Source organism: Chanodichthys erythropterus, chromosome 3 (assembly GCF_024489055.1).
Source record: "Chanodichthys erythropterus isolate Z2021 chromosome 3, ASM2448905v1, whole genome shotgun sequence".
NCBI lineage: Eukaryota > Metazoa > Chordata > Actinopteri > Cypriniformes > Xenocyprididae > Chanodichthys > Chanodichthys erythropterus.
The window spans coordinates 2,090,240-2,162,328 of NC_090223.1; the positions used below are offsets into that span (position 1 = coordinate 2,090,240).

A 72,089-nucleotide genomic window follows, 5' to 3' on the forward strand; every position below is an offset into this window, starting at 1 on the left:
ACATTGTTGCTGATTGTTTTCTAGACATCAAATACTAATATTTCTGTGTCTACCATACTAACTAAACATTATTTAGTTCCCTTTCGAAAGGGAACTTCAACTCTGCGTTGAACATGCAATGGGGAACGTCCACGTGACTCGGTGTTTCGAAAGCCAACTATCAAAAACTCCAATCATATTGGCCTGCGACAGCCTATGACGTCATATGGTGTGACCCGGAAGTATAAAAGGTGCACCTAGGGAAGCAGTCAGTATCTCATCATCTTTTCGGGCTGTTTGTGTCTGCCACTATCATGTTTCTTTTTCTACAAGAAATAAGGTATCCAATCATGTCTGAGGGCAAAGGTAAGCACTTTAGGAAGTGTGCTGATCCGTGTCCAAGATTCTTGACTCCGGAAGACACACACAACCTATGCATTCACTGTCTGGGGGAAGAACATGCACTGACAGTGCTTGAGAGTGCTGTCTGTGTAAACTGTGAGCGTTTCCCTATGAAAACGCCTGGTTCCTATCTGGCCCCCTTCTCGAGGGAAGGGGCGTCGACATCTGTGCATGTGTGGCCCTGCTCGTGCTGAGGCAGAGCGGCGGCTGCACTCATGGGGCTCGCAGATGGAGCTGCGGGGAAGTTTCGCTGATGTGGAGGGATTGCGCCCGCACGGGTATGTGTCGTTGCTGCCTATTAACGAGACGTTCGTGAACTATCTCATCACAGGCAGTGCACCGTCACTAAAAGCTCTGGTCCTGCCGTCAAGACCCCTTAAGATGACATCTCGTCTAAACGGCAGGGCGTACCCTGCTGCGGTCAGTCGCAAAAGCGGCGGGATACGAGGAAGAGGAAGCAAGATCTGAGGGAGGTGATTGAATACCGGCATCAGAATAATCCACGCCGGTGATCAATCTCCTCTCTGGCAAGGGTACAGTACATCTACCCTCGCCCCTCTTACTTGGCCTTCCCGGGAATTTTTATCATGCCACAAAATGGCTGCCGTTTAGTCTTTTTTAAGCTTCTCAGCTATTTTCAGTATAGCTTGAGTTGGCACTCACTGCTTCAGTTAATGTGTGTCGGCGGCTTTAATCGGCCGCCTGACATTACTGCTTGTGAACATCACTTCCTTTCTCTTCCCATGGGATTTGGAAGTGAATAACAGGCTTTATTAGGCTGTTTGGTGCCTGTTGTTAGTTATAGGCTCGTAGCTTAGCGGCTAGGCTAGAGCTAGGTTATTGTGTTATTTGTTAATAACCCTATATATATATATATATATTACCCATGTTTGGATATATATTACTAGCTTTGGCCTCCTCCTGAGGGAGTTGTTAGGCTGTATGCCCATTATCCCCTTGACTTTGTAGGTGCAATAGTAGAGTTAAATGGATACTCCACCATTTTTTCATATTAAACTATGTTATTCCCTTAACTAAGACGAGTTGATACATACCTCTCTCGTCTCAGTGCGTGCACTAAATCGCTCCGTCTTGCGGCGAAACTTTGTTAGCACTTAGCTTAGCCCAGTTCATTCAATAGGGGCCAAGCAGAGAAGCTACCACACACCTCCATGTTTTCCCTATTTAAATACAGTTACTCGAGTAGTGTAACTCGACCTAGGACGGTGACACAAAACAGTTCTAAACGTAAACTCGTGAAAAGTCCTCTCACCGGCCCCCGCTCCCTCTCCTGTAAAAGTCACGTTGGTTCTATTGACGGAAATGAGAGGGAGCGGGGGCCGGTGAGAGGACTTTTCACGAGTGAAGATATTACTGCGCCAAGTCAAAGTGCTCCCGAGCACTTGCTATGGTATACCGCCATACAATATAGTTATCCATTTTACACGCTTAGAAAAGCGCAACGTTTTGTTTTGTGTCACCGTCCTAGGTCGAGTTACACTACTCGAGTAACTGTATTTAAATAGGGAAAACGTGGAGGTGTTTGGTAGCTTCTCTGCTTGGCACCTATTGAATGAACTGGGCTAAGCTAAGTGCTAACAAAGTTTCGCCGCAAGACAGAGCGATTTAGTGCACGCACTGAGACAAGAGAGGTATGTATCAACTCGTCTTAGTTAAGGGAATAACATAGTTTAATATGAAAAAACGGTGGAGTATCCCTTTAACAGCTAGGTTGTAAACTGTCTTATACTCCCTGATACTGTTATCTCAGGTGGTAGGCCCTTATCTTTGCGCAGATAAGTTATGCAGTTGTCCGAGGCCTTACTTTCTAGAACTTTATGCTTTGAGAAAATATGTTTTTCCTCTAAGCCACTTGTTGTTTTTTATCAAGTTTGAGTTGACGTTGCTACCATTTAGCTCTGTCCTCTATGGCTTAGTGCAGATTTGAGAATCTGTATGGAGAAATGATTTTGCGGAACAGTCCCTCAAAGATGATGGATACTGACTGCTTCCCTAGGTGCGCATTTTATACTTCCGGGTCGCACCATATGACGTCATAGGCTGTTGCCGGCCAATAGGATTGGAGTTTTTGATAGTTGGCTTTCAAATCACTGAGTCAGGTGGACGTTCCCCATTGCGTGTTCAACGCAGAGTCTCGTTTCCTGCTTCTCAGGGAACTATGGTTACATACGTAACCTGAGACGTTTTTTCATAATACACAAATGATAAAAACAGCTATATTTTTTCTGTCTTTCAACAGATGGCAACTGGAAAGAAGTGAAATGTGATGAAAAGAAGCCCTATGTGTGTGTGAAATGAACCAGCATGTGAAGAATCAATGTAGAAGAAACAAGCTACTTTGATTCATTGACTTTCCATTAGAAATGTTTAATGGAGGCTAATAAATGTGTTAAAAAGATTAAATATGTTTGTTTAATTTTTATTTTTATTTATTTATTTGTGAATGATACGTTACTTACTAAGTTACACCTGTTAAACATCATTTTATAATTATTACTCTACGGTCTCTCTCTTTTCTGTAACGTAAAGGGAGTCCACTGGAGGCGAGCGTAGTTTTGAACTCAAGTGCAGTTTTATTAAAGTGATCCAAAATACCAAACATAAACATGAACAAAAACAAAGAATTGACTTGACTTGACAATAAATACTAACAATCACCAAACAGTAGGTTATGTAAAACAAAGCTAGACAAGGTAACAGTGAAACATGAGGGCCATTTATGACAAGAAATGTAATAATAAACACATCCGACAGATTTTTCAGAAAAGAGACCAAATTCGCCCTAGAGGCAGATCTCATTGGGCTGCCCTAATTGACAATATGGACTGGAGAAAAGCATGGTTGTTAGCCTATTAATATTTTATTCCTAATAAGACTAAAGAAGTCCACTTTATAATACTGCATAAGACATTGGTATTTAAACAATATCAAAATATGTTGATATTCTTATTACTCGCTCATTTTGTGGTCATGAAGATGAAACATTGATATATTTATTCTATTTTTGAATTAGTTCAAAAGTTTTGGTCAAACTTTTACTCCCATTTAAATAAAACCCCCATTAATACACAATCTTTTAATTTGAAAGATATTATTTGTTATTACACTTACTCCAACAAATCTAAACAGTATATTTTCTTTTTTTCCCTTTTTTTTTTATTTTTATTTTGTTTGCCAAATTTTTTATCCATTAACAGAAATTTATGAGCTCTTAAACCTTTTAGGTTAACTAGTAATACAAAATGTGATTCCTAAAACAATATGAACGATTCTTTTGTAGTGGCTCTGATGTTCAAGTTTAACCAGCTTTCTCATTTATTGATTGATTTTTTTTTTTTTTTTTCCTTTCTGATTAGCTCTCTTAGTATTGTTTTCCCATAAAACGTATGGTATTTATCCCCTTATTTCTCTGTTTGTCCCTTGTCTATTATGTGTCCTCTTCACATGTATGTAAATGATTTTTAATACTTCCTCCAGATATTTGACTCTACATACAAATGTCTTTTATTTCTTAATGTTAATGTTCTTCTGAAGGTGTTTGTATATTTGTATGTTTCTTGTTTCTTAAACTTTTTGAAATTTCAATGGTTCACCGGTAGAGGGTGATGATAAAGTGAACCCAGGAATCATGCAGAACTATTGAACAGGTGTCTGTGGGTTTCACTTTTTTATACCAGTTTTATACATTTGCAGATGTTTTAATTAGACATTAGAATAATTACAAGATATTTCCATTATTCCAGATAAAAAAAACCTTTGGGGGGAAAAGTTGTGTTTGTAGACTCCAAGCAGCAAGTGCTTGTTGATTCAAATTTAGAGAGCTTAATTGGAAGTTTTTCACTTTTTTAGTTGCACATTAAAAGGAATTCAATGCCACCCAAGTGAGAGAAAATATATTGGCGTATTACATTCCAGACAGATGATGGGTTTCGGAAATACTGTCTGAGCCAGTTTATTTTAAAAGTGTTATTTAGAGAGCCAAAATCAATAAAATGTAGGCCACCTTTATCGTATGAATTTAATATGACTGATTTCTTAATATAATGAACTTTGTTTTTCCATAAAAATTTAGTCAACATACTGTCAATTATTTACATGTGTGTTTGTTTGACTGGGCAGTATACGCTAAACGAGAAATGCCTTCTGCTTTAGTGAGCAGAACTCTGTCTCTGAGCGATAGTTATTCAATACCTTATGTGTCTTATCAATAATTGGAGTAAAATTGGAGTGGCACCTAGTCTTATTATCTTTAATAGTTTTAATCCCCAAATAGGTGACACTTTCTCTTATAGGAATGTTGCAGATTGAGGACTCCAAGCATTTACCCACTGGAAGAAACTCACATTTACTGATATTGAGCAGAAGGTCCGAGGCTTTGGAAAAGGGCTTGAGAGTTTTTAATGCTTCTTGAGAGACATCCTTCAGAAACAAGGCAGTATCATCAGCTAACTGACTTAATATCACTTCAGTGTCAGCAATGGGGATTCCTTTTAAAGGGCTTTTCCTAATATGTGAATTTAGAAGCAGTGTAGCTATCAGAAATAAATATGGAGAGATTGGGCATCCCTGTCTGACCCCACGATTCAGAGAAAATCTAGGAGAAGTGCCACTGCTGAGATTTATAGAGCTATTGCCATTGGTATAAGGCATTTTGACAGATCTGCGAAAGTTCTAAGGAGTCAAAAGCTTTGTTAAAGTCCAAGAAAAGTATAAAAAATTCATTAGAAATAAAATCAGAATAATCTAACATATCTAAGACCAGATGTATATTATAAAAAAATATGCCTTTAAAAAAAAAAAAGTCAGATTATTTGAAACACATTTCAGTCTTTTTGACATAATCAAAGCTATTATTTTATAATCATTATTTAGCAACGTAATTGGCCACCGGCTAGGGTCTTAATTCGGTTTCACAATTAGGGTAATAAGTCCTTGACACAAGGTTGGAGGAAGCAAAGCTCTATCAAGACTCTCAACAAAAAGTTGATTCAAACGCGAATGTGAGGATAAACTCATGAGTTTCAAACATTCAAAACTTTTGTGTCGTATATCTATGAATTGTGTTTTGCATTTGTGAATTGTATTTAATGAATAAATAATTTTACTTTGCATATGTGAATTACTTTTTGTGAATGTATATATATTTTTTTGCACACGTGAATTAGGTTTGACGCATGTGAAATTGGCAATGTTGTCATTTCTCGCTCCATACTGCTCCATTTGGAGCATTTTAAAGTTTAAAATCATGTTAATGTCAAATATTTTAACTGAAATGATAGATATATAGATATATAGATACACATAAGTTGTTTTGTCTTAAATGATTAAATGAATATAAATTGAACAAAGTTTAAACACTAAAAATTATACATTTATTTATTTGACATAAAATTTATATTTTACTCAACCATTTCATGATGAATAAACCATTTTTCCATTGTACATAATACACATTACACGGTTGTACACTCGATTACATGAATTAGGAAAATTCAGATCCATTAAACCTAAAAACAAAACACAAAAGTTATTTAATTTTAATAAAATGTACTTTCCCCCTACAGTGGGGATCGAAAGTTTGGGAACCCCTTTCAGAATCTGTGAAAATGTGAATTTTTTTTAACAGAACAAGAGAGATCATACAAAATGCATGTTATTTTTTGTTTAGTACTGTCCTGAGTAAGATATTTCACGATGCATTAAGAGTCAGGGGGTGAAAACTTTTGAACTCAAATATCAAGGTAAATTGTACTTAATTTTTCTTCTGGGAAACATGCAAGTATCTTCTGTAGCTTCCGAAGGGCAGTACTAAATGAAAAAAAATTATATTTCAACAAAATAAGAAAAATGTGGACATCTTCATCCTGTTCAAAACCTTCATCCTGTGAACCTTTTTTAATAGTTGTGTTTGAGTCCCTCAATTTGAGTCCCTCAGTGTGAAAATATGAATCTCAAAATCATTCAGTCACTGCTGGAAAGGGTTCAAATATGCAAAAGATGCTGGAAAACTGATGATTCTGCAGGAGCTGGAGGATTTTTCTGAAGAACAGAGCTCAGTTTAACTGCTCAGGACAAACAAGAGACTCATGAACAACCATCACAAAACACAAAAACAGTCGTGGATCATCAGGTGACCACACACAGTATTGAGAATCAAGGGTTCACATACTTATGAATGGGGTTATTTTAATAAATTCAGCTATTGTTTTGTCTTGTGGATTATATGTAAACATCTTTTTATGTAAAATATCTTACTCAGGACAGTACTAAACAAAAAAATAACATGCATTTTGTCAGATCTCTCTTGTTTTGTTAAAAATGTTCACATTTTCACAGATTCTGAAAGGGGTTCCCAAACTTTCGATCCCCACTGTAAGTAGCAAAAGCATCATATACTAGCTGTACTTTGCTCTAAAACAATTACAGAATCAAACCAAAAAGAGTAAATTGAACAAATTACTGGACAGCAGGTACATGACAAATTAAATGTTACAAAAAATTAAAAAAAAATCAAATGGGAAGTGTATTTAACAATACTTTGTGTATTAGTCAGGATGTAGCATAGCATGTATAATAAAGTTTTGACATTCTGTTTTTCTCATGTTTATATATTGGAGATATAATCATACCCTGTCACTAATGTAATCAATCTTGTTCAGTTAATTTTTTTTTTTAAAGGCTTAAAATTAACTTTAATCATCTTATGGTCAGGTAAATACCATTACAGCAAAAGTTACAGGCCGTAATGAGGTTACAGTGATGAATGATTGACATTTCAGCACTTGAGCCCGTACACGTTCACATCAAGTGCATTTTTGAAACATGAAAGTAATGAAGTAGCAGCTAAATCAGTCAGCAGGACACAAGGGTTTTTCCCGACTGACTGCGGGGCTCCAGGCTGTGGACACGTCAATGCCGTTTACATTCGGGTCCAGACGGGTTCAAAAATAGGGGTCGGGTCAGACTCGGGTATAATTTTATCGTGTCTGTCTCGTGTCAGGATTTTCTTTTAAAAAATGATTTATGCACGGTGGGTTCGGCACTCCACACACCAGAGGAAGAAAAAGGTTAAAACTATGATTTCTTATCGTCATGTTTGTGGTCTATCAAATTTTGACCCTAGCTTAAGGTTAATGCCATGATTTCCATGATGCAAATAAAATGCACAATTTAATTAATTGATAAATAAGTCGAAAACAGAGCTGTCAAATCACAACATGGTCTAGTAGTGTCTGTGGTCCTGTTTCCACCTGTTAAAGCAAATATTGTGCAAATACTTCAGTTTTGGCCACTACTGTACATGATTAATCTTTAATCTGTTTGGTTGTTGATTATTTTCATAATCTCTTTCATCAAGTAGTTGTTGTAGCTCTAGTTAATTTAAGTTTGTTATAATCATCAGATCATCAGTGTTGTTGAGACTTCGACAGAACCTGATGATCTGTTATCTAGAGTGATTTGAAGATCTTGATTTACATGATCATTGTCATTCATTTTATTTACTTACTTATTTTACATGTGATTTCGTCTTTTTACTTGGTGCAGGGTCTGAAATATTTATTATTCATCTCACTTCATGTCTGTTGTAAAATGAAACCTGTTTGTTTTTTGTCAGAACTACCAGAAAGCATCTGGAAGGAGAGGACAGAGAGATCCAGTGATCCAGAACCTGCAGATGAAACATCACGATCCTGAAGAACAAAAAGGTGTTTATTCTTTATTCATTCATCATGATGCTGAAGAACATGATGATGCTCACCAGATTTACAGGTTGAGAATGACAAATTAAAGCACGCATAGGCCTATAAAAACCCAAGTGAACTGAATGACATTCACACTGGGCTCCAGTACAATTACCTGCTAATAGAGCAATGATTTTTTTCTTCAGAGATCTTTTTTTTTCATTAACCAGCTTACAGCAAACACTGACCCAAATCATATAAACACTGAGCAAGCATCTCATTGGCTGTGGAAACAGCAGCAGCCAATCAGCTTGTGTTGTGTATTAAACAATGTGATTGCTTACAGATTGCATGTCAAGCCAGTGCCATCTAGAGTTTCATGAACAAACTAGAGATGTATAACAAAAATCAACTTCATAACATTAAAATAGATCACAATCGTGACACAGCAGTTGTCGATCAGATCTGATGGGATAAAAATGACTATTGAACTCATCATGATCTTGACTTTGAGCTTCACTTTTCATTTCATGTTTGTCTCTCATTCTTCAACACTTCTATCAGAAACATGAATCTGAATGAAGCCCTGAACATGAATCACTTTTACTTCATTTTTGTGCTTTGAGAAATGATTGATTAAACTTGATTAATAATTGATTAAACTCATTACTCATTTTATCAACCGCTTATTGTTATTGTCCAATTTTATTTTCTGCTGATTCTTCTTGCATCAGGAATAATTTCATAATTATCGGTTATGAAAGCCAAGTATTATGTTTGGTTTGGTTAATTTTTGGGGAACTAAATAATAATGTTCTTTATTAAATAAAATAATGTTCCCAGAATGTTGAAGGAAGGTTGTTTTTAAATAACATAAACATATTTTATACAGAAAGTTTAAATAACATAAACATAGCTCATACAGAATGTTTCCTTATGGTTATTTTTAGGTTTTTGTATTTATAAACGAACCTTTCGATTAAAACGTTGCAGATGTTTTTGCATAATGACCTATACAGAGCTCTGAAATTAGTTTAGTTTATGCAGCATTTAATAAAATGTAGCAATTCGATACAAAAGCACATTATAATGTTAATGTGAAACTCACAGAGATTATAAATTTTTGGGTTTGTTTCTATCTTCATGAACTGTGCTGCATGTGCCCTCACTTTCTCTTGTCTTAAACAGAAAGCCACAAACTCACACAATTTAAAAATTAACATTTTGTTTTACTGACTGACTAACATTTGTTTAATAAATAATAGTTCACCACACATGACTGACAAATGAATGAGATTACTGTCTGTCAACATTATTAACAGTTTCACCCTTGATATCCAGTATCATATAAACATTTTGTGTTTGTTCTAGTCAGTTTGATGTTCATTCAGTTTGATGATCTTCATGAAGTCAGAACAATGATATTGAACTTTGAACAACACAAATTCTTTACTAAATAAACTAAAAATGATTACTCATTTCACCACAGCTTTACACAACCAGCAGAAAGAGAGCAGGTGGAATAAAGATAAGCGATCTGTAACGGTTTCACTGTTGCTGTCCATTGGTCACACCTTAATTTAGCAATTTCTAGTATTGCATTAGTATTGCGTCGTTCTCATGAGCATTTGATAATTTTTGACATTTCAGTATGAGTTGAATCTCTTTTTATGGCCCATTTTAACTGTAAAATTAAACCTATTTAATAATTATGCACTCCTGAATATAAGGTGTTTGTTTTTTTTCCAGCTTTCCTTAACAATTACATAGCCTATCACTTATAAGTGATTACATACAAAATTAATAGTAGTTATTGAGATTAATGTGGTTTGGAATTGGTAAAATGTGCTTGTAAAAATACCAACTTGCATAATTATTGTGTATGCACTGTAATACAGATGAACAAATGATAAAGTTGGGTTGCTGAATATACGATCCCTTTCTTCAAAAACACTTATTATAAATTAAATGATTATAGATTGTAACCTTGATGTGCTGTGTTTGACAGAAACCTGGCTAAAACCAGACAATTACATTACTTTAAATGAGTCTAAACCCCTCATCTGAAAGGCAAAGGGGGAGATGTTGCTGTAATTTATAGTAATATCTTCAGTATTACTCAGAGTTTCAAATATAATTCTTTTGAAGTGATGTTTCTTAGTTTGTGTAACACTATCTAGAGTTAGTGATAAGTCCCATTTGACATTTGAGTTAGTACTAGCTGAAGATAAAGGTGTAATTGTTGGTGATTTTAATATCCATGTAGATAATGGGATTGGCATTTACAGACATTCTAAACTCTATTGGTGTTAGACAACACGTGTCAGGACCCACTCATTGTCGTAATCATACTTTAGATCTAATATTGTCACATGGAATTGATATTGATGCCAAATTCTGCAGCAGATCGATGATTTATGGTGCCTGATTCATGGTGCCTTTCTAGTATTTGTCCTTTCAGGGGTTTGACAACTGTCATTTTATGGAATAGAGGTCCAGTTTTGGAAAAGAGTGTAAATATTCTAATGTTTATGAAAAATACGGTATATTAGAATGATTTCTGAAGGATCACATGACTGAGGAGTACTGGAGTAATGATGCTGAAAACTCAGCTTTGATCACAGGAAAAAAATATATATATATTTTGCAATCAATTTTGAAATTTTCTTTTACTGTATTTTTGATCAAATAAATTCAGCCTTCCTCTTTTAAAAACATTAAGTCTTAATTCAAACTTTTGATCACCAGTGTGGAAAATAATGAATGTGAACTAACTAGCAAATTATATTTTTATTTTAGACACTTTCCTAACATGGCATTGTCACACATCCATTGTCTCCCGAACTCCATTTCCCATGATCCTCCTGTTCTCCACACCTGCACTCACTTCCCTCATCTTCTCCCCATCATCACGGATTGCCTGCACCTGTTCCTGATCATCTGCACTCCCTATATTATGGACTCACTCCCTTCACACCTTGTCTTTCCTATTGTTAACATAAGTGTGTGTAATGGTTGTTTTGTCTCCCCTTGTTGGATTAAATACCCTTTTGTGGATATCCGTATGTGCCTCATCTCTTCTACACCATTCACCTTAACAGAAGGAAAGACCAATACTGACTGGATTTCCACAAAGGATGGATTTGTTCTTTATCTCCAAGGCTCCTGCTTCTCCCATGCCTGTTTCCGGTGCTGATTGCCTCATAGGGCTCCTGCAGGACGGTCGTTCGCTGGAGAGGTTCGCTCCTGCCTTCCACAATCCCGCTCCAGTGTCAGTGGGGATTTTAATTGTATATGAGGGGATGGACTGGACCCCTCTTCCAGCCACCATCGAGCAAGTTTCTCCAGCCCTCTTCGAGCCAGTATCTCCAGTCTCCGCCTAACCGTTCCTGCACCTGCACTCTGACCCTCCATGGCCGCCCACGGCCCCTGACCTGCCAAGGCCCCTGGAGGCGTGTCGTGTGAGCGGAGATAAAGTGACGAGCTGTCACAAGCATATCAATGGTCAGCTAAACAAATATATTTAAACACATGCAATACACCATAGTGTTATCCCTGGATAACCTTTGAATCACTATAATGAATATAGCCTATAGGGAATGATGAATAATGAATTCATCATTATTCATTGCAATCAGAAAAACTAATGTTAGGGTCAAGGGTATAGCTGTCAACTAAAGCAAACAGTGATCACCATAATGGTGAATACATACATTTTTTTTTTTTTTTTTAATAAAACATCTAAACCTGTTAATTCCCAACAATAACTTCTGTACAGGTATGAAAGAAACATGTTTGTAAACTGGTTTCACACTCAGTGTGAAAGGGTCAAAAGGTTGTGGCTTTACAGTTTTTTACAGATGCTAGGACACATTTCTCAATAGTTAGGTCACTTTTGCAAAACTCTTCACACAGTGAGCACAACAGAAGTCTAAACTGAGGATCAGTTATCATTGCTTTGGCACAAAATGCATTCAATGACTACATCTCTCAAATTTCATGAATTCTTTTCTCACTCAGACACAACAACTGACAAAACTCTGTATGTACAGGCCAATTTGCACATGCTTACATACTGGTTTCAAAACTGTTAAACTTGTGTTCAATACAAAACTGAATAAGACAGAGATTTGCTACATTTCTACAGTAATATAGTTATAAAATATATTCTGAATCTAAAAAAATCAAATACTATCAAAACAATTAGATGAAACTGAACACCTACACAAGCATTAGTCTTTCCGTTTCATTACCATCCATTCAAAAGGGGAAACTTAGGAATAATTTTGTTCTGCAATGTAAACATGGACCATGTAACATAAACTGCAGTGAATTATAAACAATAGAGAGTGTCATTCTTGTTTTGTTGAGAAATTTTAAAAACGAAAACATTGTATATTGCTAACTGATGTTAGTGTTTATAGGTCGATGTTTTATAAGTGACAAAGTGTGTTTGCTGGGTGAAAACCTTTGCTAGTGTTCTGGAAGAATGAGTTGATTTGAGACCTGAATAAAGTGTTTTGGTAAATTTAGTGCATTTTGAATGTGAAATGAACTGCTGTGCCAAGATGAAAGTTGGTTAGGAGAACTGTGTGAAGAGTTTTGAAAAAGTGACCTAAGTATTGAGAAATGTGTCCTAGCGTCTGTAAAAAACTGTAAATCGGTTGTAATTCTTGTTTCACTTTTGACATCTTTGACAGATCAAATCTGTTTGTTACTTTACTTAGATAAAATACACTGGAACAGATACTGCTAAACACTTTGCATTGAGCCTATAATAACCACATGAGACATTTCAAATCTATTCATAATATAGATATGAATACAGTTTGACACTAGAAACATGAATGCTTTTTATTTTTGAAAGTTTTATAATCATTTTCAGTTTCTGCACATATAAAAACTGTAACATGTTAATGATAAAATTTATCACAGCGGATGTAGTCATTAGAAAATCAAACTATATTTAAATTAGTGGTGGGCCGTTATCGGCGTTAACGTGAGACTCTTATCGGGCCATAAAAAAATATTGCCGTTAAAGTTGGGTTGGGAGCTGGGTCTACACTTTCACCTTGATAGTTTAGCGTGGATGTATACCTAGCCGAACTGAGCCTTCGTAAAGACCCGCCCCCCTTAGTTACTGTTGCTTTGTCCGACAAGCCGCGGCGCTGTCAAGCCACACAGAGTGATTAATGCATCACGGAGCAAAGAGGACACTGACAACACGTCTACAGAAAAGACAGAGCAGGTTACTTATGATATTAAACAAAGTCCCAGCTTTCAAACTGTGTATTTTTTAAGAAATTCAAACAATAAAAAAATGTTTTGTGGCTCTTTAATGTGTCGTGACCATGGTCGTGACAGATTGCTGTAGCGCCTCAGCTCAAGAGGCTCGTTAACCGATCATCTCTTCCTACTAGTCCATTTATAGCATCAAATAAACATCAATGAACATGAGAATCAATGTTGTTGATTCAAACGCGGAAAGATGTCAATATACACAATTTTTCAAGTTTAACTCTACTGAGGTTAATCTTATTACTACTGACTGCTTTGTCAGACAAAATGGCGGATTATTTTTAGTCATTATTTGGGTAGCAAACATATTCTGAATGTCTTCGGCAGAATTCAAATGAGCCATTTTAATCTAGATTAATTCCAAGATTACAGTGAGATTAATCTATGCCCACCACTAATTTAAATTCATATAAATATATATTATGCTGCTGTAGTTATTTAGCTGTAGTGGTTGATGAAGATGAGTGTCATTAGTGTTTGTTTTGATGTTATTAATGTTTTAGTCATATTGTTGGAAATAACAGTATTAAGGCCCGTTCACACCATGAACGATAACTATAAAGATAATGATAAAGATATAGTTTTAAAAATCATACTATTAAAGTACAGTAGAGTTCACACCACAACTATAACGATAAAGACGCATCTGCCCTACTGTGACCTGGGAGAAGTGGAGACAGAGCAACACTTCCTCACCAGCTGCCCTAACTATGAGGAAATCAGAAAGACATTTTATCCAAAATTTGAAATACTTTGCCCTAACTTCATCAAAGAAAACACAACTTCAACATTTATTAGGTGAAAAAAGAGATTGTATCCTACTAGCAAGATACATTGATACCTGTCACAAAAAGAGTGAGGAGTTGACTAATCAGTAATGCGCGCTCACACACACACACACACACACACACAGAGAGAGAGAATTCTAAATTGTTCATAGAATTCTAAATGTTGATTGATTAATTGTTCTGCTTTTTTATGTTTCTATATGTACATGTGATTCACTGTATGTTGATGATAGAAATGCTTTGGCAATACTTTGTAACAATGCCAATAAGCCAATAAAGTCGATCAGATCTGATGGGATAAAAATGACTATTGAACTCATCATGATCTTGACTTTGAGCTTCACTTTTCATTTCATGTTTGTCTCTCATTCTTCAACACTTCTAACAGAGACATGAATCTGAATGCCAATAAAGCACTTTGAATTGAATGAATTGACACAAAGAAACGATATTGTCGGACTCACTTTCAGAACAATTTTTCTCCGGCTGATGAGCATTTTTGATATTGATATTAATATTGCTATTTACCTGTTGCAAAGAAAAGTGATTTGCTTGCTTTTAAGTTAAAGCCATATAAAGATGTTTGAACGCTGCTTAGAAAGTACCTGCAACACTTAAAATTGTGTTAATGTAGAAACAAATGTGTTTGACTTGACTCAGCATGAGATGAGCAAAAGTTGTGAAAGTTAAGTTCCTGAATTTAATGTTTTGTAACCAACAACAGAGCTTATCGAGAGGATACAGGGAGAAAATGTGTTGAAATCACCAGCAGAGATGAGATAGACGAAGACTACAGTGAAGAAGAGCAAGAGTGCTAGAAGAAGACAGAAAATGGGTAAAAAAATAATAACCCAACAAATTTTAGAGAGTTGAAGGTGCATATTAGTGTGTAAATGGTGCTGCGGCTGCTTCATTGACAGCTTTTGTACCTTCTTCAGAGACCTCAGTTTGTCCTACTTTAAACCAAAAGCCTTAGTGTAGCTTCATCAGATGAGAAATACAATTTAGATGAACTTTATGCATCAGCATTATTTCAGTGGCTGACATTCATGTGAACATTTACTTTATGAAACCACAGATGAATCTGAAATCTGATCATTTGCACTTCTTCTCTTCAACCTTTGTGCAGTTTTAATCGGATTCACTTTCCATTTATCATTTTACTAAAGTTTCAACACTGTCCTCATGAAAACCCTCAAATGAAATTACTAGCAAGGGCATGTACCAAACAGGAAGTTTGGCTGTTTTATAGAAATACCTTTGCATATTGACGTTGTAAGCGTCAATGCCACAGTCAACTTAGAATACCACAAAAGTTTAATAATCATGTTATCAAAATCTCCTGGAGGCGTTAAAAACTGCATGTCATGTTTGCAATTGGTTCAAGCCACATTTATGCCATATAATATTACATTTTATATTAACAATTAGTTAATAGTCATATGCCTCAACAAGTAAAATCATTACACAATGATACCTTTGCAAATCATTAGATAATGGTTAAAGTAGACAACTGAAAGATGAAATACATGGCTTTGAACAATTGTGGTAATTACTTCTGTGGTGTTTTTTCTGAGAGTCATGTGATTTAGAGACATCTCAGTAACATGCAGATCCTTTCTGATTGGCTGACACTCATCTTACGTAACATGAGTACACTTATTTAAACCCACAATGTAGTGGAAAAATAATACATCAAAAGAGTTCAAGAAAACAAGACACATCTCTGATATACTATCCAGCAGAAACACTCAGTTTGCCGTTCGGAGCACATTTCCTGAGGTTTGACTTTTCTACATTTACATTTATTTCACTTTTAGCCGACTAAAACCCATTTAGTCATTTTTGATTCATGGGATGTTCTGGGAATATTAGTTCTGTTGGAACATTCCCAGAACAGAGCTTAGATTTATTTTCTTATTTGGTTAATCAGAATGTAGATTATGTTTTATGTTGTAAGGCGAATTAATGATTCTAAAATGCTCAATGCAGAAGCGCTTAACATGTTTAAATGCATTCAACAGTAGCTAATGTTGGAGGATACACCTCAGTGATGATGCGAACAGATGAGTCCAGAACATGATTATTTTGGGGCAAAACCGTATAATTTAAAGTTTTGTATTGTAATAATTATAGTTCATAATTGTTCATAATTTTACACACTGTAAACACGGTAAAATTAATTTCATTAACTGATATAATGTTAATTTACAAATGTATTGAAGTACTAATATCTGTTTTGTACATTTTATAATACACTGACAACAACCAATCACAGTAGTGATGAGAGTCACGTGATGAATCAAAGCTCATCACAAGCAGTTTTTCCACAAACTGAGAAGAACGATAATAATATATAGAAGGTGTCATTCACACAAACACTAAACACCATCATGGTAACAGACATGAAATTAAAAAAAAATTCAATAAACTTTAATTTTACAACATTAGATGTAACATAAAACCCTAATGTACATAACTGATTAGAAAAAATTACGAAAAACTAATTAGAAACAGTTATTTCAACGCAAATACATCAAATGTGAAGTGTCACGCAGGGAATTGTGGGAATGTCAATTTACGTTTTTTCACTGTAAATTATACAATGACTTGTTATTTTCCACTTCCAAAAACTGTAAATTTAACAGTATTTTACCGTAAAATTACATTAAATGCACTGTTAGATCTATTACAGTTATGCACTGTATATAGTACAGAAACATTTGGTAAACCAATTAATTATTTTTAACTGTAGCATTTTTACAGTCTTTTACCATAAAAATCATTGTCATTTTTTACAGTGAATATTCAAAAGACAGCTGAAAACTCATCTCTTTCGTGAACACTTAACCTCATATTAAAAAATAAATAAATAAATAAATATTCTTTTATTTCCTTTAATCCCTCCCTATTCTGGTTTATGCTACTCTAAGCAATGTCTGAAACTTGTATTATGAGCACTTCATGTGTTTATTTGTCTCTTCATGATGAATTGCTTGTTGTATTCTTCACTTGTAAGTCACTGTGGATAAAAGTGTCTGGCAAATGAATAATTTTATAACTGAAGAGGGTCAAGTACATACTATATAACATTGTTTATACAGGAAGTGTGAACATGAGCAGGTGCTGATAAACAAACTGTCCTCCACTATAAAAAAAGAGAAACCGAGGCTTTACAACACAACAACATTGATACCGGTCTACTGAACTGGTTCATGTCACAAAAATACAAAATTTTTTAATAATTATTTCTGTATAATTGTGTTTTAAATCTATGCAGAGTTCCAGTGTTCTCTGAGAAACGATGGCGTTGTGGACTGTCTATCTGTCTCTCGGTCTTCTGGTTGCTTTGAATGCTTCAGGTAAAACTATTATTCCACGTCTCACTTCATAACTGTTATTTTAACATTTATTTTAACACTGTAATGACTGATCAGAAGCAGGAATGATCTAATACAGTATGTGCACCTGAGTTTGTTACTGAATTATTATGATAATATTAAGACAATAAAACAACAATAATTAAATCATTATATCAGCAAAATTTATTGATTCTTATGAATGTATTTATATGATTAATTTTGACAATAATATACAACACCAAATATGGCTGTTAATTTGCACTATATATTTATCAGTAGTTGTAGTAGCACTACTGCTAGCAGTTCTGTTTTAAAAATGTGTATTTCTTTCTTTTTAAGTGGAAACGCATCCTGTTGAAAAGAATAAACATTGCAACAGTAAGTCTTCTCTTGTCTTCTTCTCTTGTCAGTGTGTATGTCTAGTACAGTACAAAAGTCCAAAACTTGTGCATTTCTCCACCTTAACAAGTGAGTGTAACACCTGATGATCATGTTCTCCAGCATGCTTTGTTTCTCTCTTGTATGCGCGGTGAATCACAGGGAAGGCGCAAGCCTTTTCTCATTCGAGTTGCCAGATCTTGATAGAAAAATCAGCGAACAAAAATAAGCCCATAATAAACCGAAATAAATCCAAATGCTTTATGCTGAAAATAAGACCAAATATCGCGATTCATGTCTGCTCACTTTAATAACTCAAAATAAAATAAAATAAAATAGAGAAAAGTTGCTCCGGCTGCTTTGACGTGTGTCTGGTGTGGGAGTGGCACAGGTTAGCTGTCACAAGAGCAAGAAAGAAAGAGATGGAGCAGCTGAATCTCCAACCTCTGGAGAATCGCCTGTTTTAAACAAACACCGAACAGAGGGGAGTCTGCTGGAGAAAAGAGAACGCAACAGAGCTCGTAATAAAACAAGAATAAACATTAGCTCAGCTTTAGATGACGAGAACGTCTCGGTTACGTATGTAACCCTCGTTCCCTGAAGGAGGGAACGGAGACGTACATCAGTAGTGACCGACGAATTGGGATATCGCTTAGAGAGCCCTATCATCTTCGTGTAAACTAAAACAAGCCAATGGAATTGGCGTGCGATATTTGCATAATGCGCACCGCCCCCGTCAGGTGTATATAAATAGGAAGCAGATGCAATCGCACTCTGTTTTTCGCTGAGGAGACAACTGGTGTCCGCGCTACAGCGAGGGTACAGAAACTGTGGCGACGGGACGTACGTCTCCGTTCCCTCCTTCAGGGAACAAGGGTTACATACGTAACCGAGACGTTCCCTTTCAGTCGGTCACGTTCGACGTACGTCAGTAGTGACCGACGAATTGGGATCCCAACTAAAGCGCCACAGTTACGAAACCCCTTCCAGTGCCCAGCGCAAGCTCAGCCGCCCATAGCACTGGCTGGCGGTGAAGGGGGCAAGCTTACACCGAGAGAGTCTACTGCTGTCTAACCACTACCCACTAAGTAAACTAGACACACTGGGGAAGCGAACCCGTAAGGGACGCTGCGGAGACCACTACCTACCCAATGGGGGAGGAGTTTACGTGGGAAATACACACATGGACTGGCCCGGGGGGCAGTACGCATATGGAGTCCCTGGGATGGCTCCACCTGGGTAGGGGGAGACTCATCTGACAGGTGACTCCAGAGCTGGCTCTGCTAAGGGAAAGACACGGACTCGGCCCGTAGGGAGTTTTAAACCGTGGAAAATACACATATGGGACCGCTCACGTAGAGGGGTCACGACATATGGGCCCCAGCCAACAGACAGCGTCAGCGACGGATGTAGGCCTGGCATCAGACACTCCGTAATGTCCGAGCCGAAGGGGGAGGCGGAGGAACTCGACAGGGTTCGCCAAGCGGGGAACACGACTGGAGTGAAAGTATGCACGTATCCGGCCAGTGGCGGGAATGGCATTGCAAGCCGACACTTAGAGTGGGTACAACACGTCTACCGACTAGTGGATGCGAGTACACGTGAGGATACCGGCTCTACACGTAGGCTATGAAACCTAGCGAACGTGTTAGGTGTCGCCCAGCCCGCAGCTGTACAGATATCTGTCAGCGAGGCGCCATGAGCCAGCGCCCAGGAAGAGGCCACCCCTCTGGTGGAGTGGGCTCTCAACCCGAGCGGGCAAGGCACGCCCTGGGATTCGTACGCCAAGGCGATGGCATCCACTATCCAGTGGGCCATCCTCTGCTTGGAGACAGCCTTTCCCTTCTGCTGGCCTCCGTAACAGATGAAGAGCTGATCTGAGGTCCTGAAGCTTCGCGTTCTGTTCACGTAAACGCGCAGAGCGCGGACGGGACAGAGCAAAGCTAGGGCTGGGTCTGCCTCCTCCGAGGGCAGCGCTTGCAGGTTCACTACCTGATCTCTGAAGGGAGTGGTAGGAACCTTGGGCACGTATCCAGGCCGGGGTCTCAGGATGACGTGAGAATCACCGGGCCCGAATTCTAGGCACGTTTCGTCGACCGAAAATGCATGCAGATCCCCTACCCTCTTCAGGGAAGCCAATGCAACCAGAAGAACCGTCTTAAGAGACATTAGTTTCAGGTCGACTGATTGCAAAGGTTCAAAGGGATGACCCCGGAGAGCTGTGAGAACCAGGGTCAAATCCCAAGAGGGTACGGAGGAAGGGCAAGGAGGATTGAGTCTCCTGGCCCCCCTCAGGAATCTGACGATCAGATCGTGTTTCCCCAGGGACTTACCCTCAACTGCATGGTGATGTGCGGCAATAGCGGCAACATACACCTTGAGGGTGGAGGGAGACAGCCTTCGCTCCAACCCATCTTGCAGAAAGGAAAGCACGGATCCGACCGAACATGATCGGGGGTCCTCTCGGCGAGAGGCGCACCATTTGACGAACAGGTTCCACTTCAACGCATAGAGATTCCTAGTGGAAGGAGCTCTAGCGGAAGTGATGGTGTCTACGACCGCTTGCGGGAGATCACTCAGAACCTCCGCATCCCGTCCAGGGACCACACGTAGAGGTTCCACAGATCGGGACGCGGGTGCCACAGGGTGCCCCGTCTCTGAGTCAGGGGGTCCTTCCTCAGAGGAATCGGCCAGGGAGGTGCTGTCGCGAGGAGAATGAGGTCTGAGAACCAGGTCCGAGTGGGCCAGTACGGAGCCACTAACAGAACCTGCTCCCCGTTCTCCCTGACCTTGCACATGAGTTGTGCGAGAAGGCTCACTGGGGAAAACGCATGTTTGCGCAGACCCGGGGGCCAGCTGTGTGCCAGGGCATCCGTGCCGAGCGTGCCGCCGGTCAGGGAACAAAACCACTGGCAGAGGGCAGTTTCCGGGGAGGCAAACAGGACTACCTGGGCCTCGCCGAAACGCTGCCAAATCAGCTGGACCGCCTGGGGGTGGAGCCGCCACTCGCCCGCAAGTAGATGCTGCCGTGACAGCTCGTCAGCTGCACGGTTGAGCACACCTGAGACACGAGTGGCCCGAAGGGACTTCAGATCCTTCTGACTCCACAACAAGAGATGGCGGGCGAGTTGCGACATGCGACGGAAGCGTAGACCACCTTGACGGTTGGTGTACGCAACGGCCGCAGTGCTTTGTGAGCGGACTAGAACGTGCTTGCCTGACAACAGCTTCTTGAAGCGGGCCAGCGCAAGACGAACCGCTAGCAACTCGAGGCAATTGGTATGCCAATGCAGCTGAGGCCCCGTCCAAAGACCTGTCACTGCATGCCCGTTGTACGTGGCCCCCCATCCCGTGGCAGAGACATCTGTGGAGACCACAGCGTGCCTGGACACTCGTTCGAGGGGTACTCCGGCCCACAGGAACGAAGGGTCCAACCACCGGACAAGGGTGCGACGGCAGCTCGGTGTCACGGGGACACGGAGCGTGCCGCACTGCCACGCCCATCTCGGGACCCGGCCGCGGAGCCAGTGTTGAAGCGGTCTCATATGAAGCAATCCAAGCGGCGTTACCACGGCTGCAGATGCCATATGCCCCAGGAGCCTCTGAAAATCTTTCAGTGGAGCCGCTGTCCTGCACTTGAGCGAGCTCAGGCAGTTCAACACCGACTGGACGCGCACCTCGGTGAGACGCGCAGTCCGTGCGACGAGTCTAGCTCGAGACCGAGACAAGAGATCCTCTACCCGGGGGCGAGTTTGCTCTTGTCCCAGTTGACCTGAACACCCAACCGGCTGGGAGCTACAACCATGTCGGGTAGGACTTTGTACTGACATGCCCGACCCTCGAACGCAGACCGACCTAGGAAGGGTCTGTGTCGAGGCAGAATCGAGACATGAAAGTACGCGTCCTTCAGGTCTATTGCTGCAAACCAATCCTGGGGACGGTCCGGACGGCTTGGGGGCGGCCCGGAGTGGGGTCGGACTCTGCGAGGCAGCAGTGTGCATGGGAGACAGTGCACGGGACGCGGTCTGCACCATCACACTGCCACCTGCTGGCGAATGGGGAGGGAGCTGTCAGCGGCGAGGCGGAGCCTGGCACACTGGCAGACACCCCTTGTTGTGACCTGGAGTTTGAGGAAATTGCTCTTTTTGTGAAAAAGTGGGTACCGCTGGACTCCGGAGAGCCAGCGGCGGTGGACAGACAAACACAAATTCCCCCCGGCCCTCCTCCGGGGGTGGGAGAGATGGTGGAAAACTCTCCCGAAGAGCAAGATCCTTCCCCTCCAGGTTGCCCGTCTCAGTGCCGTGTTTTGCTCTTATGTTTACCACCGTGCTTAGCGGAGACGGGCTGGGCACCACGCCCGCGACCGGCACCCTGCTGTCTGGCTGGTGTAGGCTGCTGCTTTGCCGTCTTAGCAGGGGCGGAGGACGATGCAGGCGGGCGCCCTCGGCGACGAGCGGGCTGAGGCTGAGCCACGGGCGGCTGGGTGGAGGCAGCAGCGGACCGCCGTGGCATGACGTGACTGATAGCCTCAGCCTGCTTCTATGCAGCGGAGAACTGATGGGCGAAGCTCTCCACCGCGTCGCCGAATAGGCCGACCAGGGACATGGGGGAATTTAGGAACCTCTGCTTATCGGCATCCCGCATGTCCGCCAGGGTCAGCCAGAGATGGCGTTGCTGGACTACCAAGGTAGACATCGCATGACCAACAGCGCGTGCTGTCACCTTCGTCGCCCGGAGGGAGAGGTCGGTGGCAGCGCGCAGCTCCCCCAGCAGCTGTTGGTCAGGACCTTCCTGGGGCATTTCTGACAGCGCTTTTGCCTGGTAGACCTGCAAAAGCGCCATCGCATGCAGGACAGAGGCAGCCTGCCCACAGGAACTGTAAGCTTTCTCAGTCAGACCGGCTGAGAATTTACAGGCCCGGGACGGGAGACGCGGCTCACCACGCCAGCCAGCGGCCATTGGACACAGTTGCATCGCAACAGACCGCTCGACTGGCGGGATCCTCGAACGAACACTATACGGTGTTTGCCAAGACCTGGTCACCTCGTCATGCACTTCCGGGAAGAAAGGCATTGGGGCGGGATGCTGGGTTTGGCCAGCGCGACCCCCCCCCCCAAGTACCAATCATCCAACCGAGATGGGCCGGGACAGGGTGGAGGGTTCCACTCGAGCCCGACACACAAGGCGGCCCAGGAAAGCACAGCCGTCAACTCGGGATCCGACTCGGACCGCGCTGCCGCCCTCCGGGTCTTCCCCCGAGGACTCTGGCTCACCTTCCGATGCTGTGATCGACATCTGATCCGCTGCCGGCGCACCAAAGGTAACGGCTGGACAGTCCGTAGAGGGCCCAGCGGAAACCAACGGCGGCAGGATGGGTTGCGGTGCTGCTGAGGCGGCAGGGGCCCGAGGAGCGTTTCCGCTCGGCGGGGAAGCCCTGACCGTTATCCTCAGGTCGCCCTTCCTATACAGCGCCGTACCGTCATTCCGGTTCCCGGGGCCGGAAAACGGTCGAACGCGGCATAGGAGAGGGGACTCCCGCTTCCTGAGACTTCAGGAAGGAGAGCCTCGACCTCAGCACCGCGATGGTCATGTTCCCGCAATGGGAACATGAACCATCCACAAACGCTGCTTCAGCGTGCTGAACGCCCAAACACGAGATGCAGGGATTGTGCCCATCAGCAGGGACCAGGGAACGACCGCACCCAGTAACGCACAGACGAAATGACATACTGTCAGGGTTCGTCTGTAAAGCTCTTTTAGAAGGGGAAGTCAACTCACTCGTGCTGAAGCACCCAGGGAGCGACGCGATGTGTCAGGTACACCTCTCCCTGACACACCGAGGAACCGGCCCAAATCGCTACCTCACACACACTCTTTGTGTTGCTGTGAAAACAGCAGTTTAGAGCTTATAGCTCAGCTCCCCGGACACTCGCGACCTCGTTGCACGTGCCCTCTTCACCAGCACCGAAGCTCGCTGCAGATCCTCTTCTGAGGCAGTGTTTTAGAACAAAAAACACACGAAGAAAAGAGTCTTCTAAATAGGACACCAGTGAATGGCTCCGAAGCGAAAGACAGAGTGCGATTGCATCTGCTTCCTATTTATATACACCTGACGGGGGCGGTGCGCATTATGCAAATATCGCACGCCAATTCCATTGGCTTGTTTTAGTTTACACGAAGATGATAGGGCTCTCTAAGCGATATCCCAATTCGTCGGTCACTACTGACGTACGTCGAACGTGACCGACTGAAAGGGAACTGATGGATCTGAAATGTTGTAAAAGCGACACAGTGATTAAGGAATTTTTGAGGTATTTAATTCCAGGACCAGATAGACTGCCATATGTAGTATTGGGATGGGAGAAACAAAGCTTTTCAAAGCTTCAAATCAATTGAACCAATTGCTTTGCAAAAAAATTACTGTTTCAAAGCATTGGAAACACCACACACTGGTGACACCTGCTGGTCAAAACAGTGTAAATGCAACAAAACTCATGCCAAACATTATTAAAAACAGCTTTTAAAAATCCATTGCATATGTTTTATTGGAAGTATAATCTATCAGATGCAATAATCATCTAATACCATTAAATATTAAGTGTCTGTTTAATGTGGATATTTATTAATTAGGATATTTATAGGCAGTTTTAGGTGCTGTGGTTAGTGTGCCTTTCTGCAGGAGTTTCTCTGCCTGCGAGATGGAGCGATTGGTCCTTTTCCGAGGAAGAGTCTTAGGTGGGATTTTCAAACAAAGTTTAACTTAAGACGATGGGTGAAGACAAACTGATGAAGAAGAGTGAGCACTGAGGCGCTCGCATTGGTTTTATATAGAAAAACACAACTACACCACTCCAGGTTGCACTGGCCAATAGCCAGCGTGAATTCTGAAGCGGGAAAAAGCTTCTTTGTCTTGTTTTATGGCCTAATTTTCATAGTTTATGGAGGTGTCCGAATTGGTAAGCTTTCCTCCAAAAGACTTTAAAACTGGAATAAAATTTTACAGTAACTTAACATACAAAGTGGGGTCAGACAATTGGAGAGGAACATTTTGAATCCAAGAAGTCTATGTTTGGAAAACATTAAAGCCGCAATACATTTTTATCCACTTGAAAATAAACATATTAGGTTACATGGATACACCTTTGGGAATAAATTGGATACATTTCTGGAATTTAACTCATGAGTTAGAGAGACCTTCTATGTTTCTGTGTGTGTGTATTGGGTTGTCTGGGGGCCAATTGCTCTTTCTGGCCCAACAGGAGGTAAATCTAGTTACAACCTTTGAAGCTCCTATGAGGTTACTAGAGTGTTAGTGGTTACTCTCTCTGGTGTAATAAAATGTGACAAAAGGGAATATTGTGCCAGACCTGTTGGAAAATCTAGAGTTGACCTGATCATTGTGATTCACTCCGGATGTTACACAAAACATGACCAAAACAATGTTGCATGCCTTTTTGTTTTTTAACCGGTAAAGGGACAAAAGTTACATAGTGTGAAAATAATAACAAAGTTATTAATTTAATTACATGAAGGTCATTAATGGTTAAAACATAATAACAAACAAAACTTCCATTTTACAGCCTGTCGGGAAGGATGGTCTGCCTTTGGATGCAGATGCTTCAAGTTTTTCAATATCCCTCAAACATGGTCTAGAGCTGAGGTATGATACATTCATATATATAAAAAAAAAAAAAAAAAAAAAAAAAAAAAATATATATATAAGAATATTCTTGGATTAACTCTGTAAACATCTGTGACACCTGTCAGTTATCACAGGAAAGGCATTTCAACTTGTTCCTCAGGTTAAAAACATAAAATATATGTTAACAGTAAAGAAATGACAGTGGAGCTCCAGGATGTGAACAAACATCACTGTGATAATACTAAAACATTATAATGATCTGAAAATACAGACACAACACATTTCATGTTATCATGAGAGGATCACTTAAAAACTTTATCTATGTGAAGTTATATCTAATCTATATACAGTATAACCAGAACCTTTTCTAGAAAAGTAGTCCCATCTCAAATGGCAGATTTTATATTTCACAGGTAAAATAATAAACAAAAAATGAACAGCACAGTGAGTAAACATTATTTCGATGATAACTGAAGGCATGTCACAGATTTTGGAATATTCATTTAAAATAACATGTTCTTTGTGTTTGCTCATGTCTCTGCCTCTACAGAAATTCTGTTTGTACTATAATGGGAACCTTGCTTCTGTACACAGCCATGATGAGTACATGTTCATACAGAGGATGATTAGACAAACAACTCATGCCACACCATATACCTGGATCGGAGGCCATGATGCTCCTGAGGTGTGCAATAATTTTTTTATCATGCCTTTTGTGTTACTGGGTATTTACACTTTTTTGTGTAATGCATAGATTGTGAAACATTTTTTCAAACACATGAGCATAGATGTGTTTTTATCATTTATTTTTGGTCCTCAGAACAGTTAGTTTAGTGCATTGGCAGCCATGTGATGGTCACCACTCACCATGATGATGTTATACTCCAGTGTCTGTATTGTGAAACTTGATGTGAAATAGTGTGGCTGATAGAGATAACTGAGTGATTTAACACTTTCTTACATAGTTTTACATATTCTTTACTGATACCCTTTCTGTGAAACAATTTCTGTTCAGATTTCTGACTGTTTCTGATTATTTCTGTTTAACAGAAACAGAACCCTTCACAAGGGTTAGGGTTCATGAGGAATCATCTTTTAGATAAATTTAAGCTATGTAAGCTGCATGTGGACATAAACATTTTTTTTCTGTTCTTTTCACAGGAGGGAATATGGCTCTGGAGTGATGGAACCCAAATGAACTATCAAATATGGTCTCCTGGAGAACCCAATAACGAAAGCAATGAGCACTGCCTTGAGATGAACTCTGTCCGTAAGTAACTTCTGTTAATGCTCATGAAATAACATGATAAATGATCCATCAATCTGAATTGTGTTAGACCATCCATCAGAAGATTAATAGATACTGCTTTGTGTCAAATTTTCATAAGATAGAGAATAAAAGAATGAACATTCATCACATTCATGTTGCTGATTGTTTTCTAACAAGTACTAATATTTCTGTCTACTATACTAAAAAAAAAAAAATCTTTTTTTTTTTTTTTTTATAAAACACAAGTAAAAACAACTGGGGTTTTTTTTCTGTCTTTCAACAGATGGCAACTGGAATGATCACAAATGTCATGAAAAGAAGCCCTTTGTGTGTGCGTACCGAACCAGCATGTGAAGAATCAGTGTAGAAGAAACAAGCTACTTTGATTCATTTACTTTCCATTAGAAATGTTCAATGGAGGCTAATAAATCTGCTAAAAAGGTTAATTTTGCTTGTCTGATTTGTGTGTGTGTAGGTGTGTGTGTGTGTGTGTGTGTGTGTGTGTGTGTGTGTGTGTGTGTGTGTGTGTGTGTGTGTGTGTGTGTGTGTGTGAATGATAAGTTAATGACTCAGTGACACCTGTTAAACATCATTTTATAATTTGGGTATCATTTTCTCTCTTTTCACACTAACAAGTTGAAAATGAAAATGGCTACAAAAATGGCTATAAAATAAACAAACAAATATAATAAATAATTCATTTATATAGCGCTTTTCACAAATACATATTGTTTCTAATCAGCTTCACAGTGACAATAGGAAAATTATTTTCAAGCTAAAGTTGGTTTTTGAATGAATCACTTCCGTTGTAAAAATGGTTAATTATGACTTTAGGGGCCGCTAAAAAGACACCTTTCCTACTGAAAACAGAAACTGAATACCTTTAATGCATTCTTGCAGTTTATATACGTGTTTAATCTATAGATTTGCATGTTTAGTTAGTCACCAAATATATTTATGAAACTCTTATTTTGTCTCTCCACCAGGTCATTATCCTGTACCTTCATTACATGTCAAGTATTTACCCCACATAAGCTAAAAATGATCCTAAATCAAGTAGTCTATATGACATTTTTCATATGCTGCAACTTTCCCCAATTCTGTAACAGGGGCAGAGATATGATTGACAGCTTACCCACCTTGTCAGATCCAGGGAAATACATTATTATTATTTTTAATGTTACAATTTTCTAACGTTTAATAATTCTTCAATAATTATTTTAAATGTGTTTTGTCATGCATTAGAACTCTATTTTTTTCTTTTTTTGCACTTAAGTGGGATTTTACTGAACTCATGAGAAAAATTAAAATGATGTCTCTCACAGCCTCATTGTATGAGGAATGCTGCTACATAGGGTTTATTAAGGACAGTAACATACAGTGTTGTCTCAAGAAACAATATCAAAAGATAAAAAGACAAATTACAACAAATAAAAGTTGCCAGGGGGAAGTAAATATAAAAGTTCAAGGCAAAGATAGAAAATATACATACATATACATGGATAAAAATCAAATAAATGCATTATGAAGTATATTGTAATAAGTTCTGCAAAAAAGATATGAGTGACAGGTGCACTAACACCTCACAGCACCAGTAACTCAACAACCCTACCTAGTGTGGTTTTCTTCAGCGTTTGTAATGTCTACACAAAGAAGACATAGGGGAGCTGCTCGAAGATCTCGCCTTTAGAGAAGACTGTTGATTTTATTCTTAGAAAATGTATCACTTCTTAAAACTTAAGATAATCCCACAATGAATTGCATTGCTAGCCCACCCCAACACTTACACACAATAATAATGATAAATGCTGACCAAAATTTATTTATATTACCTTTTTTAATGAAAATTATGTTTTAGTAAAACAAGCAAAATGCAGTTCTTTCTTTCTTTCTTTCTTTCTTTCTTTCTTTCTTTCTTTCTTTCTTTCTTTCTTTCTTTCTTTCTTTCTTTCTTTCTTTCTTTTTCTGTATGTCCCCTTGGTGCAATTGGTTTCACAGCAAGACCAACAATTTACAATACATTACAAATTTCATTTAAAAACACAAGACAACAACAGGTTCAAACAACTACCTACGTCCACCTACACCCCACATGCCAGAATTTATCAAAGAAATAGCAGTAGGAATAAATTAATGGGTAACACTTTACAATAACAGTACATGAATAACCACCCAGGTAGCAAAGACTTCTGGCCCTGATTTGGCATGAAGCCGGCACAGCTGGCATTCAGTCGGCACTGGCATGAGGCATGTGAACCGAACATGGCCCGGTTATGGTGGACATGGAACCGTCTTTAAGACGGCAAACAAGATATGGGCCAATTGTTAAGTGTATTATTTGGGCCACATGTAAAATATAGAACTGTGGGCCACATATGTGTGGCCAGACTTTTCCCACAGATATTTCATAATTGATAATATTTTCATGAACACAGCTGTTTCCCCTATTCCTGTTTACAACGTGGGTTTATTGCTCTCCATCAACAAGGTTTAATCAATTATGGGACACCATAAACTTTAAATTTATATTACATTTAGGCTACATTTAATCATTCAGCAAACTCTTTTATCCAAAGAGATTTACAATAGAGGACAACAAACCGTAAGCAAACCAACAAAAGCGCAATACTAAGACAGTCTAACACAGTACACAAAGCATATATATGTATGTATATATAGCTATATATATATATATATATATATATATATATATATATGTATGTGTGTGTGTTTGTAATAATTTTGTTTGTGTGTAATATTTGCTTTATATATATATATATATATATACATATACCTACATATTAATGGTATATACTGTATAATAGTGTTAGAAGGAAGCAAGCTTTTTAAATTAGCAGCAGATAGAAATTTAATTGTTTGATTATCTTAATTTATGCACAAACAAGGCCAATTTCACACATATGTTTTCTTTCTGAAAATGTCCTAGTATTATTGGGCATATTGGAGCAAGAAAAAAAATCTACCAATCAGGTCGCATCTAGAAAAGCGCGCATAAAGCGCAATGCTTCATGGGTTTGCCGTTTTAACCTCATTGCAGTCAGGACACACTCAGACTCAATCTTGTACCTTTATTGTTCGATTTGGATTTTTTTTTTTTCTTCATTTAAAAGTGTGTAATCTTGCGATTTAGCTGGTTTGGTTAACGTTTTAGAACGCTTTAACCAAAAAAAAAAAAAAAATTACTCCCGGAATCAGAGTTATTGAAGAATTGGGCGGGCACTGAATGCACTTGAGGCTGCACATCTCTAACGGCCGTGGACTCCTCAATTGACTCGAGCATAGCGAACGAAGTTTGGTAAGTGAATATTGTAAAATATATTTTATAGCCTATATTTGGTTTAACGTTACTTTTTTTGGATTGTAGAGTAAGTATGAACAATGCATAATCGTAGCTGTTAGGCCTATATTAAAATGTAATCAGTTCACTAATGTTAAATGTTCGTCGATTACATTCCCAGATAGCAAGCTATGATCAAAATAATGTTGAATCAATGTTAATTTGTCAACGTTAACATCATTGAATCAATATCACTTTTGCACCCTCAATTAATGTTGAAAATATGTTGAAATTTCAGCAAATAAAAGTCAATGGTAGTGGCATTGAATAAATGTTTGCACTCTCAGAAAATGAAACACAACTACAACTGACTTCAAGCCACAGCCTGAAATCAACTGAAGATAAAAGACGACAATAAATCTCTCAAGATAATTCTTTTTGAGAATTAACAGGTTTAGATGTTGATGTTTTATTGAAAATGTTTGGTCACCAACATTGGTCATCATTATTTAAAAAAAATCTGAATATGATCAGTGGCAAGAAAGTATTATTGGTAAATATTTCAATAACAATTAACCACTTTTGGTCAGGAACAAGGTTAGAAATATACTCTGCTTTGTGAGGCAGAAAACTGTCTTATATACTAGTTTATTGTTTCTTGTTTCTTTGCAACAAATGGTGTGTTTTAGTAAACACTGTTACAAAGAGCACAAACTCACACAAAAAGCCCAGAGTCAAACTGCCCAACTAAAAGAACCACTGACCACCAAAATGGTGACCAAACATTTTCAATAAAACATCAACATCTAAACCTGTTAATTCTCAAAAAGAATTATCTTGAGAGATTTATTGTCTTCTTTTATTTTCAGTTGATTTCAGGCTGTGGCTTTAAGTCAGTTGTAGTTGTTTCATTTTCTGAAAGTGGAAACATTGATTCAATGCCATTACCATTTATTTATTTATTTATTTATTTATTTTTTGTTGAAATTTCAACATTAATTGAGGGTGCAAAAGTGATATTGATTCAATGATGTTAACATTGACAAATTAATATTGAATCAACATTATTTCGATCATGGCTTGCTATCTGGGTTCAGATTGTAATATTCAAGTTGTATAGATTTAATAATACAATGGTGTTGTTTGACAAATTATGTAATGAGAGCAAACGGGTTTATGTGTTTGTTTTGATAGTTTGTCTTTCAATTTGAAATGAAATAAGCAGAAATTAAGAAAACAACAACACCGTTGTTCATTTTTCCATTTGTTCAACAACAACAAAAACAAAAATATTTCTGCTTGATTTTTTTGGTTCATGTTTTTAACCTGTCAATCAAAAAATATTTTTTTTGGAACAAATGAAGAAAACTATTAAAGGTGCCAACAACTATCAAAACGTACATGGACCTTGTAGTTTCACCAATTCATTTATGATTTTCTTGATTGTGTTTGGTGTGTGTGTGTTTGCTTTCTGTATTATTAATAATTTATATGATTCATTTTACAATTTGAAATATTTTCTTTTATTTGTTGTTTCAGGTTGAAGAACAAAAGACCTGAGTAAAGCCACGGTATGGAAAAGACTTGGATGTACAATGATAGGGGCAATTCACGAAGAAAGGCATTAAGGGTAGTCAGTAAACTAATGGAAAACGAGCATGATGGGGAAAGAATTGTGAATGATGAGACAAGTGTTAATGTTGATGATTCAGAGGAATCTGACATGCAAATTGGTGATGAAAGTGATGATGATCTAGTTGATGGCACTGAGGATAAGGAAGTACATGAAAAGAGTGCAGCTTCTGTTGAGGATCTGCCTGATCTTGGAGAACAGTGTAGTGAGATGGATGGTGGTTTGCAGAGTTCTCTGGCAGACTGGGCAATTGAATTTGGAATATCTCTAATAGCTCTGTCAGCGCTTCTCAGCATCCTCAAAATCTGTCATCCCTCTCTGCCAAAGGATGGACGAACGTTGTTGAAAACAAAAACGAGCTACAAAATTAGCAGTGTGGCAGGTGGTGTGTTCCATTATTGTGGAATTCTGAATTCTATTCGGAAAATTCTAGATGTCATTTGGCGTAATGTGCCAGACAGACATGTTTTTAAACTGCAATTAAATTTTGATGGATTACCTATCTTCAAGAGTACAACTACACAGTTTTGGCCAATTCTTGGTTTGTTGCAAGGATACACCAAGAAACCTATTTTGATTGGACTGTTTTGTGGTACTTCTAAGCCAAATTCCTTGACTGAGTATCTTCATGATCTGGTTCAAGAGCTAAAAGTGTTGAAAGATGGGTTTCTGTTCAAGCAGAAAACTTTCTTTTTGAATGTTGTTTCTGTTGTGTGTGACACCCCAGCACGAGCGTTCATCAGAGGTGTGAAGTCACACACTGCTTATCATGGATGTGACAAGTGTCACCAAACAGGTATCCGCAAATCGAATAGAATGACATTTCCTGAGGTTAATGCGAGGCGCAGAACTGATGATAGTTTTAGGCAAGCCACAGATGAAGAACACCACATCCAACACTCACCTCTTACAGAGGTTGGCATCGACATGGTCACTTGTTTTCCATATGATTATATGCACCTGGTTTGTCTGGGTGTAATGAGACGTCTCTTAGACTTGTGGATCAGCACCACTGGTCCCTTGTACTGTCGCATTTCATCTAGTCAAGCTTCCATAGTTTCAGATAGACTTCTTGCACTGAGAAATTACATTCCAAGCGAGTTTGCTCGAAGGCCACGTGTAAAAAAGGCCACCCTTCAGAAATGGACTCTCCCAAACTCCCCCGCCTCTGTTCGTGACTTGGACTGTTCCAAAACTTTCCGGGGAGTTGGAAAACAAGATGTTATGGAGAGAGACTGCGTAGATGTGCTTGTTTATTGTAAATAATAGTTAGATTCGTCAGAAGTGTTGCAATCCAAAGATTTTGAGGATTATGTGTGTGCGTGCAACTAATTGTAAGTACATTTGCATAGTTATAATACGTTCATGATAGAGATTAAAGATCGCCATCGCGGCATTCCGCCTAAATGTTTACATTGTTAAATATGTTTGCACTTTATATTGTCACGTAAATTTCATGAGCCTCCCGTGTTATTTATATGGACAGTGTTTAATGTTATATCTTTATTATATAGTGTTGGATTGAAATGCGTTTCAGGGAACATGTACAGGCATGTCTATTTAGTGAGTCAGACGCATGCGCTGTTAACACTACATGCGCTGGGCACGCAGTACAGTATTATAATCATTTGTATAGAGTTTGTATTTGTGTAATTATATAATTCACTTTGTCTAGTTTTCTAATACCCTTTACCATGCTGATTATCGTTATAACCAGTATTCAAGTACTCACTTATAGATCTAGTACTGTTTATAGATCTGTGATTGTTTGTTTGTTTATTTATATTTTGTATATTGTTTATGTTTACAGAACCACACACACAATAAATCAACTACAAGTACCCCTGGTGTGAGACGTTATGTTCTAACCGGACATCCTGTGGTCGTTCAATTACTCCGAACCAAAAAAGAGTGAACAGTAGTTTTTTTCATGGTCCTTCGAGCCGGAGGAGTGAACTGCTACAGCCATGTCTTACCCAGAAAGAGAACCTCCTGCTGTGCGACCAAGGAGACGAGTTAACCCCCCAGCTTACCTTGAAGACTACGAGCTCAGTGAACCTGGTCCTCAACGACAGCAGCCACGGTCGCCTAGCTACCAGGGTGCACTGGAGGATGAACCACCACGTCGTTCTATATCCACTTCACCAGTCAGTCAAGCATCAGAGCACTCAGAATGGATATTGAATGACCAATGGGACAGCACTTCTGAAAGGCTGAGAGAGGAGAATGCTGCACTGCAACAGCAAGTAAAACAGTTACCAGAGCTTACAGCCATGTTAGAGGAGATGAAGCGGGAGAACGCAGCCTTGCAACGACAAGCTAGCCAGCTCCCTGAGATCATCTCAGCAGTCCAAGAGATGCGTCAACAGAATGCTGCGCTTTATCATGAGCTTAAAAACCTGAAATCGGACCGAAGACTTCCACCTGAGTTATCCACTGCACCAATGCCATCACAGCTCTCTCACTCTCCAGCAGCTCACATTCAGACTCCACAGCCAAGCTACCATCCAATACCAGCCCCACGCTCCAGGCTGCCACCTACCGCTAAGAGACAAATGTGCTCAGCTGGGCCAGAGGAAAGCCCAGGGCTGATTGAACATCTGAGAAACATGAACATTTCTTCCTCCTCAGATGAGAGAGCCCCCTTTACAGCACAGTATCGTGATTCACCGCAATTCAGGTATCCAGACTCTCCCCCGTATTCCCAGTCACGTCAGCTGCCTGAGTTTATGTTCCCATCACAAGACCAGAAAAGACCAGTCCATGCTGAATACACTTCAGAGCATCTCTTACCTTCATCTACCCAAGAGAAAATCTACAGAGGTCCAGCCCCTACCATCCCTTACCTGACATTTCCTGACCCTAGGGAGTTTTCAAGGCTGAGAATTGCATTAGAGAACATCCTGCCTGATGACGCCACAGAACACTTCAAGTTCCAAATCCTCACAGACCATCTGAAACTGGAGGAGGCTCTCCTGGTGGCGGACTCTTATAGCAATTCAAGGTCTCCCTTCACAAACACTATGAGAGCTCTGAATAAAATGTATGGTCAACCTCACCAACTAGCTCTGCAACGAATCGCTGAGCTGATGGATGGTGCTAACATACGCAGCGGAGATGTGAAGGCCTTCAGGATGTTTGGGCTGCAGGTGCGTTCACTTGTCAGTATGTTGCAGCAGCTGGGCCACAAAGGTAGTGTAGAGCTGGAATGTGGATCACATGTATCTCGACTCTTGAGTAAGCTGCCACATGATCTCAGATCCAGTTTTAAGAGATACACTCACCCACTACAAGTTGCTATTCCCACACTGCTGGACTTTGCGGATTGGCTGGAATATGAGCTTCAGGTACAGGAAGACAGTAGCCAGTATGGTTTGCCCTCAAAGCAAGACTACCCAGCACGCATCAGAGAGGTGAGAAGAGAACCTAAGCAGCCTCGCAGACCAACTACTATTTTCCTTGGGACTGAAAAGTCACCGTCCACGCTGACGTCTTCTGTCACGTCTAAACCAGTCAGCCTACCAGTCAAAACAGAGAAGGTAAAGGCCTTTTGTCCATACTGTGACAACAACAAGCATTACTTGAATGGCTGTGATAACTTCAAGCTTCTAAGCAAAGACATGAAGATAGACTGGATAAAGACAAAGAACCGATGCTGGCGTTGTGGTCGTGGACATCAAGCAGCTAACTGCACCCTTAAGACTCTCTGCCCAACCTGCAACAAGAAGCACCTTTTGGTACTGCATGACGTTAATGGTCAAGTCAAGTCACCTCAGGAGAGTACAGCTCCTTCTAGTGCAGTTTTGTATGTTGACCGCCCAACATCTGGCAGTAAAGTGCTGCTCAAAGTGATTAAGGTTCTAATCAAGAATGGTAACAGAGCGATGGAGGCTTATGCTGTGTTGGACGATGGATCAGAGCGAACCATCATTCTGCATGATGCAGTTGAGAAATTGGCAATTGAGGGGGAGCCCGAGGACCTTGTGCTTCGCACAGTGAGACAAGATACCCAGGTCATTCACGGGGCGGCAGTAACTTTTACTGTGTCCCCAATTGTTAACCCCAGTAAGGCCTACAAGATCCGTAACGCCTTCACAGCTAAAGTACTCGGCCTGGCAGAACATACTCACCCAGTCAATGTCCTGCAAAGGAAGTTCAAGCATCTTGCTGGGTTACCACTGCAACAGCTGAACAAGGTACATCCCGTGCTTCTCATTGGCTCTGATTGCCCCCACCTTATCACACCTATACAGCCAGTCAGACTGGGGCCCCCTGGTGGTCCGACAGCAGTAAGAACACGTCTGGGATGGACACTGCAGGGTCCAACTCAAGAATTGAGCAGTCATCTTTTCCCTGATCAGTGCTTCTTCACCTCGCTGCGGCCTGTCAATGACCTTTATGCAAACGTAGAGAGACTGTGGCAAATGGATGTTCTACCCTACCAGAGTGAAAAGGTAATCACCAGATCACGCCTAGACAAGGAGTCCATACAGCTTCTGCAAGAAAACACTGTGAGAGTGGATATTGATGGTGTTCAGAGATATGCTACTCCTCTGCTACGTATCAAGAACATGCCCTGTCTCTATGCAACTAAAGAAGCTGTCTTACCCCAGTTAAGAGGAATTGAGAAACGGCTTGACAAAGACTCTGATCTGGCTGCAGCATACAAAGAGGAGTTGGCCAAGTTAGTGCAAGCTGGGTATGTTGTCAAACTTAGTCAGGAGCAGGTGGACAGAACAAAAGAAGCCTGGTACATCCCGCACCACATGGTGCAGCATAATGGGAAGAACAGGGTGGTCTTTAACTGTTCATTCTCATACCAAGGGCACAATCTGAATGAGCTCCTATTGCCTGGTCCAACACTTGGTCCGTCCCTCCTGGCAGTCCTTCTGCGCTTCCGGGAGCACTCTGTTGCCATCAGTAGTGACATCCGTGGCATGTTCCATCAGGTACGCCTCTTGCCAAAGGATAAACCACTGCTGAGATACATTTGGAGAGACATGCAAAGAGACAGAATCCCTGATGTCTATGAATGGCAAGTGCTGCCTTTCGGGACTACTTGCAGTCCATGTTGTGCTTCGTTTGCTTTACAGAAGCATGTTCTAGATCACAGCCAGCCTGGAGAGGACACATGTTTTTCTGTGGAGAAGTCATTCTATGTTGACAATTGCCTTCAGAGCTTTGCTTCTCCTAACACGGCCAAGAACCTAGTCGACAAACTCTACAGCCTCCTAGCATCTGGGGGCTTTGAGTTACGACAGTGGGCTAGTAATGACCCTTCAGTTATCAGCCATCTGCCAGCCGATATTCAGTCTCAGAGCAGCATTCTTTGGCTACGTGAAGGTCACCAAAATGCCCAGGAATCAACTCTTGGCCTTCATTGGAAATGCCAGTCAGACACTCTCTCCTACAAACGACGCAAACCTGACTGTCAAGTGCCCACAATGAGAAGCATCTACCAGATTCTTGCTAGCCAATATGATCCCCTTGGCTACATTGTACCATTCACCACTCGAGCTAAAGTGATAGTACAAAAGTTATGGGACAAAAGGAGAGAGTGGGATGACCCGCGGCTACCTGAGGACCTATTAGCCACTTGGAAACACTGGGAGAGCGAGTTGGAAGACCTGCAGCACATCACTTTGCCCAGATGTTATTGCAGCAAGGAACTGGACTGCTCTACCAGCATTAGGCAGCTTCACATCTTTTGTGATGCCTCAGAGAAGGCCTATGGCTCTGTGGCTTACTTAAGAACAGAGAGCTCTCAAGGTAAAGTGGAGGTGGCCTTTGTAACAGCTAGGTCCCGTGTCGCCCCCAAAAAACAACAGAGCATTCCTCGTCTTGAGTTGTGTGCAGCACTCACAGGGGCGCAACTGGCTAAAGTCCTGAAAGCAGAGCTAACATTACCACTCAGTAGCATCACTCTGTGGTCTGACTCCACTACAATACTGACCTGGCTTTTATCAGATTCTTGCCGCTTTAAGGTTTTTGTGGGGACTAGAGTAGCAGAAATCCAGGACTTAACTGAATCTGATACCTGGCGCTATGTACAGTCTAGCAACAACCCAGCGGATGCCATTACAAGAGGGAAGTCTCCCTCTGATCTCACCAAAGACAGCAAATGGAACCAAGGCCCAGCTTTCCTCAGACAGACACCAGCCAGCTGGCCAGAGATGCCACCATTAGCCCATGTAACCCAAGACAGTGAGTCGAAAAGGTCAACCTTCTGTGGACTGGTAACTTCTGCTCTGTCATTACCAGATCCTCATCAATTTAGCACCTTCTCAGACTACTTAAAGGCCCTCATACAATACTCAAACAAGAAATCACCCTTGAGTGCCACTGCAGAAGACTATAAAGAAGCTGAGCTCACAGCCCTCCGTCACATCCAGATGGAATCATTCCCAGACGAGATGTTGCACTTGAAATCTGGTAAACCCATACCTAGCAATAGTCGACTGCTGTGTCTAGCCCCTGAACTGGATAACAGCACCAATCTCATTCGCGTCGGTGGTCGTCTCAGACAGATCAGTCCATTAGACGAAGATAACATCCACCCCATTGTCCTCAACCCACATCACCCACTCACCAAGCTGATTATCAAAGACTATGATGATCGTCTGCATCACCCTGGACCAGAGAGGGTGTTTTCAGAACTCAGGAGGAAATACTGGGTATTAAAAGGACGAGCAGCAGTCAGACATCATCAACGCCAATGCACTGAATGCCAGAAATGGCGAGCCAAACCTAACCCCCCCAGAATGGCAGACCTTCCACAAGCAAGGTTGAGAATTCACCAGCCAGTTTTCTATTCAACGGGGATAGATTGCTTCGGTCCCTATCTCATAAAGGTGGGACGCAGAAATGAGAAACGTTGGGGGATCCTTTTCAAGTGTATGACCACCCGTGCAGTGCATATTGATCTCCTTACAAGTCTGGACAGTGATTCATTCCTTATGGCCCTTCGCCGTTTTATTGCTCGGCGAGGCAAACCCTTTGAGATCCTTTCAGATCAAGGAACGAATTTCAAAGGTGGGGAAAGGGAACTTCGGGATGCCTTTGTAGCTCTTCAGCCTGAGATCCAGGCTCAACTTGCAAGCCAACAGATTGGTTTCGTGTTCAATCCACCCAATGCACCACATTTCGGTGGATGCTGGGAGCGGGAAATTCGATCACTGAAAACAGCCCTGCAAGTAACTCTCGGAGCCCAAACAGTCACTGAAGAAGTATTACGAACTGTTCTAATTGAAATAGAGGGTATACTGAATGCCAAGCCCATCGGCTACACATCTTCAGACATAGCCGACCCCGATCCAGTTACACCCAACATCCTGCTAATGGGGCGGCGAGACGCATCACTTCCACAAGTGACGTACCAAGATTCCGAACTCCTGAGCAGACGGAGATGGAGGCATAGTCAGCTGCTAGCTGATCACTTTTGGAAGCGATTCATCTGTAACTACCTACCTAGCCTTCAAACCAGACAGAAATGGATGTCAGAGAAGGACAATCTACGAGTAGGTGAAACTGTTATGATTGTAGACCAGCAGCTACCTCGTGCACTTTGGCCAGTTGGAAGGATTGTGCAGGTTTTCCCGGGGAAGGATAACCGGGTCAGATCAGCTGAAATTAAAGTGAAGGACAGAACTTACCTAAGGCCAGTGACCAAAATCATCAGCCTACCTCCACTGCCTGAGTGATATACCAATAACTTAACTCTTAGTAAGGCCTTTTTAATTGTTCAAATTCACATTGTGAATTTGGGGGCGGCTGTAAAAAAGGCCACCCTTCAGAAATGGACTCTCCCAAACTCCCCCGCCTCTGTTCGTGACTTGGACTGTTCCAAAACTTTCCGGGGAGTTGGAAAACAAGATGTTATGGAGAGAGACTGCGTAGATGTGCTTGTTTATTGTAAATAATAGTTAGATTCGTCAGAAGTGTTGCAATCCAAAGATTTTGAGGATTATGTGTGTGCGTGCAACTAATTGTAAGTACATTTGCATAGTTATAATACGTTCATGATAGAGATTAAAGATCGCCATCGCGGCATTCCGCCTAAATGTTTACATTGTTAAATATGTTTGCACTTTATATTGTCACGTAAATTTCATGAGCCTCCCGTGTTATTTATATGGACAGTGTTTAATGTTATATCTTTATTATATAGTGTTGGATTGAAATGCGTTTCAGGGAACATGTACAGGCATGTCTATTTAGTGAGTCAGACGCATGCGCTGTTAACACTACATGCGCTGGGCACGCAGTACAGTATTATAATCATTTGTATAGAGTTTGTATTTGTGTAATTATATAATTCACTTTGTCTAGTTTTCTAATACCCTTTACCATGCTGATTATCGTTATAACCAGTATTCAAGTACTCACTTATAGATCTAGTACTGTTTATAGATCTGTGATTGTTTGTTTGTTTATTTATATTTTGTATATTGTTTATGTTTACAGAACCACACACACAATAAATCAACTACAAGTACCCCTGGTGTGAGACGTTATGTTCTAACCGGACATCCTGTGGTCGTTCAATTACTCCGAACCAAAAAAGAGTGAACAGTAGTTTTTTTCACCACGGGTTCTGGCTGAAAGATGTAGGTGGAAAGCCACAGAACTACGCCAATTCTTGTTGTACACTGGTCCAGTTGTGCTGAGGGGTATTCTGCAGCCTCAGATCTATGACAACTTCATGCTGTTGTCAGTAGGCGTGTATATTTTGGCAAGTCCACAATATTGTATGGAGTTGAATGACTTTGCTAAAACTCTTTTGGTGTCATTCGTTGAACACTTTGGCCTGCTTTACGGTGAGGAGTTTTTGGTATACAATATTCATGGTCTGGTGCATCTCAGTGATGATGTCAAAGTCCATGGTAATTTAGACCTTATATCAGCATTTCCCTTTGAAAATTTCTTAGGAAAACTAAAAAAATTGGTTCGAGGTCCACTTAATCCTTTGACTCAGGTGATACGAAGATTATCAGAGATGGAAAATGACAGCTACAGTTCTGATGTTAAAGAGGCAACTCAAAAACTGGAAAATGAGCATATGGATGGGCCAGTGCCAGAATGCTTCTCACAACAAGTTCGTCAATATAGAGTGCTTGCTACAGATGATGTAGTTGTGAAGGTCAAAGAGAGAGATTGTTGCATCAAAATTGATAAAAAGTTGTTGTTAGTCCAGAACATTGTTGAGGATAAAGGAATAGTGTACATTGTGGCCAATGAATATAAACAGGTGGAACACTTCTTTACATATCCTATTGACTCAAGAGAGCTGGGAATTTATGTTGTTTCCAACCTCTCTACTAACATCAAATGTTTCATGGTTAGAAATAAGCCCCAGAAGTATGTGAGACTACCATTCCAAAACCGATTTGTTGTTGTTCCACTATTGCATTGAGACAAATAGCCCTTTTGTTTTAGCATTTCAGTTGGCTAAAGAGTATGTTACTGTGGTTTCAATTTTTTCTCATTAGATGTTTCACATAGTTGTTTTTGACAACACCAATGAGGTTGAAGTTGTACCTTCCATTTGGATGAAAAATGGAGAGTGCATGTGGCCTCCAAATAAAACTGATGTAGCAAAAGCTGTAAAATTACAAGAATGTCCTGGAGATGAATGGAAGCCCCATAAGGCCAGAATTATTTACACATCACGTAAGTTACATTAATTCACCTCTTTCTTCAAACTGAACTAGTGTTATGTATTACTTAAAATTGCTTTTTTTTTTTTTTTTTTTACTTTCCCAGATGACTACAATGAAGCTAGACGGAAACTTCCTCAAGCTGTTGATCACACTGACATTGGAAGTGATGGAGGGAACTCACCAATTAAATTTAAAAGAAGAAGAATGTAGGGGGAAGAATGTGTTTCATTGTTTTTTTTTTTTGTTTTTGTTTTTTTATTATTAATTGGTGGTGCACAACATTTACTAATAATTGCATATCTTGAAATGATGATATATGTTCTTAGACCTAAAAACAATTTTTTCCCCGGAGAGGATGATGATGATGAGATGGAAAGCACTGTGAAAGAAAAAAATCAAAAAAAGGGTAAGAACCTACTGCTATTTTAAATTATAGTGTATTTTATCATACCAGATAAAGTGCTAAGATCTGTTGTACTTCTAAGCAGAAAGTATCCATTGCCCAATGCTCCAAAGATCGTCAGACAGCACAAAAGTCCTGCATTAGAACCAGTAAAGCAAAACATCCCCAAGCTTCACCAAAGAGGCCACGGTGTTCCTGAATGTCACTATGATGACATGGAAGGCACCCTGGAAGGAACAATGTCAAGAAAAGGGTAGGAAGCTTCAGTATTTTTAAAAATTTTATACACTTTATCACAGCAGATAAAGGACTAACATATTTTGTACATTTGAGCAGAAAGTATTCATTGCCCAGTGCTCCAAAGATCAGTAGGCAGCACACCACTCCTGCATTAGACCCAGGAAAGCAAAACAGCCCCAAGCTCCACCCAAAAGACCACAGCACTGCTGACATCCACCCAAAAGACCACAGCACTCCTCAGGTCCACCCAAAAGGCCACAGTGCTGCTGACCTCCACCCAAAAGACCACAGCACTCCTGACCTCCATCGAAGAGGCTACTGCACTCCTGAGCTTTACTCAAGTGATGACAGCACTCCTGACCTCTACCCAAGAGGCCATAGCAGTCCTGAGCACAACCCAAGAGGCCACAGCACTCCTGACCTCTACCCAAGAGGCCATAGCAGTCCTGAGCACAACCCAAGAGGCCACAGCACTCCTGACCTCTACCCAAGAGGCCATAGCAGTCCTGAGCACAACCCAAGAGACCATAGCAGGCACATTATCACTGAGCGCTGTACATCGAGGCACATCAGTTCTGAGATTCGTCCATTAAGGCATGTCAGCAGTGAGATCCACACATCAAGCAGCATCAGCACTGAGACTGGTAGATCAAGTCATGCCAGCTCTGAGAGCCATAGACCAAGCCATGCTGCACCTTCTCTAGTCCCATCAAAGCATATTGAGCCACACCAGACCAGGGAGCAGACATCTAGTTTGCAAACATGTGAGTATATTAATATTTATTATAGTTATGTTTGTTTTTCGTAATTTTTTTTCCTCTGGCAAATTACTATTTGTACTTCATATTGTTTTTTACACTCTTTCTTATACAAAAAATGACTACAAGTTAAAACTTAGATGAACGTATGTTTGTGCCATCAACTTCCAAAAATTCATATCTCAAGAATGTTTTGTTGAGATGTTGTAATTTGTGATGATAAAGAATAGTCCCAATGGTGATTAATCCACAATTTTAGTCGTTTGGCATGTTAACTTGCAAATTTGACTTGCATTGGAATACAGTTTTGGTTTGGACAAGCAAATGGTCAGTGTTTACCTAATTAAGTGACTGAAAACTTATATTTGTCTTTCTTGTTTTCTTCCTAGCCCTCCTGCGTAATATATTAACAAAACAGGAAATGATGATGGACCAACTGCGAATCATCTTCAAGACCCTGCAGAGTATGAAATCGGCTGATGAGACAGAGACAGTCCTGGATCGAAATTTGTTGCCACTTAAAGATGTCAGTTCTCTTCAGGAAATGGAGGAACAACTACATAGTAATCCTGACCTCCAGAAACAGTTGGTATGTTGGCAAATCATCACATTTCCTAAAACTGAGGTTACTATCTTCAGTGTTTTCCACAGACATGCACTCTATTTGTGGTGGCACTTACCCTGTTAAATGTGGGGACAGATTTATAATTGATTAAACCATTGCTTAAAAAAATAATTCATGGTGATTTCAGGTAAACACGCTGGCTCTCAAAGGTGGGGTGGACGTCCACGAGTGCATTTGGAGGATTATGCAGGGCCTGATTACTAACTCTTTGGCGCAAAAAATCAACATGAGAGGAATAAATGGAAAAATTGGTTTCCAGCGCTTACGTTTAAGGGATGTTGTGATTGGTAAGTTGTACTTTATGCCATAAGAGTGCTTTAAGTGTTTAAAAATCTAAATTTATTTAAATTGATAATTAAGGTTACAAGGGGAGTAGAGGAAGAGAGGAGAACGAGATGAGGAAATGTGAGAGAAGGGATGGAAAGAGGGAGGGAGAAAAAAGGGCAGAGGAAAAGGATAGAGTGGAGAAATTGAGGGATGAGGGAAAAAGATGAGAGGAGGGGACAAAATGAAGTTATGCAGAGAAGGGAGGAGGTAGATAAGAGGTGGTGAGCAGGGGAGAGGAGAGGAAACACAAGTGTTATTTTTTATTTTACAGTGTCCTTGCTGCATGTTACATGTACTTAGAGTAATAATAACAGTTACTTATGAATAGTTGCATGCAGTAACTTTAAACCAAACCCTAATGCTAACTATAGTAAGTACTTCAATTATATTACACTGTTCTTAAATTAACAATTACACTGTGTAACAAGGAAACCATAAAACATAGTGTAACTGACAATTCCACTAAAACTGAACCCGGGACATTCTGGTGTATACATGCAAAGACCAGTTTAAATCGAAAGTGTAGACATACATGACTAGTTCACATGATTCATATTGTCCTTATTATTTTCTGCTGAACAAATGGTATTGAAACTATCATAGCATTGCACTAAGGCCAAGATTTTTTTGAAAAGTATATCTGTATTGTATATCTGTACTTAACCTGGTCGGATGATGGTGCCAGCTCATTACTAAACTGATCTGCATTAATTTACATTCTCTATGTGTAGATGTAACTGAATGTCTGTAAATAGGTTCTGGGTTCAGTTTTAATGTATTTCTCCTTTAAAATTCAATAGCCACATTAGCTTTTGATACAGGAGCTGATTTCAAACCATGTTTACATGTATGTTTCAGCGGCTGTGAGGCGTAACCGTCTGACGTCTGCGGCCACAGAAAAGGACATTGATTCCACCATCAAAAGATGGCTATATCTGGCCCCAGATAGGGATGGTGGCAGGAGAGAGAGGATGAAGAGAAAAGAGTGTCAGGAGAGTACAACAGGTTAACGGATCTGTGACTTGTTTGGATTTTCAAGAGTTGTGTCCAGTGCCGCTTGTTCATAAACTGAATCATAAGTTGAAGAGTTGTGTACACAGTGCTGCTTGTTCATGAACTGAATCAGATGTTGAAGAATTGTGTACACAGTGCTGCTTGTTCATGAACTGAATCAGATGTTGACGAATTGTGTTCACAGTGCTGCTTGTTCATGAACTGAATCAGATGTTGACGAATTGTGTTCACAGTGCTGCTTGTTCATGAACTGAATCAGATGTTGAAGAATTGTGTACACAGTGCTGCTTGTTCATGAACTGAATCAGATGTTGACGAATTGTGTTCACAGTGCTGCTTGTTCATGAACTGAATCAGATGTTGACGAATTGTGTTCACAGTGCTGCTTGTTCATGAACTGAATCAGATGTTGACGAATTGTGTACACAGTGCTGCTTGTTCATGAACTGAATCAGATGTTGACGAATTGTGTACACAGTGCTGCTTGTTCATGAACTGAATCAGATGTTGAAGAATTGTGTTCACAGTGCTGCTTGTTCATGAACTGAATCAGATGTTGACGAATTGTGTTCACAGTGCTGCTTGTTCATGAACTGAATCAGATGTTGACGAATTGTGTACACAGTGCTGCTTGTTCATGAACTGAATCAGATGTTGAAGAATTGTGTTCACAGTGCTGCTTGTTCATGAACTGAATCAGATGTTGACGAATTGTGTACACAGTGCTGCTTGTTCAATAACTGAATCAGATGTTGAAGAATTATGTACACAGTGCTGCTTGTTCATGAACTGAATCAGATGTTGAAGAGTTGTGTTCACAGTGGCATTGACATGCAAGCATTGTTTTTTGTTTCTTTTGTTTAAATGTGAAACAATAAATATTTTTTCAAAATACTGTTGTTGTTCAGGCATTTTTCATTTGGGCCAAGGGTGTGTATAAAGTGGCTAGATTAAGGTTTTGTTGAGGCTGACATGTGGAACCAAATGTTTGGTCCTGAATAGTACCAGAATAGGGCCAGCTATTGTCATACATTTGGCTGAGATATGGCTATGCCATGGGCCATATGTGGCCCGGGTTCTGGCAACCTGACCTGGTCCAGTCATGTACCGTAATTCACTGCTGTATTTGGGCCAAGTGAAAGTGGGTTGTGTGGCCCATCACTGGGCCAAACCAGTTTTGCTATGTGGGCATGAACTAATACCTGAGCTAATAGTTACTTCAACATGAACTCAAGATTAGTTAAGATATGAACTAATGAAGAGTGATCCTTAACTACGACAGGAGTCATAAGGATTCATGCATGAAAACAGCAGCCTTAACTACGCGTTAATACATGTTTGATAATTAATGCATTAATTAACATTTAGGGTAAACTAAATCAAACAGTCTCTATAAGAAGGAATAATACATAATTGGACTTTGAAATAAATTTAAACAATTTATTATTGTCAGAATTTAAACTACTGACATCAGCAGCTTCATTATAAACATCACTGAAAGGCACAGGATTAGTTTGCCATTATTTTCACTTATCCTCCTTATCAAACATATAAAATACTACATATACTATTTATCTTAAAAGGTCTTAATCTGGTTTGTGATATTCTTTCCTATCAAACTAAACTACTGTGACTTATAACAGTTCCTGAGGAATCGGTTCCCAAAAAAATAACCAAACAGGAAACATGAACTAAGGTCAGGGAGCGTTTGCTGGGATCAGATTCAGAAGTTCACTCTCCATCCAGACGCAGGCCGTGATCATACTGTACCTCCATTCTCTGACTTTTTGAAAAGTCACACAACATCACTTAACTGGGCTGAGTACTTATATAGTTGTGTTAGTACAAGTGCATTTGATAGTGAGTTAATGATAATCATGAGCTGAATTTGGTAAGTAGTTAACAGTGAATTAATTATGACTGTGCCCCCTCAAGTAAAGTCATGACATAAGTATACATTAACCAACCATTAGTTGATGTTAGTATATGCTTAGTTAATAATGAGTTAATTATGATTGTGCCCCCTCAAGTAAAGTCATGACATGATGCACATATCACACATCATTAACTAATATATGAATAATCACTATAGAGTGCCATCCTTATTCCTTTACACCCCGGTACAAAAAAACTAAAATAAAAAGTATTTGTATTTTATTTTTATTTATATAATTAAACATATATGGACTTGAAAGCAAGCCATAAACATACCTGTAAAGACACACATAAGGTACATGTAAAATAGCGCGCATCCACAAGCTAATGTTAATCAAAGCATATACATTTAAACGACAAAAATACAATACAAATACAGTTAATAACTGCACATAACCTCCTGAAAACCCCAATAAAACATACATGTAAATATGTCTTTATTAATTCGGCTTACCAAAGCAGTCAACATTTATTAGTTTAAAATGCCAGCAACACAACAAACGCGGCAAGAGAACACCTAGCGTGCGCCACTAATGAGTGTCCCGCCAGAAACAAACCCTTCATACTTTAGTTCCGGGAATAAACTTTGACTATGACTATTTAGCTATGACTAAATATAAATGAACTGTAAAAATCAGAAAACAGTTTAGATCAAATTAAATTGATTAGTGGTAGTTAGTCTATTTTCCACATTTGATTAGACCGATCTATGTAATTAATGGCTAAATAATCATGTGTCATTGCAATTATTTGTCACAAAGCTGCAGATGGCAGATTATGATATTACAGTGTAAATTATGACAGTATTAAATCACGTTTAATTCAAATTCAGAGTACTTCTTGTTTACTCTTATGGAGGCTGATTTATTTAGTTTACCCCTAAATGTTAATTAATGCATTAATTATCAAACATGTATTAACGCTTAGTTAAGGCTTCTGTTTTCATGCATGAATCCTTATGACTCCTGTCGTAGTTAAGGATCACTCTTCATTAGTTCATATCTTAACTAATCTTGAGTTCATGTTGAAGTAACTATTAATTTAGGTATTAGTTCATGGTTATTCATGTACTGTTATTGTAAAGTGTTACCAATTAATGTTTGTACCTGTTACTCCTAACCGAAGGAAATCTTAACCAAGATCCTGAGGGTAAAAGATGAAACTCAGAATAGAGTGGATGGGCAGTAACTGTTAATATAGATTGAGTTTTGCTAACTACCTGGCAATTATACAGATCAGTAGGATGACTTTGCTGAACTCCTAAAAATCTAAAAATCTGCTAGTGTTAACTATTTTGACCAATGCAGTCTTCTCTTCACACCAAGACTGCCATAGCATAACATAGCAAATGTTAAAACCGACTCAATATAAGATTTGTAAAACAGAGTCATCAGGGATCTATCAAAGTTAAACTTGGATAGTCTCCGTAGACAGTACAGACATTGCTGGCCCCTTTTACAAATCTTCTCCACATTGACATTAAAATCCAGCTTGTTGTCAATCACAAATCCCAAATAATTATATGATTCCACAACCTCAACCTCCTGATCTTGAATTGTTCTATTTATATCAATTTGATTATTTCATTCATTTCTATCCTGACGCAGATTTGCGGAAATATGGACTCCAATAATCTACTGGACATAATGATTTCAGAAGAATCCAGAGTAAATCAACTATAACATTTTATTTGTCAAGTAAAAAATTATCATGCCAATAATATAGTTGGACAATTAGAAGCCAATTCAGAGGTTTGAATTAGATAAGTGAGGACAGTTTGGGCAAGGCGGTGTAAACCTTCTCTCCAGATGAGTTTTATAGCTTTATTGCAAGGTGCTTGATCTCAGTTTTTGTCTTATCAGGAAAATCAAGTCTTACACTGTTGTCACAGAAAACTGAACAAAGGAACACAATAAATAAACAAACAATAATAGGCTATACAGAACGGTGTCACAGATCCCTTGTCTCCAGAACTCCATGATCCTCCTGTTCTCCACACCTGCACTCACTTCCCTCGTCATCTCCCCATCATCACTCATCATCATCATCACCTGGACTTCCTTGTTAGCACTCCCTATTTATATGGACTCCCTTCACTCCTTGTCTGTCCTGAATGTTAGTTTGATGTGTTGATGCGTGTATCCTCTCGACTATTGTGAATAAATGCCCTACTTTGTGGATATCTGTTACCGACTCATCTCTACCGCACCAGCACGTAACAGAAGGACAGACCAAAACCGACTGGATGTCCACAATAGGCTATGGGTATTTTCCGGATTCCCGTACCTCCGAAGCCTCTCAAGGCGGATGAAAGACTTTGCCATTTGCGGCAGGGTAGCGGGCCGTTGGAGAGGTATGTGGAGGAGTTTTTGGAGGTTTCCAATTTGGTGAGCTGGACTGATGCCTGTATTAATGTTGTGTTTCTGATGGGACTGGATCGGGATGTAATTCGTTATAACGAACCAGCCTGTAATTTCTCCTTAGTCGATTCTCTAAATTTAATTCTAATTTAATTTTCTCTACAGTATCTGTGTTTGGTCTATGGTGGGAACCTTGCTTCTGTACACAGCCATGAGGAGTACGTGTTCATAAAGAACCTGATTAGACAAAAAACGTATGCATCAACACGTGCCTGGATCGGAGGCCATGATGCTGTTAAGGTAAGCAATTATTTTTTGATCATACTTTCTGTGCTACTGGGCATTTATGATTATACATTAATACTCAAAAACAGTTTTCAAAATGCACATAGATGTGTTTTTATTATTTATTTTTGGTCCTCTGTGAAAAAAATAGCAAGTTATTGGTAGCACATCCTCATATATTGCTGGTTTGAAACCCGCCACAGGGGGTCCGGTAAGAGACTTGGTCAAAGATAGTTGAAATATTGGAGTAACCCATTTATTTGTCAACACAACAACTCAGGTATTAGCAAATGTTGAACAGTTGTCTTTCTTGGGTGTATTCAGTATGTGTGTTTTTTCTATAAAACAGAAAATACAGAGTAATATAAATATACATGATAAAAACATTAAATGTTCTAAACAGAAATACACATGATGAATATTTAGTGAAATACAGAATTAAAAAGAGTAAGAAAAAACAAATTAGGCATGTCATAAACATGAAGTTAAATAGTAAACAGCTTAATTTGTTTTATATAGCAGCGGTGCTCAGTCTGGACATGTTCTGGCGCATGCGCAATAAGTTGTTTACAACTCGAAAGCAAGCACTTCAAACTTTCACCAAACTTCACCCAAATACAAACAAAATATACAGAAACAACATCAGTATAAGTGTCATGATCACCGTCTGCTCCTGTCAGTTCCCGGACTACACTTCCCACAATCCTCTCTGCCAGTCACATGTTCACTCCACACCAATCACCTGTTGCCACATACAGCCTAGCACACTATCACTAATCACCACACCCAGCTGCAGCTCATTATCACCACCTCACCGCGAAGTCTTGCTAACATTGTTACAATTCTGAGCGTTTATTCCCTGTCTGTCTGTATATTGTTACCGTTCCTGACTGTTCTGTTTATTGACCCGTTGCTGCCTGTCCTGACCCTTGCTTTGTATACCGACCTGTGAGTGATATCTGCCTGTCCTGATCATCTTGACCACGATTCTGCCTGTCCCTTGCTGTTCCTGTTTGCTCCTGATTGACCCTGCCTGTATGACCACTCTCACTTTAATAAAAGCTGCAAATGGATCCCTGCCTGAGTCTCCCTTCGTTACAATAAGCAACTATGAATAAAGGTAACATATATACAGTGTAACGTCATGCTAAATACACTGCAAAAAATGCTGTTCTTACTAAGAATTTGTCTTGTTTCCAGTCCAAATATCTAAAAATTCTTAGATCAAGAAGCATTTTCTTGACAAGTAAAAATTGTTCTTGTTTTTAGGAAAAATAAGTCAAAATTAAGTGAATTTTTCCTTAAAGCAAGTAAAATAATCTGCCAGTGGGGTAAACAACATAATCTTAATCCAAACTGAAAACAAGATTATATAGCTTTGCACTAAACGAGGCTGAAGCGCCATGGGCGGGATGATCGCCTGCACTCCGATCTGTGAGCGCTGATTGGCTGCTGTGCTGGATGCTGCGTTTCAGTCAATCTCGGTAAAACAGAGAGAGAGATTTAAATTAAAATGCATATTATTCTTGTAATGGCATTTTAACACTCAGAATAGTTTAGTGCATTGGCAGCCATGAGATGGGATGTCATGCTCGAGTGTTTGTATTGTGAAACTCGATGTGAAATAGTGTGGCTGACAGAGATAGTTAAGCCCTTTCTTAAACATTTTCACATATTCTTTACTGATACCCTTTCTGTGAAACAATTTCTGTTTAGATTTCTGACATGTTTAAAGTGGGGTGAGGGTTCATGAGGAATCATCTTTTAGATAAATAAAGATAAAACAAAGCCATGTAAAGCTGTGGACATAAACACAATGTCGTTTCTTTCTCTTCTGTTCATAGGAGGGAAAATGGCTCTGGAGTAATGGAAAAAAAATGAACTATCAAATATGGTCTCCTGGAAATCCCAGTAACTATGCTGGAAAAGAGCACTGCCTTGAGATCAACTATGACAGTAAGTGACTGCTGTTAATGCTCATGAAATAACCAATGTTGAGATGTCTGTATATCCTGAAGCTTTTTCATCACAGTTAAAAATGTTTTGTGAACATTCATCACAAAAACATTGTTGCTGATTGTTTTCTAGACATCAAATACTAATATTTCTGAGTCTACCATACTAAATAAACTTATTAAACATTATTTAGTTTTTTATGATACACTAATGATAAACACAACTGGTAACACTTTAGGATACTGATCGTTCATTAATGAATAACTCCACAGGAACAAATGAATAATGCATTATTAACACTCTAGTAACTACTATTAACTAACAAACTCTGATGAATGAATTAATAAGTAATAGTGATCAGTTAAAGGTGGTAGTTCACTATTAACTAATCAGTAACTACTGTTTTTTCATTCCTCCCAGAGAACTACTAAGAACTACTATATACATGTTCATAATTAACATGAATAATGCATAATGTATAATTAATTCTAGAGTAAAGGTCATGGTAACCCACTAGTAATGACTGAAGTGTTACTAAATCCTTAAGAAGGAATTATTAATTATTTGGATCAGTATTATAAAGTGAAAAGCATGACAACTCTCTAATAACTACTGAAGTCTTTGTAAACTTATGAGGTTTTTGTAAAGTATTGGATAGTAATAACTCAAGAGTTACTATATAACTCTAAAGTAACTACTTCTTATTTGGATCAGTATTCTAAAGTGAAGATCATTTTAACCCACTAGTAATTAATCAAGTGTTACCAAATATATCAGAAGGAATTACTGTACAAAAACATACAAAAACCTCAAAAGTTTACAAAGACTTCAGTAGTTACTAGAGAGTTATCATGCTTTTCACTTTAGAATACTGATCCAAATAATTAGTAATTCTTTCTTAAGTATTTAGTAACACTTCAGTCATTACTAGTGGGTTACCAAGGCCTTTACTCTAGAATTAATTATACATTATACATCATTCATGTTAATTATGAACATGTATATAGTAGTTCTTAGTAGTTCTCTGGGAGGAATGAAAAAACAGTAGTTACTGATTAGTTAATAGTGAACTACCACCTTTAACTGAGCACTATTACTTACTAATTCATTCATCAGAGTTTATTGTTAGTTAAAGCTGCAGTAGGTAACTTTTGTAAAAATGTATTTTTTACATATTTGTTAAACCTGTCATTATGTCCTGACAGTAGAATATGAGACAGATAATCTGTGAAAAAAAATCAAGCTCCTCTGGCTCCTCCCAGTGGTCCTATTGCCATTTGCAGAAATACACCGCTCCCGGTAAGAAACAACCAATCAGAGCCAGGAGGAGTGTCTTAGCAGTGTCAATCAAGCTCGCGTGCGCGCTGATCTCACCCCTCCCATGCACCGCGCCAGCGCATACAGGCGTTCAAATTCAAGATTACCGGAGTGCTGCAGCTTTGCTTATGGCGGAAAAACAATCCAAACTGCCAATTCCTCGAGTGGCTCCTGCTCATAAAATAAAGACGGGTAAATGGAAAAAGACAGATGACGATGATAAAAGAGCCGAAAGATAGAGCCCGAAATGAAACGAGGGTAAATATCGGAGTGGCTTTTCTGAGGTGGAGGGAGCTACGTGTCCTGAAAGGATTAAAAACCGATGCAGAGTTAGCCACATTTCTGCTTGACAAGTAAGTATCTCTGCTTGATTCGTTTCATTTTTTAAGAACTACACAACTAAGATAATTTCAAAACAGGCCTGCCCGTCCCCTGCCTGATGCTTCCTCTTCTCCCGCCCGTTGACTCCTCGAAGTCGCTGTGGGTGTGAATTCCTCGTCGGAGCCCATTGACTCGGTGTCAAAACTCTAGCCGCATAACATACAGATAAAATGTCACGCACTGTGCAAAGCAGCTATTGAAACCTACTAATTCACTGGCTTGTCATGTTGCTGAAATAATGTACTAGCAAACCTTATTTAGCATTACATATCGATAGAATAATTACTTGCATACTGTAACGTTAGTTACCGTTATATTATCATACTAGCTATTTATTACTTATAGAAATAGTGCATATACGTCATATAGTTACATTACATGTACTGCAAAATACATAATGTTTTGAGGACCAAGATTGTAGTCAAAGTATGGGCAGGCCATAGTCAGTGTAAATCATATTGTTGATGTTTCGTCTGTACCAGTGAATGTGCTATAACTGTTTATCCGCCTTACTAGCCTGCGCGTTCACGGCAGGCTCCGTTGTGATGGGGGAGGAGCTGTGGAGGGAGGGCTGTAGCGCAGCATAGAGCAAGGGGGAGTGACCTGTGAGTTGTGCTTGTTCAAATTTTCAGGCTAAGTCAACGTTTTCTAAAAACTCCCTACAGCAGCTTTAATAGTAGTTACTAGAGTGTTAATAATGCATTACTCATTTGTTCCTGTGGAGTTATTCATTAATGAAGGATCAGTATTCTAAAGTGTTACCTCTTAAGCTACAGTTCTGCAGAATATTCAACATACATGCAACAAAATAAGAAGGATCATAAAAAATGCATATTATTTAGTATTGTCCAGAATGTTATATACTCCACAAAACAAATGATAAAAAACAACTATTTGTTTCTGTCTTTCAACAGATGGCAACTGGAATGATGACAACTGTTCTAAAGAGAAGCCCTTTGTGTGTGTGTACTGAACCAGCATGTGAAGAATCAATGTAGAAGAAACAAGCTACTTTGATTCATTTACTTTCCATTAGAAATGTTTAATGGAGGTTAATAAACATGTTAAAAAAGATTAATTTTGTTTGTTTGAATTTTTTTTTTGTGAAAGATAAGTTAAACATCCGTTTATAATCATCACTCCACGGTCTCTCTCTTTTCACACAAACACAACTTAGAAAATGTCTGCCAACAATAAAACAACAACAAAAACAAACAAACAAAAAACATGCAGATTAGAAATAAATAATTAATTTAAAAAAGTCAAATGATAACTTGAACAAGTTAGTCACCAAATATATTAATGGCACTCTTATTTTGTGTCTTATATCCTGTACCTTCAATTCATGTCAAGTACTTTCTCCTAAACCAAGTAGTCTTTATGATTTTTTTTTTTTTTTTTTTTTTTTTTTCATACGCTGCAACTTTCCCCAATTCTGTAACAGGAGTTGAGATATGATTGACAGCTTGCCCACCCTGTCAGATCCAGGGAAATACATTATTTTTTTTAATAAAACAATTTTCTAGCGTTTAATATTTCTTCAATTATTTTAAATGTGCTTTATCATGCATTAGAACTCTATTGTAATATTAATAAGGATATGCTATTTTTTTACACTTAAGTGGGATTTTATTGAATTAATGATAAAAACTAAAATGATCTCTCACAGCCTCATTTTCATTCACATCATCTTAAATGGGCAACAGTAAATGGCACGAGGAATACTGCTAGAGAGGAAAGGTTATTTTTTAATTCAAGGAGCAATAACATACAGTGTCGTATCAAGGATCAAAATCAAAAAGGAGAAAAGGAAAAAGATAAAAAGACAAATTACAACAAATAGGGGGAAGTAAATTTAAACAAGTTCAATGCAAAAATTGAAAATATACATACATACATACATATCAATTATTTCAAGTAATTATTTTCAATAAATCCTAAATCTGTTATTTTATTTATTTATTTATTTATTATAATTTTTTTAAGCGAATCCAAATGCCTGCTTTGTTATAAACCTAATTCTCTTTCTATGTAGATTTTATATTCATGAATGTAAATTTTTCACTTGTAAACCTATTTTTGTAGACAAAGAGTAAAACTTTATTAACTTACAATTTCACTCTCGATTAACAGAAAAGGTAAAAAAAAATAAAAATCTTTACTGTATTTATTGTGTAATTTTTTATTAATTTATGTTTTTATTCAATTATGTTCTTTTCTTTTTCAGTGACTGTCTTTTTCTGCTTTGAACTATAGTATTGGTTGTTCATGTTTTTGTTTGTTTTTGTTTGTTTGTTTGTTTTTTATTATCATGGTGTTACTCTTAATTATTATGTTCTAATTTTGGTTAATGTAAGCTCTTATATTTTAACCCTACTAATCTGATCCACAGTTTTTTCTTTAAAGATATTTTTTATTACGAAAACCTAAACCATGATTTTTTGAATATGTTGTTAATTTCTTTACATTATATGCAAAAATTTTCACCCAGAAACAAAAGTGGCTTGAATCTCCTTTATGCTTTCCTCTTTTTCTCATTTCATCCCTCAGGCTTATAAATAACAAAATAAATAAATAAATGATTTTTTTTTTTTTTATGCATTAAGATGACCTATTCAAATATAAAAGAAATAAAACATACACACACCTGTATTTTATAGACAAAATGCATCAAGTCGGCGGGGCGGGGCAGCGCTGAGAAGCTGAACGTCACGTGATGATCGCGCCTTACCTGCCTTCCGTTTCCATCATACTCTCTCTCACACACATACATTCTTCTCTCACACACACATATTTTCTTCAGACATGCATGTGTGAGAGTAGAATTTGTATGTATATGAGATGAGAATATATATATATATATGTATGTGAAAGGAGAATGTATGTATGTGAGAGTAGAATGTATGTGTGTGTGTGAGAGGAGAATATATAGCCCATGTATGTAAAAGGAGAATGTATGTGTGTGAGAGTGCCAGAATGAATTTTGGCTTGATTGGCTCTTCATAATAATAGGCTATACAGAACAAACGTTTCCTTATAGTTATTTTTAATTTTGTTTTTGCAACCATAAAATAATGTTTCCAGAACGTTGCAGGGTAGTTATTAGAAAATAGCTTATCATAAAGATCATTCAGTTATTTTTAGGTTATTGTTTTTATAACCATGTAAACTAACCTTTCAATTAAAACGTTGCAGATGTTTTTGTATAATGGCCTATACAGAGCTCTGAAATTAGTTTATGCAGCATTTAATAAAATGTAGCAATTCGATACAAAAGCACATTATAATGTTAATGTGAAACTCACAGAAATGATAAATTCTTGGGTTTGTTTCTATCTTCATGAACTGCGCTTCATGAGGCTTCATTTGCCTGCGCTTTCCCCTTGTCTTAAACAGAAAGCCGCAAACTTGCGGAATTTAAAAATTAACATTTTGTTTTACTGACTAACATTTGTTTAATAAATAATAGTTCACCACACATGACTGACAAATGAATGAGATTACTGTCTGTCAACATTATTAACAGTTTCACTCTTGGTATCCAGTATCATATAAACATTTCGAAGTGTTTGTTCTTGGCTTCATGAAGTCAGAACAATGACTATGAACTTTAAACAACACACAATCGTTACTAAATAAACAGAAATGATTACACATTTCACCACAGCTTTACACAACCAGCAGAAAGAGAGCAGGTGGAATAAAGATAAGCGATCTGTAACAGTTTCACTGTTGCTGTCCATTGGTTACACCTTAATTTAGCAATTTCTAGTATTGCATTAGTATTGCGTCCTTCTCATGAGCATTTATTTATTTTTGACTTCTCAGTGTGAGTTGAATCTCTTTTTTTGGCCCATTTTATCTATAAAATTAAACCTTACAGCTTCAGCTTTCCTTAACAATTATATATCACTTATAAATGATTAAATACAAAATTAATAGTAGTTATTAAGATTAATGTGGTTTAAAATTGGTAAAATGTGCTTGTAAAAAAATATGATAAAAATATAAACTTGCATAATTATTGTTTATGCACTGTAATACAGATGAACAAGTGATAAAGTTGGGTTGCTGAATATATGATCCCTTTCTTCAAAAGCATTTATTGTAAATGATATGATTATAGATTGTAACCTAGATGTGCTGTGTTTGACAGAAACCTGGCTCAAACCAGACGATTTATGTCACTAGGTCCTAACTATGTTCCCAGAGGCCCCCAGTACAGCACATTTTCAGGTCATCAGCTCATTATAGTGACTCCAAGACCTAAAATGGGTGTGTGAGACAAAGCAGACTTGCAAAATGTGCACTGTTGAGGGGCCTCCAGGAACGTGGTTGGGAACCACTGCTTTATGTAGACACAGTTGCTCCTTTGCACTTAAAGAAGATTAAAGAAAATAGTCCAACACTGTGGTACAACGAGCACACTTTGGCCCTCAAGAGGGCAGCCAGAAAAATGGAGCGCAGCTGAAGAAAACAAAACTAGAGGCTTTTCACATTTCATGGAAAGACAGCACTATTGCATACAGAAAGCCCTTAGAAACTACTTAATCTGCTTATTTTTCATCCCTCTTAGAAGAAAACAAACACAACCCTAGGTATTTATTTGATACAATGGCTAAATTTGTCACAGCAGTAATGACTTTATGAACTTCTTTACTTGCAAGATTGATAATATTAGAAAGAAAATTATAACCATGTATTGCATCATCGCAGTATCGCATCAGACAGTGCATTGTAGTGTCCTGCAATGAAATTGATCCTACAGAATTAGTCAATTACAGACTGATCTCACATCTACCCTTTTTTTGTCAAAGATACAAGAAAAGGCAGTATCCTCACAACATCCTCATTTTTTTTTTTTTTTTTTTTTTTTTGGTTTTTTTTTAGAAAAAAATGGTATCTGCAAGGATTTCCTGTCAGGATTTATACCATATCATAGTACTGAAACGGCTCTCATTAGAGTTACAAATGATTTGCTCTTATCATCCGATTGTGGTTGTATCTCTCTGTTAGTGTTACTGGATCTTAGTTCTACATTTGATACTGTTGACCACAACATTCTTTTGAATAGACTCAAAAATGATGTTGGCCTTAGTGGAATTGCATTGGCATGGTTCAAATCATACTTATCTGACCATTATCAGTTTGTAGCAGTAAATGAAAAGGTGTCATATCGATCACAAGTCCAGTATTGAGTACCGCAAGGCTCAGGTCTAGGACCATTGTTTTTTAGCCTGTACATGCTACCCATGAGATTAATTATTAGGAAGCATGGCATTAGCTCTCACTGTTACACTGATGATACACAGCTCTATATTTTTTCCGGCCTAGACAAACTTACCAATTCACAATTTTAATGGAATAAGCTGTTAAGACCATCCGTCGGCCCAACGAAGGGAATCCAGCGGTCTGGGTGAAGGTAAAATGCATGTATGTCTTTTTAACGCTCCTGTCAAGTTCACTTAATTATTAGATTCAGTTTTACTTCACAGTTAATCTGACTCCAATTTCAAATGTTTATTACATTTAGATTGTGTTTCTATTCATGAATTAATCCTAACTATTGGTTATGTATTAATTTAGATATTTGATTATTCTGGATATCCCATATTCTCAATTATTCATTCATTAGGGACCTGATATCGAATAGAGAATTCACATCGGCTGATTGTGTTCTCACAGACACAAACTCGTCAGTTTTGATTCTTAGTCAGAGGGTGCAGAGTTTACTAAAGCATTTGAGTCGAACTGTTCTATGCTTGTTCATACAAAAACGCAGTTTTCTTAGTAGGAAAATCAAGTCTTGCAAAGCTGATATAAAAATTTGGATAAACTAAAACAGCTAGAACCAGGAAGTATGACCATAATAGCCCGATTCTGTCAACACTGCATTGGCTCCCTATTAAACATTGTATAGATTTTAAAATCTTTCTAATTACTAACAAAGCGGTGAAAATAGAGTTTCACTGCATCAGCAACTACACAGTCACTGCCTGTTAAATAAAGCAACAAGCAGCATATCACCAGTGTTTCTTGGTCTTCTCCTGGACTGAAGCACAGGCTCTACTCTTCAGCTCAGTGGTGACACTCAAAACTCAGACAACAGAAACCCTTTAACAGAGCATTAAAGACTAACATATCTCTTCAATGCACAAAACATAAAATAACACTTCATTTTAACATTGACTCATTTTATTGCTCACATACATTTTTTTAATAAGTAGCAATAGCAGTAGCAATAGTGTTGTGGTTATCAGTGTTTAGTTGGGCTCTTGACCCTTGACATTTTAAAATCTTTTTTTTTTTTTTTTCCTCTGGCTGCTTTAACTGTGTTTTTGCAAGCCACATTTATAGCAAAAAAACAAACAAACAAACAAACAAAATATATGATGCTGATCAGTGACTGCTGATTGTGATGTATTAATGATGACATAACCATCATTTAGTCTCTTGACTCACCGATCTCATCCTGTGTTCAATCCTTTATCAAAAGCATTACATGGTTAAAACATTTGCATTTTACCTTACCACCACTGTGAAAAAACAGCAAGAATTCCAGCTGTATTTATTATAACAGTGAATTTTTCACATTTCATTTTTTTTTTTTTTTTTTTTTTTTATGATTATAATATCCTTCAAAATAACTGATGAATGAAGCATAGCTGGAAGAATGCTGTAGAATCACAGAACTACTATAGTAAACAAATATAACATTAAAACACAGCGGATGAGATCAGTGGATCAGATCAGTCCATGATGATTATTTCATCATCACAAAAACACCTGATAAATGTCCTCCTGACTTTTTTTTTCTTTTTCATAACAAATGTGCTGTATAAATACAGTTACAGCAATAAGAAAAACTAATGCTATAAAATCAAGGGTATAGAGGATCATCATAATGGTAACTACAAATGTTATTATTTTCAATAAAACATCTAAACCTGTTAATTCCTTTAGAACTTATGGTTCTTATGGAAACAGGTATGAAAGAAACATGTTTGTAAACTGGTTTCACACTCAGTGTGAAGGGTCAAAAGGCTGTGGCTTTAAATCAGTTGTAGTTCTTATGTTTCTCTCTTTCTGTTCTTGTTTCTCTGTCTTTCAGTTATTCTGCTTGTTAAGAGCAGGTGTTCATCAGTGTCTGAATTAACTCACTTATGAGGGTCAACTTTGAGCTCAATGAGTTAATTCACAGTTAATTCACAGTATATTCCTGGAGGCAACTTTCTCGAAAATGACAAATATTACCCAGAATGCATTATTTTCTATGGTATATTACTGTTTTAATGGAAAATGGTATGCTACTGTCAGAATTTGGCAGTTTTTTACAGCAAGGTTTTACAGTGAATATGAAAAACATAAGACAGTTTATATAAGTTGCTCACTAATCTCTCCTATGAGAGTTACACTGTTAGCAACGAAGCGTTAGATAGCATTGTTAACAAATGATGTCATCTGGAGGTGCACATGCATAAATGTGTGACTGCATGTCTTTAGGATACTGCACATGCGTGAAGCTGAGACTTGATGTCACTTGTGCATGTTTGCAGCCAGATCCTTGAGGAATTAATTCAGACCTGAGCGATTGTGTGTGTTTGTGTGATTGTTTCAATGATTGGAGTGAGAACTGTTATTGATTATGAAGTCAAAAGTCAAAGTTTGAGATCTTTGAGGGGAATTGATTGGAATCGATCTCAAGTGTTGCTGCCGCCATTTTATTTCTACTCTTTTGACATCTTTGACAGATCAAATCTGTTCGTTACTTTACATAGATAAAATATACTGAACAGATACTGCTAAATACATTGAGCCTATAATGAACCATGTGAGACTTTTTTAAAATCTATTCATAATAATATAGATATGAATACAGTTTGACACTGGAAACATGAAAGCTTTGGTGCTTTTAATGTTTTTAAAGTTTAATAATTATTGTCAGTTTCTGCACATATATAAAAACTGTAACATGTTAATGATCAAATTACTTTATCACAGCGAATGTAGAAAATCAAACTATATTTAGATTCATATGGATATATTATGCTGCTGTAGTTATTTAGCTGTAGTGGTTGATGAAGATGAGTGTCATCAGTGATTGTTTTTATATTATCCATGTTTTATCCATGTCATATTGTGAGAAATAACAGTATTAAGGCCCGTTAAAGATATAGTTTTAAAAATCATACTATTAAAGTACAGCAGAGTTCACACCACAACTATAACGATAAAAACACAAAGAAACGATATTGTCGGAATCACTTTCAGAACATTTTTTCTCCGGCTGATGAGCATTTTTGATATTTATAATAATATTGTTATTTATCTGTTGCAAAGAAATGTTATTTGCTTGCTTTTAAGTTAAAGCCATATAAAGATGCTTGAATGCTGCTTAGAAATTACCTGCAATACTTAAAATGGTGTTAATGTAGAAACAAATGTGTTTGACTTGACTCAGCATGAGATGAGCAAAAGTTGTGAAAGTTAAGTTCCTGAATTTAATGTTTTGTAACCAACAACAGAGCTTATCGAGAAGATACACGGGGTGAAGAAAACATGTTGAAATCACCAGCGGAGATGAGATAGACAAAGACTACAGTGAAGAAGAGCAAGAGTGCTAGAAGAAGACAGAACATGGCTAAAAAAATAATAACCCAACAAATTTTAGAGAGTTTTTGTACCTTCTTCAGAGACCTCAGTTTGTCCTACTTTAAACCAAAAGCCTTAGTGTAGCTTCATCAGATGAGAAATACAATTTAGATGAACTTTATGCATCAGCATTATTTCAGTGGCTGACATTCATGTGAACATTTACTTTATGAAACCACAGATGAATCTGAAATCTGATCATTTGCACTTCTTCTCTTGAACCTTTGTGCAGTTTTAATCGGATTCACTTTCCACTAAAGTTTCAAGACTGTCCTCATGAAAACCTTCAAATGAAATTACTAGCAAGGGCATGTACCAAACAGGAAGTGGGGCTGTTTAATATAAATACCTTTGCATTTTGATGTTGTAAGTGTCAATGCCACAGTCAACTAAGAAGACCATGAAAGTTTAATAATCATGTTATCAAAATCTCCTGGAGGCGTTAAAAACTGCATGTCATGTTTGAAATTGGTTCAAGCCACATTTACCTTCAGATCTTTATTTGTTAAAGAGGCTGTCCATGTCCTGATCAATGGCTTGTTTAGTGTGACTCAAACTGAATGAAGTCTGTGTGTTTAATGCATGAATCTGGAGTAAAAGATTCACACTTGCATGTTCAGAATCAGCTTTCTCACTTGTTTTCTGCTGATATCAACTGAGAATCAACATCCCAAACAGGACCGGCGTGGGTGGGAGTATGATCCGTGGTCTGTATCAGATTTACTAACAGCTTTCACCAGCGCAAAACTTTCCAGTTTTTGGGAATTGCATTCTCATGCTAATTTACCCTGTTTAGTATATCTGGCCCTATAGGTGATTAATGAAGTAAGTAAATGTGAATTTCTAATTATTTAAAGTGCCATCAGGTAATAAATCCTTAACAACATGTACTAATAGTGTACATTAATGTGTTAATGGGTCAAAGAAATGTATTTCAGCTTCCAGCTCATTATTAAGTAATTTATCATTGTGGTTATGATTATGGTTGATAAACCTACTAATATTACTTATTACTCAACAATTAGTTAATAGTCATATGCCTCAACAAGTAAAATAATTACATAATGATACTTTTAGAAATCATTAGATAATGATTAAAGTAGACAACTGAAAGATGAAATGCATGGCCTTGGAAAAATGTGGCAATTACTTCTGTGGTGTTTTTTTCTGAGAGTCATGTGATTTAGAGAGATCAGACATCTCAGGAACATGCAGATCCTTTCTGATTGGCTGACACTCATCTTACGTAACATGAGTACACTTATTTAAACCCACAATGTAGTGGAAAAATAATACATCAAGAGTTCAAGAAAACAAGACACATCTCTGATATACTATCCAGCAGAAACACTCAGTTTGCTGTTCAGAACACATTTCCTGAGGTTTGAATTTTTTACATTTACATTTATTTCACATTTTGCCTATATATAAACGCTTATCATCAGGTTTATGTTCTGTTATGTGGAATCTTATTTTGACATTCTTTTCTGTTTACTTCACTTTCTGTTTCAATGCTCTGTTTAGTTAGTTTCAGTTTCATTGGTTACTGTGTAGGTCCTTGTTTCTGTGCATGCTGACCACATTGTACCATTTATTCATATAGTAATAAATAAGTAAATAAAAAATAATGGTGATACAGCATATCGTGCTATTGAGCCACTCAAAATTACAGCGATGGTAATTACTATCCTGACAGTCTTGTCCGTTTTGTCTCTGTTCAATGTCTTTTTGTGTGTCTTGTGTTGGTTCCTGCCATGTCCTGTTCCACCTTCACGTCTCTCCTGTATGTATAGGGGAACAATATGTAAAGTCTTGGGAATAAAGGGGTAACAACCAGGAAAATAACAAATTATTTATGCTGTAAGAATTTTATAACTAAGGGGTACTTACACTGTTATGATAAACAACAATCTTACATTTGGAAGCAATTTAGTGAGACAGTACACTGATTAAGTTGTTTCAAGGCAAGTAGAAAGAACTATTGCAATCTTTTTTAATACATGGGGAAACATACTTTTGTTTCATGTAGTTACAGGGTAAGTATGACATTACGGGCCATAAGTGAAAGTGGTGCTTGTTACACTCTTGTTTCATGTAGTTACAGGGTAATAAAAAAACAAACAACAAAAAAAACACAAACAATCTGATATCACTGACTCCGAAACTTTTATTTGAAAAACAACTTAATTAAAAACAGGTCTATAACACTTATTATTCATTTATTCATTTTTAATTTCAAATTCTAAAGTCCTGACAGAAAGTAACACGTTTTGTCCCTTTTTTGTTGTTGTTTCTCTTGCTTGGCTTCCTCCTCTTGTTTCTCAGCTGATGCGATCCAACCCTCACATACACGCGTGCAGGTGACAGTTGGTCGAAAGTTTAAAATTTTGAAAATACCAATTATTTTCTTACAAACACTTATCGTTTCACTTCAGAAGACATCGATTTATCCATTGGGGTCATATGGATTACTGTAGTTATTGCTGTTTTATGCTTCGACTTTTGGGAACACGTGAGCTTGCATTATAAAGCATTCTCAGATATTATTTATTTTTCTAAAAACCTTTGTTTGTGTTCATCTGAAGAAGGAAAGTCGTATACATCTCAGATGGCATGAGGGTAAAAGATGAGTAAACATTTCCGGGTGTACTGTATTTTCTTTTAATTCAGAATAGAAAACGACATCTCTTAAGAAAAAAAAAGAAGAGGAACAAGAGGAGGAGGAAGCCAAGCAAGAGAAACGAATAAGAAGTGTTGTAACTTTAAATCTGTAAGTTTTGAAATAAGTTGTTTTTCAAATAAAGTTTTCCAAGTGATATCAGATTGTTTGCGTTTATTATTATTAATATTATTACTTACCCTGTAACTAAACAAGAGTGTAGCAAGCACCACTTTAATTTACGGCCCCTAATATCATACTTACAGTGGCGGAGCCAAGAATTTTTCATAGGGGTGGCCAGGCAGGGGCCAGTAACCAGTCTGGGGTGGCACAGAAATCTTCATTATTTCAACATAAAAATGAGTCTGACTATAATGTACTGGAAATGTGCCTACAACACAACTGAATACAGATAATTTGTACTTAATTGTAACTGAGATAGTCAATTAGATCATGAAACGCTGAGTGAATTTGACCTTTTTTTTTTTTTTATCATTCCTCACTTGCAGGCATATTAATAAAGGGGCTCACACTATAGCTAAATTTCAACTTGTTCAGTCAGTTCTGGTTTTCAAAACCCCCAATTGCTTGTTCTACATTGTTTCATCTCCATGGATGAGACATGCATATAACTGTAGTTCACAGATTATACATAAAATTCAAAGAAGTTTGAATAATCAATGAACTCTTCAACAATTGTGAGTTTGTTTCAAAAACTAACTGAAAAAAATATACTCTAAATTTTTAACTTTCTATATTGTCAAAATAAATAATTGCAACAGTTATGTCATACCTAAATTAAAGAGCACATAAATAACAGGAAAAAACTAATTATTTTATGCATTTAAATGTTATACATGTTTGTTTGTACTTTATAAATGAACACAATTAGCATCTTCTAGTACAAATGCACAGTTCTCACATTTATTAATATATTAATCTCTCGCATTAAAAAAAATTACATATCAGCTTGTGCCTTATATTGTGATCTCACATACTGTAGCAGAATATTTTAGTCCAGAGACATGTGACACACATATACATATCAAATAGGCCTACATGCATGCATACACAGTTTTAATGCAGCTTTAATCGCCTTTTTGGTTATTTCATGACTTAATAGACGACAGAACTACGACGTTGCATGCTTGTAGTTTCTTTTGCGCTTTATTTATAGTGAGCAGTGGCGTAGCGTTTGGGCATGCAAGGTATGCACGTGCATATGGGCCCGAGCGAACTGGGGGCCGCTATTACGAGCTTAACCCTATAGTATACTTCGGGCATCCGCGAACCGCAAAATTTTCGTCATTAGGAGGGTTCGCGGATGTTCGCACTCCCCGTCAACGCGAAGCTCAATTTTTGTGATGGGACGGACAGTGTGTGCCCATGCGAGAGTGAATTGAGTGCTATTGTATTTAAAAATGTATTTAGATATCACTTATAGTACATTTGAACCCATAGTGTACTACAAGTAGTAACTAAATATATATTTTTTTAAATACAGAGATAGAATATTAAAAGCACATTTTAGTTCATATTTCATGGTGTCTCAAAATAGCACAGTTGAGTACACTTAGATGTTCTTAAAATGATCTTAAGAAGTACTAAAGGACCATTTTTAGTATATTAAGTACAAAATTAGTGCACGAAAATAGAGCACTTTTAGTACATTATAGAAGTGTACTTTTTTTCACCTGGGGTCTTATCTAGAGAAACCATCAGTCATTTTCTTAAAAAAATAAAATAAAATGTATGTACTTTTTAACCACAAATGCTCGTCTTGCACTGGTTCTGCAATCCACCAAGTACATATTGATCTATTGAACTGGTTCTTGTCACAAAAATACAAATCTTTGTAATAATTATTAATGTATAATTGTGTTTTAAATCTATGCAGAGAAACGATGGCGTTGTGGACTGTCTATCTGTCTCTCGGTCTTCTGGTCACTTTGAATGCTTCAGGTAAAACTATTATTCCACGTCTCACATCAGAACTGTTATTTTAACATGAATTGAAGCACATCTGGGACTCTGTAATGACTGATCAGAAGCAGGAATGATATAATACAGGATGTGCACCTGAGTTTGTCTCTGAATTGTTATAATATTAAGACTATAAAATGACAATAATTATCATCATCACTGATCATTATCTGAACATTATATCAGCTAAAGTTGTTGATTCTTATGAATTTCTTTTTAAATGATTAATTTTGACAATAAAATATGCCTGTTAATTTGAAATATATATTTATTAGTAGTTGTAGCAGCACTACTGCTAGCAGTTCTGTTTTTAAAATGTAGTATTTCTTTCTTTTTAAGTGGAAACACGTCCTTTTGGAAATAAACGTTGTGGCGGTAAGTCTTCTCTTGTCTTCTTCTCTTGTCAGTGTGTATCTCTAGTACAGTAAAAAAGTCCAAAACCTGTGCATTTCTCCACCTTAACAAGTGTGTGTAACACCTGATGATCATGTTCTCCAGTGTGCTTTAAAATGTTCTAAAGAGCATCTTGGAAGCAATTTTAAATCTTTTGCTTATTTAAGGCGCACTATGTAGCTGTTACAGTTTGGTTGTATCAAAGATGAAGCAATATCAGACTTCTACAAAACGTCTCGGTTACGTATGTTACCCCTCGTTCCCTGAAGGAGGGAACGGAGACGTACGTCAGTAGTGACCGACGAATTGGGATATCGCTAGAGAGCCCCTATCAGCTTCGAGAGAACTAAAACAAGCCAATGGAATTGGCGTGCGATATTTGCATAATGCGCACCTCCCCTAACAGGTGGATATAAAAAGGGGGGCAGATGCAATCGCACTCTGTTTTTCGCTGAGGAGACAACCGGTGTCCGCACTGCAGCGAGGTTACAGAAACTGTGGCGACGGGACATACGTCTCCGTTCCCTCCTTCAGGGAACGAGGGTTACATACGTAACCGAGACGTTCCCTTTCAGTCGGTCACGTTCGACGTACGTCAGTAGTGACCGACGAATTGGGATCCCAACTAAAACGCCACAGCTACGAAACCCCTTCCAGTGCCCAGCGCAGGCTCTAGCCGCCCGTCGCACCAAGAGGACGGAGAAGGGGGCGAGCTTACGCCGGGAAGTCTACTGCTGTTCCGATATACCCACTAAGTAAACTAGACTGCACTGGGGAAGCGAACCCGTAAGGAACGCTGCGGAAACCACTACCTACCCAGAGGGGAAGGAATTTACATGTAAAACATATGGACTGGCCCGCAGGGCAGAACGCATATGAGTCCCTGGGATAGCTCCACCTGAGTAGGGGGAGACTCATCTGACAGGAGAAAGCAGAAGCTCTGCTAAGGGAAAGACACGGGCTCACCGTAGGGAGTAACCATGGACAATACACATATAGAATCACTCACGTAGAGGGATTGCAACATATGGAACCCAACCAACAGACAACATCGAAGATGGATGTTGGTCTGGCATCAGACACTCCGCAATGCCCGAGCCGAAGGTGGAGGTGGAGGAACTCGACAGGGTTCACCGAACGGGGAACACGACTGGAGTCAACAGATGCACATATCCGGCCCAGGGGGCGGGAGTGGCATTGCAAGCCGGCTGGTGGAAGCGAGTACACGGGAAGAACCAGCTTACACGTAAGCTAAAAACCCTAGCAAACGTGTTGGGTGTCGCCCAGCCCACAGCTCTACAATCTGTCAGCGATGCGCCATGAACCAGCGCCCAGGAAGAGGCCACTCCTCAGGTGGAGTGGGCTCTCAACCCGAATGGGAACATAAGCCAGGGCGATGGCATCCACTAACCAGTGGGCCATCCTCTGCTTGGAGACAGCCTTTCCCTTCTGCTGGTCTCCGTAACAGACAAAGAGCTGATCTGAGGTCCTAAGCTTCAAGTTCTATCCACGTAAACACGCAGGGCGCGAACTGGACAGAGCGAAGCTAGGGCTGGGTCTGCCTCCTCCGAAGGCAGCGCTTGCAGGTTCACTACCTGATCTCTGAAGGGAGTGGTAGGAACCTTGGGCACAGATCCAGGCCGGGGTCTCAGGAAGACGTGAGAATCCCCAGGCCCAAATTCCAGGCACGATTCGTCGACCGAAAATGCGTGCAGGTCCCCTACCCTCTTAACATGAGGCCAATGCAACCAGGAGGACGGTCTAAGAGACAGTACTTTTAACTCGACTAATTGCAAAGGCTCAAGGGATGACGTCGAAGTTAGCTAAGAACTAAGGTGAGATCCCTAGAGGGTAAGGAGGGTGGGCAAGGAGGATTCAGTCCCCTCGCCCCCCTCAGGAACCTGATGATCAGACTGTGTTTCCCCAGGGCTTGCCATCAACTGCATGGAGATGTGCAGCGAAGCGGCAACATACACCTTGAGGGTGGAGGGAGACAGCCTTCGCTCCAAGCCCTCTTGCAGGAAGGAAAGCACAGATCTGACCGAGCATGATCGGGGGTCCTCTCGTCTTGCGAGAGGAGCACCATTCAACGAATAGGTTCCACTTCAACGCATAGAGGCTCCTTGTGAAGGAGCTCTAGCGGAAGTGATGGTGTCTACGACCGCCTGCGGGAGATCACCCAGAACCTCCGCATCCCGTCCAGGGACCACACGTGGAGGTTCCACAGGTCGGGACGCGGGTGCCATAGGAAGCCCCATCTGAGTCAGGAGGTCCTTCCTCAGAGGAATCGGCCAAGGAGGGGCTGTCGTGAGGAGCATTAGGTCCGAAACCCGGGTCCGAGTGACCAATATGGAGCCACTAACAAGACCTGCTCCTCATCCTCCCTGACCTAGCACAGGAGCTGTGCGAGAAGGCTCACTGGGGGAAAACGCATATTGCGTAGGCCCCGGGGTCAGCTGAGTGCCAGGGTATCCGTGCCGAGCGACTCGCCAGTCAGGTAAACCACTGGCCGAGGGCAGTTCCTGGGGAGGCAACAGGACTACCTGGGCCTCGCCGAAGTAGTGCCAGATCAGCTGGACCGCCTGGGGATGGAGCTGCCACTTGCCCGCAAGTGGAGGCTGCCGTAAGAGCTCGTAGTCTGCACGGTTAAGCACACCTGGGACATGAGTGGCCTGAAGCGACCTCAGATGCTTCTGACTCCATAGCAAGAGATGCGACAGGAGCGTAGACCAGCCTGATGGTTGATGTACGCAACGGCCGCCGTGCTTGTCCGAGCGGACCAGTACGTGCTTGTCTGACAGCAGCTCCTTGAAGCGGCCCAGTGCAAGACATACTGCTAGCAACTCGAGGCAATTGATATGCCAATGCAGTCGAGGCCCCGTCCAAGACCCGAAACCGCATGCCCGTTGTACATGGCCCCCCATCCAGTGGTAGAAGCATCTGTGTGGACCACAGCGTCCAAGGGGCACTCCCGCCCGCAGGAACAAAGGGTCCGACCACCGGATGAGGGTAGGGCGGCAGCTCCGTGTCACGAGGACACTGAGCGTGCTGCGCTGCCACGGCCATCTCGGGACCCAGTCGCGGAGCCGGTGTTGAAGCGGCCTCATATGGCGCAACCTGATCGGCGTGAAGAGCGGCTGCAGATGCCACATGCCCCAGGAGCCTCTGAAGTCTTTCAGTGGGGCCGCCGTCCTGCGCTTGAGCGAACTCAGGCAGTTCAACACCGACTGGACGCGCTCCTCAGAGAGGCGCACAATCCGGGCGACCGAGTCTAGCTCGAGACTGAGAAAAGAGATCCTCTGCCCGGGGGCGAGTTTGCTCTTGTCCCAGCTGACCCAAAGACCCAACAGGCTGAGGTGAGCTAAACCATCTCCCTGTGTACGCACAACTGCTTCGCGAGCTGGCCAGGAACAACCAGTCGTCGAGGCAGTCGAGAATGCGAACGCCCTGTTCCTTGAGGGGAACAATGGCCACCTCCGCAACCGTGTAAGGCGTGGAGCGACAGGGCCAGCCCGAAGGGTAGGAGTTTGTACTGACATGCTCGACCCGAGCGCAGAATCGAGACATGAAAGTATGCATCCTTCAGGTCGAATGCTGCAAACCAAACCCCGGGACGGACGCACTCGAAAATGCGCTTCTGCATGAGCACCTTAAACGGCAGCCTGAAGGTACCGGTTCAAGACGTGCAGATCCAGGATTGGCCATAGCCCACCGCCCTTTAGGGTACAATGAAGTAGGGCTGAACCTGACTTCAAATCGGCTGGAGGGACCGGCTCGATTGTATCCCTCGCCAGGAGGACAGCAATCTCCACTCGGAGAACAGGTGCAATGTCCAACGACACCTAAGTGAAGTGGACACCCCTGGACGCCGGAGGACACTGGGCGAACTGAATCGCATAGCCGAGTCTGATAGTACGAATGAGCCAGCGGAACGGGCTGGGGGCACTAACCAGGCCTCCAGACACCGAGCCAGCAGAACCAAACGCACCACAGACGTACCGGGGGTGGGGCAGCGAACCAGAGTACGGGGACCCGACTCGGGCGGCGTGGTAGCGGCCCAGAGTGTGATCAGACTCTGCGAGGTAGCAGTGCGTATGGGAGACGGCACACGGGGCGCGGCCTGCACCAACACACTGACACCTGCTGGCGAGGTGAGAGGGGGCTGGGAGTAGCAACGCGGGGCGCTGCACACCGCCAGCCACACTCTTGGGACGTAGAGGATCGGAAAACAGTTCTTAGTGGGTACCGAACAGACCAATTCTCCACCCGGCCCTCCTCCGGGGGAGGGAGCGATGCGAGCATCGTCTTCCCCGAAAGAACCGTTTACGTCAGCTCCAGGTCGCCATATCTCCAGGACCGTCTCCCGCTAGTCAGGTGACTGCGGGTTGAGCGGGCTGGGTTCAAGGCCAGTTTGTGAGATGAGCGCATCGAGAAAGCACACTTTGACGACGGCACATTCCAGCAAGACTCGCCAGGGGTGTTTCTGGACCACCATGGTGGACATTGTCTGGCCAGGGGCCTTCGCTATGATTTGCATTCTGCGTAGCTCAACCCCGACTCAGAACTACCCACATGAAATGAGTGCTTTGACCTACCGCCGACTTGCCAGGGGCCAAGACTCATGCAGGGCAGAGGTGGTGTGCCCGTAGTACTGCCACCCCACCCTAGGGGATAGTGAGAGAGAAAAAACTTGTAGTGCAGATTATGACCCTCTTGGCGTTCCATATTAACGCCAAAAAGGGCCACAAACTGCCAAGTTTTTTCATGCACATCCGGGCTAAGCCAGGGGGTGGGGCAAGGCGAGTACGCGTCGCACGACACCCCCAGGGGCCCGGGAAATCATGGTTGCCAAGTCTGAATCCGATTCGGCATGAGCACGCCACAACCGTGGGACGCTCAGCCTCATCTTCATTTTCAGAGCCCATCAATACTCTCTCCAATGTAGCAGTCGACATCTGATCCTCTGCTGGAGCCCTGACTAAGATGTTAGGTCCTCCATATTTATTTTAAGGAGGACCAGCAACACATGCAGAAGCTACCAGCCATGTTGGACAGTGAACGTGGCCGCCCAACTGGACGACACACGGCACCCTGGGCACCGACGTGGCCATGTTGTATCTAAACATGATCCACCCACGAACATAGTCACAACATGTTTGCGATGCACTAGAGGAGTGGGGGGCCCACGGAGAATGACTCGGCAGGTATTGCCCCACTGTGATCCTCTGGTCACCCAGGCTTATTAACCAAAGTAGCACTTTTCTGATTCAGAAAAATAACTAGATCGGGGAATAAGTGAGGGGACTCCACCTCATTAAAGGCAGCCGAGTCTCGACCGTGCATCTAGAGCGCCAGACAGCGCGCAGGGTTGCCGTGGCAACGCGCGCTG

The 72,089-nt window shown here is 39.7% G+C and overlaps 6 protein-coding genes and 1 long non-coding RNA gene across 8 annotated transcripts in view; all 7 read left to right on the forward strand.

The window, feature by feature from the left end:
- LOC137016536 (snaclec coagulation factor IX/factor X-binding protein subunit B-like) overlaps nt 1-2,778 on the forward strand; it is a 7,798-nt gene extending 5,020 nt beyond the window's left edge. The window contains exon 7 of the mRNA XM_067380806.1: nt 2,642-2,778. Within this exon, the coding sequence (XP_067236907.1) occupies nt 2,642-2,700 (59 nt within the window). The 3' untranslated portion in view covers nt 2,701-2,778. The remainder of the gene's footprint in view (nt 1-2,641) is intronic.
- Nucleotides 2,779-15,859: 13,081 nt separating this feature from the next.
- LOC137016458 (galactose-specific lectin nattectin-like) lies at nt 15,860-27,264 on the forward strand. The gene is made up of 7 exons (XM_067380800.1): nt 15,860-15,952; nt 17,451-17,532; nt 17,872-17,910; nt 25,491-25,570; nt 26,103-26,237; nt 26,714-26,822; nt 27,106-27,264. Exons 2-7 carry the CDS (start codon nt 17,475-17,477, stop codon nt 27,174-27,176), a joined length of 492 nt encoding a protein of 163 aa, XP_067236901.1. The 5' UTR covers nt 15,860-15,952; nt 17,451-17,474; the 3' UTR covers nt 27,177-27,264.
- Nucleotides 27,265-29,639: 2,375 nt separating this feature from the next.
- LOC137013689 (uncharacterized) lies at nt 29,640-33,019 on the forward strand. Its single transcript, XM_067377660.1, has 2 exons — nt 29,640-30,138; nt 31,660-33,019. Exon 2 carries the CDS (start codon nt 31,694-31,696, stop codon nt 33,017-33,019), a length of 1,326 nt encoding a protein of 441 aa, XP_067233761.1. The 5' UTR covers nt 29,640-30,138; nt 31,660-31,693.
- On the forward strand, nt 31,214-41,805 carry LOC137016956 (uncharacterized). Of its 2 annotated transcripts, XR_010894517.1 has the most exons (4): nt 31,214-31,691; nt 41,242-41,422; nt 41,516-41,618; nt 41,739-41,805. It is a non-coding gene; the product is annotated as an uncharacterized lncRNA (long non-coding RNA). The 2 variants fall into 2 exon arrangements; XR_010894516.1 differs by lacking the exon at nt 31,214-31,691 and having other exon boundaries at nt 40,353-41,422.
- On the forward strand, nt 32,881-40,336 carry LOC137013700 (uncharacterized). Its single transcript, XM_067377662.1, has 3 exons — nt 32,881-33,087; nt 33,564-39,740; nt 40,217-40,336. The coding sequence occupies exon 2, from the start codon at nt 33,721-33,723 to the stop codon at nt 39,451-39,453; it is 5,733 nt and encodes a 1,910-aa protein (XP_067233763.1). The 5' UTR covers nt 32,881-33,087; nt 33,564-33,720; the 3' UTR covers nt 39,454-39,740; nt 40,217-40,336.
- A 1-nt stretch (nt 41,806) lies between the features above and the next one.
- LOC137015513 (serine/arginine repetitive matrix protein 2-like) lies at nt 41,807-44,993 on the forward strand. The gene is made up of 6 exons (XM_067380530.1): nt 41,807-41,818; nt 41,901-42,068; nt 42,152-42,819; nt 43,203-43,402; nt 43,566-43,725; nt 44,624-44,993. The coding sequence occupies exons 2-6, from the start codon at nt 42,031-42,033 to the stop codon at nt 44,773-44,775; spliced, it is 1,218 nt and encodes a 405-aa protein (XP_067236631.1). The 5' UTR covers nt 41,807-41,818; nt 41,901-42,030; the 3' UTR covers nt 44,776-44,993.
- A 17,981-nt stretch (nt 44,994-62,974) lies between these two features.
- The window catches only part of LOC137016677 (ladderlectin-like), a 20,915-nt gene continuing 11,800 nt past the window's right edge, over nt 62,975-72,089 (forward strand). The window contains exons 1-3 of the mRNA XM_067380818.1: nt 62,975-63,047; nt 66,222-66,286; nt 66,647-66,682. Coding sequence (XP_067236919.1) covers nt 66,229-66,286; nt 66,647-66,682 — 94 coding nt within the window. The 5' untranslated portion in view covers nt 62,975-63,047; nt 66,222-66,228. The remainder of the gene's footprint in view (nt 63,048-66,221; nt 66,287-66,646; nt 66,683-72,089) is intronic.

Coding starts and splice junctions, on each gene's coding strand:
- LOC137015513 (XM_067380530.1), top strand. CDS start 42,031: ATGGAAGGCACCCTGGAAGGAACAATGTCAAGAAAAGG. Junction 42,069..42,151: donor GGAACAATGTCAAGAAAAGG/GTAGGAAGCTTC, acceptor ACATTTGAGCAG/AAAGTATTCATTGCCCAGTG. Junction 43,726..44,623: donor TTTAAGGGATGTTGTGATTG/GTAAGTTGTACT, acceptor TGTATGTTTCAG/CGGCTGTGAGGCGTAACCGT.
- LOC137016458 (XM_067380800.1), top strand. CDS start 17,475: ATGGCGTTGTGGACTGTCTATCTGTCTCTCGGTCTTCTGGTTGCTTTG. Junction 17,533..17,871: donor GGTTGCTTTGAATGCTTCAG/GTAAAACTATTA, acceptor TTTCTTTTTAAG/TGGAAACGCATCCTGTTGAA. Junction 26,823..27,105: donor CCTTGAGATGAACTCTGTCC/GTAAGTAACTTC, acceptor GTCTTTCAACAG/ATGGCAACTGGAATGATCAC.
- LOC137013700 (XM_067377662.1), top strand. CDS start 33,721: ATGTCTTACCCAGAAAGAGAACCTCCTGCTGTGCGACCAAGGAGACGA.
- LOC137013689 (XM_067377660.1), top strand. CDS start 31,694: ATGGAAAAGACTTGGATGTACAATGATAGGGGCAATTCACGAAGAAAG.